This window comes from Aphelocoma coerulescens, chromosome 4, assembly GCF_041296385.1.
Source record: "Aphelocoma coerulescens isolate FSJ_1873_10779 chromosome 4, UR_Acoe_1.0, whole genome shotgun sequence".
Taxonomy (NCBI): domain Eukaryota; kingdom Metazoa; phylum Chordata; class Aves; order Passeriformes; family Corvidae; genus Aphelocoma; species Aphelocoma coerulescens.
Genome location: NC_091017.1, coordinates 25,483,255 through 25,553,604, shown reverse-complemented (window position 1 = coordinate 25,553,604; position 70,350 = coordinate 25,483,255). Strand labels below are relative to the sequence as shown.

The 70,350-nt window shown below is 41.7% G+C and overlaps 4 protein-coding genes and 1 long non-coding RNA gene across 8 annotated transcripts in view; 3 read left to right on the top strand and 2 right to left on the bottom strand.

Annotated features, from left to right (window-relative positions):
• The window catches only part of C4H4orf54 (chromosome 4 C4orf54 homolog), a 12,477-nt gene extending 5,930 nt beyond the window's left edge, over positions 1–6,547 (top strand). Inside the window, exons 2-3 of the mRNA XM_069014865.1 lie at positions 2,906–3,025; positions 4,338–6,547. The gene's annotated coding sequence lies outside the window, so the exon portion shown is untranslated. The remainder of the gene's footprint in view (positions 1–2,905; positions 3,026–4,337) is intronic.
• A 3,228-nt stretch (positions 6,548–9,775) lies between these two features.
• On the bottom strand, positions 9,776–36,878 carry MTTP (microsomal triglyceride transfer protein). Its single transcript, XM_069013142.1, has 18 exons — positions 36,726–36,878; positions 32,204–32,391; positions 31,478–31,621; positions 29,356–29,463; positions 28,495–28,611; positions 27,332–27,471; positions 26,305–26,455; positions 22,770–22,927; positions 21,729–21,897; positions 21,051–21,158; positions 19,890–20,102; positions 18,672–18,883; positions 17,954–18,051; positions 17,731–17,852; positions 16,726–16,953; positions 12,826–12,950; positions 12,287–12,457; positions 9,776–11,409 (listed from the first exon to the last, which is right to left on the bottom strand). The coding sequence occupies exons 1-18, from the start codon at positions 36,784–36,786 to the stop codon at positions 11,241–11,243; spliced, it is 2,682 nt and encodes an 893-aa protein (XP_068869243.1). The 5' UTR covers positions 36,787–36,878; the 3' UTR covers positions 9,776–11,240.
• Positions 36,879–40,714: 3,836 nt separating this feature from the next.
• TRMT10A (tRNA methyltransferase 10A) lies at positions 40,715–53,381 on the top strand. 4 transcript variants are annotated; one of them, XM_069013143.1, is made up of 9 exons: positions 40,889–40,960; positions 41,135–41,272; positions 41,868–42,165; positions 43,178–43,340; positions 43,758–43,829; positions 44,256–44,330; positions 45,306–45,455; positions 46,023–46,128; positions 47,450–53,381. In XM_069013143.1, exons 2-9 carry the CDS (start codon positions 41,170–41,172, stop codon positions 47,614–47,616), a joined length of 1,134 nt encoding a protein of 377 aa, XP_068869244.1. In that variant the 5' UTR covers positions 40,889–40,960; positions 41,135–41,169; the 3' UTR covers positions 47,617–53,381. The 4 variants fall into 4 exon arrangements, with proteins under 4 accessions (XP_068869245.1, XP_068869246.1, XP_068869244.1 ...); XM_069013144.1 differs by lacking the exons at positions 40,889–40,960; positions 41,135–41,272 and adding an exon at positions 40,715–40,796; XM_069013145.1 differs by lacking the exon at positions 41,135–41,272 and having other exon boundaries at positions 40,870–40,960.
• LOC138109542 (uncharacterized) lies at positions 44,339–47,490 on the bottom strand. Its single transcript, XR_011150551.1, has 3 exons — positions 47,410–47,490; positions 45,371–45,517; positions 44,339–44,852 (listed from the first exon to the last, which is right to left on the bottom strand). It is a non-coding gene; the product is annotated as an uncharacterized lncRNA (long non-coding RNA).
• Positions 53,382–57,125: 3,744 nt separating the features above from the next.
• Positions 57,126–69,079, top strand: LOC138109539 (alcohol dehydrogenase 1). Its single transcript, XM_069013147.1, has 9 exons — positions 57,126–57,580; positions 61,153–61,254; positions 62,435–62,573; positions 64,590–64,677; positions 64,786–65,005; positions 65,701–65,961; positions 66,459–66,594; positions 66,843–66,981; positions 68,861–69,079. Exons 1-9 carry the CDS (start codon positions 57,563–57,565, stop codon positions 68,883–68,885), a joined length of 1,128 nt encoding a protein of 375 aa, XP_068869248.1. The 5' UTR covers positions 57,126–57,562; the 3' UTR covers positions 68,886–69,079.
• Positions 69,080–70,350: the final 1,271 nt, after the last annotated feature.

Genomic DNA, 70,350 nt, shown 5'->3' with positions numbered 1-70,350 from the left:
AGACTGCTAGCAGAAGGAATTTGCTAGATTTCAGGTTAGAGACTTGACGTTTTTGAAAAGGCAGAGGATATAATAGGTGTATTTGTAACAGTAGCTATTTAAACAAAAACCTCTAGTTTTTCTTGTATCACTCTTTAAAAGTGAAAACCATCATATTTCCTGGTGTGTCCTGCCCCTCAGTTCCCAGAGGGTTATCCTGTTATCACATATTTAGCTTGCCTTCGGTGCCTGGGGAAGCAGGTGATGCTCTCAGCAAATTGCTCTTTCACACTGGTGAAGTCAAAACAGAAGCTCTGCTTTGTTGTGCTGTGTCAGAGCTCTGCCACTACAAAACTGTGTGAAAGCTGCCCCAAAAGACTGGTGATGTAAAAACATGCATACTCAGTACAGAAGGTCATTCAGCAGCGTGCAGGCTTTAGTTTAATTTTACCATTTTAATGTTTGAACATGCCGAGGTGCTCGTTGTCTAATGCAGACAGGGGTGCGCCCTCCGGGCTGTCTCAGACCTGCTGAGGGAGGTGTCCTGCTGCTGGACAATGGATGTACTTTTTTTTCCTTGACCTGTTCTGGCAGTCTTAAATAATTTTAACTGCATGGTGCAGGATGTGTTTAACTTGTCATTGGGCTCATATATCTTCTCTTTCAGTGGAAAATTAGGTATATGCCAGAGGGGAATCACATCTATAGCCTTCTTCTTCCTGTTATTTTCATTTACCTACATAACTTTCATGTCCCTGTGGATAATTTTTCCTCTTCTCTCTTTTATTATCTACTTTGTCTTTTGCTTTCCATTATTTTCCTCTATCTCTTTTGTCATTCCGTTCCTAATGAAAAAGATTTGTTTGCTTGAGGTGGTGTTTTTCCCCTAACAAGAACAGCAGTATAATTTCATATGAATCAAAGGGTGAATTGTTATTAACTTTTTTAATTCCAGCTGCTTTCACATCAGACTAGGGTTTTTTGGTTGCAGCAATGCTGTGCAGATCCTGAAATGGATTTTAAACCAGCCAGATTTCATCCTTTGAGTGTGGGAGTTGAATAAAGCACTGTCCTTTCAGGTCTTTGTTTTTTTTACTAGGCAAAAGGAGCTGAATAAATTCTCTTTTTCTCCACTCCTGAATTCCTTTCTGCACTGTACATGCTATCTTCTTCTCTTCTTTGCTCTATTTCTTTCACATCTTCATTCACAAACTGTATCACTGTGTTAAGGACTGCTCCATCTTGGTCTCTGTCACCTCTGGGGGGTCAGTGTGACTTGAATCTTTGGTAATGGTGTGATGCCCGTGGTGGTGTTGGCACCAAATCCTCTGCACATCTACTGCTCTTCCAGCACTTCCTTTTGTATCTGGTGCTCTTTTCTGCACAATCATTGGGATTAAATGGATCCCATCAGTTTGTGTACTGACAAGATCCAAGCTGCCATTTCTGAACTATTCTTAACTTTTTGATATGCAGAAAATAGTAGAAAATATGTTCATGTTTCTGGGCGATATCATAAGGTTGCTTCTCTTCCTGCTCTGCTTCACTCACAGTAGATGGGGGAGCTTTACCAACATCGTTCTTGCCTGCTGCACTTCTTTCTTGATACGGGAAAGAAGTGATGCTAATTTTCAGTTCAAATAAACTTGTATCCAAGCCTAGATGGCACCAACACGTAGTGAGTGGACTGCCTGACAGGAGCTCATTCCCAGCAGGAACAAGTGAAAATGTGTTTTTAACTTTTGTATCTATTACCACATTATACTCTGTGGAGTTGCTGCCTTGTGTTAGTGTAGTGGGTTGGTCCAAAATACTCATTATTATTTCTGAGGAAAGAACAGGTAGCAGAGTAGAAAGCAACTGTAGTAAATTGTACTGCCAATATTAGAAGGGTATTTTTCACTGTTTTGTTTCAACATGAGCATAAACACCTTAGAGTTACAGGAACATATATGCGAATATACGTATTAGCTGTGTTTTCTTCCTAATTGCTATCAGATAATCTATGCCTGCCTTTAAAAACTAATTATGTGTGAATAGCATATAAAAATGATTTTAAAGGCTCATAAATTGATATTTTTAAACTTTGTTTTAATTGTTCCCTGTTCAGCAGGACGTATATTCTACCTTACTAAGTCAAGAAGTCAACTTACAGTGTAAGATGCAGTACAAAGGATTTACTTATGCTGATGCCTTTGCTGAGAATTTAGTAAAGAATTTATCCAGTTTTAGTGGGAAATACTGGAATATTCCTAGAACCAAACAGGCTTCAACATTTGATCTAGCAAATCAGTCTACAAATGGAAATAAGCGTGCCCTTGTGTTCAAAACTGAGGCTACTTAGGAAATGTTTCAATCATGCTTAGCCTTGATACCAATAAAAGTTAATGGTGAGTTTAATGACTCCTCCTGCCCACGATGATTTCCTGAGCCAGTATTTAAGTCTTAACTCCACAAATCTTGGAGCATGTGGGTAGGGGTTGTTTCCCTTTTCCTGACATACTCCATGCTGGATGCTGTGTTGGTGAGGAAAGCGCCCAGCTCTTTAACTGAGTGGATGCATCACTCAAATCCTGCTTAGGTCACATTGCCTTCTTCCCACCTAGGTCTGTGGGGTTCCCCAGGACCAGTCTGCCGGGAGCTGTGGGGTTGTAAGGCACAGCATGTTCCACACCTTGAGCAGAAAGGATGGGTTCTGCTCAAAAAAACAGGGCTTCCCGACCACTGACTCATTTTAAAAAGCTGGGTGCTGTTGTCTGATTGTTGGCAGTAGCTTAGGACATGAGTAGCAAGAATAGTGTGATGACAAAGGAGGTATTTATGCACTTCTCCAGAGGAGTAAAGGCTGTTCAGATTGTTGTGGCAGCTCTCTAACAATCTGTATTAATGATGCTTTTCTGGTTTTGTTTGTTTGTTTTTTCCACAGGGATAAGGAAGAAGAATTATGCTTCTTTAATTTGAAATACACTTTTTAACTCTTCAACATTAATCCTAAAAACTGCTTCTACAGTTTTCTCAAGTTTTTTGCTTCATACAAAACAAGCATGTAAGTTTCTTGTTTTCTCCTAAATGCCCCCCTGTTTTGGAGTATGCCTACATTTAATTATGTGAGCAACACTAAATTACTGCAGTATTTTGTGCAAAGTTGTTTTTGTACTGAAGCCGATCTGCAGGCTTTAGACATTGCCTCTGTGCTGGTAGCCAGTGGTAGTGATGCCACTACAGCTGTTTGTAAAATGCAGGGTGTAAGTGCAGCAGTGTTGCAGTGTGGATCTACACACAGTTTCATTCAGGTCCCTGGAGTGTGTTGTGATGATCCAGTGCAGCCCTGCAGCTCTTCAAAAATAAAGCCCTCAGCTCTCTCCCACTGCAGTAAATAAGGGTCTTCCATATAGGTTTTAGTCACAATTTGCAATCAGATGGTTTTTGGTACTCTGTACTTCTCACTTGGAATTGCAAATGAAGAGAGCTGTAGTGTTAAATTTATCTTTAGTGTTTGTTTTTTGGCATGGTTCAAAACAAACTGTGTAAATGTCAGAAAACACATTTGATTGCTTTCATTTTTTGTTTGCTCCTCTGTACTGCATTGAACATCACAAGTTGCCTTAATTATGACAGTGTTTAAATACTGGGAAACCAGCAACTGAATGTAATATTTTAAAATCCTGGTTCTAAAGGAGAGAGCAGCATTTATTTTTCTTTAAGACTGCAGTCTATTCTTCCTTAAATTGGAACATTGTTGAAAACAATGCCCTGTGAGAGGGATTTTTTAATGTTACAGCCTCAATAGTACTTAGTTGTTTCTTTAGTTTGACAGGTTTATCTGAGGGCTACAATTACAATTTGCTAAGAAAATATTTATCTTTTGAACAAGAAAATATAAAATAAGATTACTGAAAATGCAGTGATTTGTATGTCCAACTCTGCTCAAACTGATTGTTTTGTTGCCAGTAACTAGTGTGTCTCAGCAAAAGAGAATTATGACAGTAAAACTAAAATACAATAGTCTGTTCACTGCCCAAAATTTTGGTTCAGTGAAGCACTTTGGGAAGCAAATAAATGTAAGAGCAAACCTAAATTATATAACATAAAGCTTTCTTGAGGTAACAGATTAGAATTTTAAAGTCTAAATGCAAAACTCAAAAGTCTATACTTAAGCAATTTGCCCACAGGCAGGATTTTCCACCACCTGGTCTCGAGGTTTCCTGCAGCTGGGGAAGTTTCAGTGTTTCCCATTTTTAAAATAAGCCCTGGGTTTTCATTTTCCTGAGTAACTCACAAGGTGTGGGAAACTCAGGTAGAACTGTCTTTAACCATATATGTGAGATTGTATTTCAGTGCAATTTATTTGTTTACAGGCACAAATTGTAATTGCCCTCGGGATGAAATGCACTGCAAGCACGCAGATAGTGAGTGATTTCTCATGTATCTCCTCATTCATTTTCATCGTTGTGAAAATCCAGTGAATATTCTAACCCTTTTTAAAGAGCTTGGTGTGCCCAGCTAGAGCACATACTGTGTAAGGCTAATCCCTGTGCTCTTCAGCTGGACACTCTGCAATACAAGCTTTAACTTCCCATTGGGATTCAGGCTCACTGTAAAGGAAATGAATGCTTCTCCACCTTTCTCTAGACCGATAAGCCCATAGGTGTTGTGATTAGAGTATCAGTGTTAAAGAGAACAGTACTTGGGACTGCAGGACAGTGCAGGTACCAGAGTAGATGGTCCCCTGTGACACACACGTGTGCAGGACGTTCAGTATAATACTAGCATCCCTGTTCCAAAATGTTCCTGTCCTACCTTTTCCTATATCGGTGCTCGGAGCGGAGTTTCACATTGCAGTTTACAAGATATAGGTTTGCACACACAACCTCAGGTTTACAGTTTCACCCGGTGTACTTGAAAGGAAAAAAAAAAATGCATAGAAAGCAAGTGCCCAGGATTTCAACATGTATTTGCTGGAGGAAAATTTTGCAGGGTTTTTTTTTTTTCCACTGTCTGTGGAGATGAAAGCAATAAAATGAGGGAATACCAACAGCTATTTATTTTCTCAGGGGAGATTACTTCAGTGAAATGTGTCAATCCTAATGTCAAACAGTGTTTACTTGATTTTGTCTGTTACTAAAGAGACTTCATGTTTGCACCAAGGGGTGAGTTTTGCAAGGTGCTTCTCTTCGCAGACCTAGCAAAGCCTTCACATGCATCTCCAGCTTCAGACATCTTCAGATTCCTGGGGACTTCAGTGGAAGGATTTTTTCCTTCCCCCATCTATGCAAAGCTTTGCTGAACTCATCCCAGAGTGCTGAGTGCCTTGCAGACCCGAGCACCATGTTCTTCACTTTAGAGAACCTGAGCTCTGGGCTTGAGTCAAGCCGGACCCAGCAGATAATGCCACAAAAGGTCACCAGAAGAAAACTCTGGTAATATGGTGCTCCTCCATGTATACCCAGGGGTGAATTTCTCCAGTGGATGGGGTGATGTGTAACCACATATCTTGGATTAGAGTCAAGCCCTCCATGTCAGGGCTCACAAGCTGCTAGTATTATATGTTTCACGGTGCAGTCATAGTATGTTACAGCTGAAATTCACCCCATGTGCAAAGCAGGACAAAATCCTGTGCACCACTCAAGTTCCTTCCCAGCCCTGCTGTCAGGGTTTGAGGGCTGCGCCAGCAAACTGTCCATGCATTTTAGGTCAGGATCCAATTAAAATTTTGAGTGGGACTGGAGTGATGCACCAGAATGTTGTTCTGGTCTTTTGCAACAGGGTTGGTTTCACTCGGTATCAAATTTAGCCTTTGGTGAATCAACTGGTGAATGATTTGAAATGTATTTATGGGTTGTGTGGGGTGTTCTTCCCCCTTGTCTGTATTCAAAGCTACCTTTATTCTTTAGTGTTGATGGCCAAAGTGTCATTCCTTACGCTTATATATTGCCATTAACTTGTGGCTACCCGAGAACACATACTTCAAAAATGCTTGTGCTTTTTTTTCACCTATTTCCTTTTTTTTTTTTTAATTTCTTCTTTATTTTCCCCTGCCCCTTTCTTTTTCCTCTCATTTTTAAAAGGAGTGGGTTAGTTATCAGTGTAAAGATATTTAAAAGTGCAAATGTGAAGTAAGGATAATGATTGTTACGAGGATGTGGGTGGTATGTCTGATGAGAGAGGGGTGGGCTGTAAGGCAAAGGGGAAACTGCTGTGAACGCATCGTGTTGATGATTGTTGCCTGTGGAGGAAGAATTAAGAAAAAGAAGATGTATAACTGGAGAGAAATGGACTCTTTGACCTGCTCTCAATGTAGACAACACTGTGGCAAGTGCGTAGCTGAAACCCAAAGTGATCCCGCTGCAGGATGCCGTGGGCCTGGGATTGAAGGACAGCAGAGTCGCTCCGGGAATTGCACAGTGGGAACACTTCAGTGCATCACAGCCACGTGAGAACAGACTGTCTGAAACCTCCAAGTACCAAAGTTTGTAACTGAATGAGTTGGCATTTGTATTATGTTGGGGTTTGTTTTGTTTTTTTTCTCGAATGTTATGATAAATAAAATGTATTTTTCAGTAAAAGATACACTGCAAGTAAGCCTGCAGTCCTGCTTGGTTGTATATTTGCAAAGTTACCTTGGCTGTTGTGCAGAACAAGTGAAAACAGAGGCATTACTTGGTTCAACACCTGATCAGCAACAGAAGAAAGGATTTCACCACAGAGCAGATCAAAAACCCCGCCCAGAGTCTCCCTGAGTTTGTCCCAGTATTGAAAGTCTGTTTCTGACCTGATCTCTATTCTTTCCTCTTAGGACAAAGAGAAGTTGGCATTGCTTGTTTTTTTATACCCAAGTATATCTTAAATGAAGAAAGAACTCCCCAGTTCAGTGAACTAACTTTGGTGCATGGGTCTGGGTATCCAAAGAGCTGCATCTTTCTTTGTTGTAAGATATTCACAGAGAGCAATTGGTGGGGTGAATAACTTTTTTCTGCTGACTCTCTCTGTTATTTTCATTGCCTAATATTGCAGTGCAAGCAAAGATAAGATGACTTTATTAGTGGATAGCAATATTGCTTATTACTGGGAAAAAACTTCTGCTGCTTTAGTGTGTTCCTTCTACCTTCATGGAGATTGAGAACACTTCTGTTGTTAAGTCCAAGTGTTTAAAAAAGCATGAGTCAAACACCAAAAAATCCCAAAACAGACTTGAAAACTAAATTATTACTTTTGCAGTTTAAAAGAACACTTTTGCTTCTCAGTTTTCAGTATGTAAGGGGCACATAATGATCTCCCTCTTAATCATGTGCCCAAGATACTTAAAGGAAAACTGATTCCCACCTCATTATTTATCTACAAGTAATACAATATGTAGACATCTGCTGTGAATTTGCCTTATCATTTCGAGACACGGCTACATGATCTTCCCACCCTGCTGGAAGCACAAATTCACTGGTAAAACAGTGGTTGGTGTTTGCGACTTTCTCTCTCTTTCCAGATTCATTGGAATTTGTACCTTAGCACTGGTGGCTTCACTGCTAATGTCTAGCCAGTGATTCCCATACAGAGGCACATGTGGCAGCCCCAAAAGACTTAAGATTGGAATGAGAACAGATGTTGAGGGGAAGAATGGGGAAGGTGGGGGAATGAACAGGGAAGAGCACAGCCACACAGGCTTAGCTGAACAGGAGCAAGCTGAGTAACCTCAGCAGATAAAGGCAAAACAGACACAAACCAATAGTGGCTGTGTAGAGCAGAGACAAAGGCCTTGGACCACTTTGTTCAAATTAGAGAAGTCTGAAATTGCAAAGGGACCTGGAGCTGTGAACCAGAAAATTTGGGAACTCTCCTTTACTTTTCTTGAAGGCGAGCTCCCGGAGCCTGATTTCAGCAGAGCTTTGTAACAGATCTTCACAGCACTGCTCGTTTCTCACAACAGATGGAAAATTTAAGCTGAAACCTCTACAAAAGAGAGGTCAAAAGTAAAAAAACTGAGAGACATGAAGTTTAACCTTACCCTAAGAGGCCCAGTTTTGCAACCAGTGTTTGTCCAGCCACAAAGTGCCTCACACCACATGAATCCACTGAGATTAAAGTATGAGGATTTCTTACAATACCTTAAGTAAACTGAAAGGTGGAATACATCTGGGATTTTCAAGGACTGTTGGAGAAAATCTTAAAAGTTTCTACTTAGTCTTTAAAATATCACTGGTAGGAACGACAAGACCAAAAATATAAAAGTGCAACTCTGTTGTCAAAAGGAGTAACGAGAAGCAGATAATTCCCTGATGTCAGATCTAAACAACCTATCCAAACATGTAACACTAAAAAAAATTTATTCAAAACAAAACAAAAAACCAACCAACCAAACAAGAAAACAAGCACCTGTTTTAGAATTGCTGTCCCCTGGGCTTGTCGCTGTTGAGAACATGTAATCTGCTTGCCAAATTGTATCCCTATATATATGAATATTTTGGTAAGAGTATGTAAAAAATACTCTTTAAAAATCAGCACTCCTGGAAACCTGAAGGGGGAAGTTTCCAAGTCTCTTTTGCAAGTGGGTTGCTTTTTGGATTTAGCTGGATTATCATTGCACTGTTTCTTCTGTGGCTTCCAATTAGAAAGGACCAAGCATTTATTTGCTTCTTTACACTTCATGTATGAATTATTAATTGCTACCATTGCTGATTACTTAAAAATACGTGCAATACCATTATTAACTACGTATGTTACATCTTTGAGATTGACCCCCACTAATAAACAGAGCATTTGCTTTGTTTGTAACCCTAAGTGTGTTTTCTCTTCAAATGTGAGCTTGAGCAATGTATTAATTTCACCTTATTTTTAGAAGTTTGTTACTTTTGTTGTTTCTGTAGCTATGGAGCCCAAGTAAGGAAGCCATGGCCTTCCACTACCCAGCTGTTGGACTAAACCTCTCCTGGAATCCCCATTATGTCCAGCTGTTGGGGTCAGATAGCTTGAGAAGCATCTGCTGCCATGCCAGGGGGTATCCACAGACACATATCACTTCTGAAGGAGCAGTGTGGGTCTCAGAGGCTCTGTTTAAGTGTCAAAGCTGTGGGAGGTCCACAATTTCCCCTTAAAGGCTGGTTCTTCAATTTGATAAAATTGAGAAGGGGTAAGCCTTGCAGTGGGATTGCTGATATCAGACAAAGATCTTACAGATCTTACAGATTGCAGTATCTAGAACCCTTTTTTCCTGATTTTGGGTTGTAAATTGATAGGCAAGCCTGGCAGAGAGGGGCTGAGGTGTCATCTGTTGATATCTCAACTCTTTCCAGGTAAAATAGTGATGGCAGCTTTTTCATTGTCCACTTTCTATATTTAGGGTGTCGGGTCACTGCAGGAGGAGACTGCCTCTTGCTAGGTGTGTGAGTACTTAGCTCTGCTTTCATTTTTGTTTTATGTGACACAAAGAGCAAGTAGTAATAACAAATGCAAAAGCTTGTCTTCAGTTTGTTCCTGAAACAGTAGTGGAGGTATCAAAGAGTGTCTACACCACAGAGGGTGCAGACTTTGAGAGTGGATGCTGAGGTCAGTATTGATGCTGAAGAGGGGTGCCTGGGTCTTACCTCTCCTCTGGGCAGAGGGTTTGGGCACCTCCAGCCCATGGTGCATCCAGCTGGAGGTCTCCTGATTAGAGAGGAAGCTAAGGACAAGTGAGTTTCCAGCTGAAGTCATTGCTTCATATTGTGAAGGTGAGTAAAATGGTTCCTCCTACCCCCATCAACACCATTCCTTCCCCAGTGACAGACTTTCCCTACCCAGAAAGTAACAGCCAATAAGACTGTAAACCATTTCTTCACAGTGTATTTTTACCGGTTTTATTTATGCTTTGACTAGAAATGTGCCAGCATTTTCAGGAAAGACAACAAGCAGACTATTCATCCCACTGACAGTTTGATTTTTGCAGATTTCTGCACTCTTTTTTTTTTTTACAATACAAAAGAATTTGGATTCTTTTCTTAATCTTGTAGTAATTTTTTTTTTATGACAATCTGTGACTTTTTCTTGCCTGCTTTTGGGTTTGGGTTTTTTTTTTTTTTGAATAAACAATTGTTCTTGGCATTTTATTTTACTTTTTCTGTGACCAGCACTTGCACACCTTGTACTATAAAAATTAAATCAGATAGATCAGAGATCAGCTGAGTTGGGATGGGGTATATTCTTTTTTAATCTGCAATGCTGATGTAAATGTAAAACTTTTTTTTTTCATAGATCCTATGAAGTGACTGCCTGAAGTGTGTTAAGTCATTTTAATCAGAGGACTTGTCTGAGTAGTGATTTTTTTTGCATTGAAATACAAGCCTAACTTACCTAAAATAAATGTTCTGGCTCTGCACAGGCTTTTCTAGACTGCATCCAAAGCATATTTCTTTCAAGACCCTTTACTTCATCATAGTTCAGAATTGCCTTAGTGGGTGCTCATTTTTTGAAACGCACCTGCCTTGATTACACACAGGGACACAGATTTTTAGGAGGCAACCTTGACAAGCAACCAGTGTTGGCTTAACTCTACTCCAGCTTCTGGTAGCTACAGAAATTATAACATTGATTTCAATGAGAACAGAATTAAACAACTGTAAGTCCTTCTGGAAACATTACCTCACACTGTTAATTGATTGTATTTAACTACAGCAGTTAATAAAAAAAACCTCCAAAAGATAAATAATAATAATCGAGTTCTGACAGCTTAAAAAAAAACACAAAACCCTTTGAAATCATGTAAAATAAAACCTGCTTTTTTGTAAACAGGCAATACTGAGTAAGCAGGAATTCATGGTCCTACCTGGATGTTAATTGTACTTGAAAATTTGAATGGGGATTGGTCATAGGCCTAAAACACCTCAATACTTTAAAATATATTTATAAATAATCATTCTTTATACATCATAATTGCTCTTCCTGCATGTCAAAAACACAGACTTCTGTATTCCCCAAGAAAGAAAAATGAAGGATTACTTTTGCTTTTGGCACAAAAAAGTACAAATTAAGAACAAGCACCACCCTTAAGGGAGTGCATGGAACTCTACCAAATTGGTCTTTATTTGCCTTAGGGGTTTTTTTTACAGAAGTTTTAAATATAGGTTAATATGTAAACACTGTGCACGCACTGAGAGTTTGATCCTGGCCCGTTGAAATCAATGGCAAATTTCCCATTAACTGCAGCAGTGCAAGGTCAAGCTCCATGTTGGTAAGGTACATGCAGGCCTAAGTGATTGAGGGATTCCAGAAAGCAAGGAGCTCAGGTCCTGCTTTCAAAACCAGCTGCCGGCAGAGTCCGACTTTGCGCCGAACACCTTCTTGCACATGTTGGAGTTTTCCTGGTGGAGAGGGTATTCATTCCCTGCCAGCACGGCTGCCTTCCCTCTCCTGGCAGTGTAGCGCCTGCCCGAGGGAAGGCTCTCATACTTGGTCGTGTGAGTCCTGCAAAGACACAGCACCAGGCTCTGGCATTAGCAGGTTTATGCAGAGCTTGCACCCTGCTAGGAACACCTTGCACACAGGCGAGATGGCACTTCCACAGTGAGCAGATATAAGCAGCAGGTGTTTTAGTGGCTGCAGAATAGCAGATACTGCTTCCTTAGGATTTCCTGAAGAGCCTCAAGTTCTTTCATTCCTCTCAGGTTTTTACCATCTTTTGGATGAGAAAAACCTGAGTGGAAACCTGACACAGGCTCTGCAAATGTTATCTTCCTTATGTCTGAGCAAATGGGGATCAGGAGAGAGTAGTAAACCCCATTCAGTTACAATTCTTTGGCTACTGAAAAGCATATTTTTATCCTTATTGCACAATTGTTTAGTTTTCAGGAAAACTGGTGCCTTAATACAATATGATAGAACACAATGGCTGCAATAGCTTAACAGCCAGGTACTTTTGCTGACACTAGTAAATAGCAGATGCTCATTTATGACTTTGCATTTACTCTCTCAACAGGGTAACAGAGATCTACTGCTGGCAAAGCCTGAGGTCACCAACAGAACTGATTGTACATGAGGGGACTACTGTCCTGCCACTTGAGTTAGTTCACTTGAAAAGCCAAATTTAAAAATTGGATTAAAGTGCACACTCAGATCTGATCAGTTGTGATCTTCAAAAGGGTTCTTTCTGAATCTTAGGGGTGAGGGACAGGGAAGAATTGGGTTAGCAGAGAGGTCAGTGTCTGTAACAGCCTGCGCTGCACCTGATTGTGTTGGGCTGGAATTTGACCTCAGTGGTTAAACTCTTGTGGCTGTGAAAACCTAAAGTTTCAGCAGCTGGCTGGAAGAACACCTCAGAAAAGTCTGTGCTGTTAGTTCTTACCTGAATGGAGACTCCACTCTGTCCATCTGCATACAGACCAAAAATGGGTACTGTGAAAACTGCACCGTGGAGATGAAGTCTAAAGATGTTTCTGCTTCCAAAGTGGTTTCCATACCAGTTTTTATAAAGAAAGAATCCACCTCGGTGTTACCAGCTATAAACGTGGCTACCCTACAAAAAAATTCAGGCATTACAATTATTTCAAAACACATTAAAAAAGAGGAAATTGAATTACCAACAGTCCTACCATACACACATAAGAACTGCCCTCAGAGGAGCCTGTTCTTCACATAAAAGTGTATAAATTCAGATAAGACCACTGGGAACTGGTATTATCCAGGTGGAAAGGAAAAGAGAAGTACAAATGTTCTCCCATGCACACGCCTATTTAATTCAATTTATTTAATTACTTAATTCTAACTCATCTTAATTCTAACTCATCTGCAAGGTCTTTTATATTTAAATTCTTCTCATTGGGACTACCAAGGCTCTGGAACCTAAGCTGTCTACAGCTACAGAGTGTGCTGGGAGTATCTCACCGGTTCTTGACGTTGGTTTTGGATTCCCGGTACCACAGGCTGAACTCCATCCCCCCGGAGATGTCGATGGCCAGTCCACCCAGGAACTCCGCACTGGCCATTGGCCCAGACTGCAGCTGGATTTCCTGAAGCCATAGGAAAGCACAGGTTACTGACTTCAGACCTCAGAGGTTTCCTTATTCCCTTTGGTACTGCACTCACACCACTTGTCCTTTGGCAGGAACGAAAAGGAATAGAGGGATTTTCTGAAAGGATGGACAAAACATCCTGATGCACCTCCCTCCCTCAAAAATGGGATGAAGCTACGGCAAGGCACCTTGCATCCTCTCCCTCTCCCCTGTGTGCCAGCTGGCATAATTTCTGCATGGAGTGTCACTGCAGGGAATATCATGTCTCCAAGAGCTACCACACAAGCCCCACGGAGGCTGTGATGGCAGTCCAGCTCAATCAGATTAAACTCCTTGCTGGAAGCCCAGCACAGATGCAGTGCAGTGTGACTGCAGCACCCCTGTACTGGCAGTAGGATGCTGCCACTTGTGCCGTGTGTAGTGGCTCCAAACCCACCATATGACAGGAATTATGTCTTCAGTGGCTGGGTGGCCAAACCCATCAGCTAATGCACCTTAATTTGCATTTAATGCATTTTCTATCAAATATCGAATGTGCTCATGGCTTCATGAAACCTGCAAGGCTGGACTGGAAACACATCCATAAAGTGCATTTAGGAAGTGGTAATATAGCTCAGGGTCATGGCAGTTCATTACTTTTAAGGTTTGACACACATCCAAGATTTTAAAGTTCACCCATCTTGGCAATCTAGCTCTCTTTATATAGTTGTTCTGCTTCCCTAAGAACTAGTGGATTAATTCACCATTTTAAAAGAAACATTAATTTGGGAAAAGCTTTTTTTGATCATGTGCCTCTACAGGACACTTTCTCCCATTTCACAGATGGGTTTTCTCCCTCCTCCCAGGTTTTTGTGTCTGTGGTATTCTCAGCACCTGTAATGTTGCAGGTCTTTATAGGACACATGGAAATGTGTATTTCCTCCCCATTTTTGATGCCCAGGCACCCTAGAAGTCTCTATTCTCTTCTTAGCTATTCAGTAGTCCAGTAGCTCCAGCTAATGCTGTCCTAATATTTAAGAAAGTAGCAAGCAGAGAGTCAGTCTACCTTCCTAATCCCTATAGTAAGGAGCAACATCAGGGAAGGTTTTTGTTCAGAACATTAAAGTTATCTGGCTGTAATCTAAGACTTGGATAATTATGGTAGCTGTACATGGTTACTTCACCTTTTAGGGTAAGTTAACTATCCTTGAAATTATTTCCTTGACAGAACCAGCTTGGCAGAGCCATCTTGGCAGTCACTTGCTGCTAAAGTGGGCTTGAGATTTAAAGAATGCAGTGGGCTGGCTGTGGCCTATAAATTCAGCGTGACCCCAGCAAAGTGTGGTCATATGATGCTCTGATTTCTCATTTTCACCCAAGTTAAAATCATGGATTGGAATTGTGGTCTTTCTGAAATCAAAGCGAGTTTTTATACCGACTGCAATGTATACTTCCCTTGTCGGTCTGTTTAGGTGTGGGGATAAAGCTTGTTTTACTTTATTTTACTTTGCTTTTCATTGAGAGTGGATTGGTGGGTAGCTGCTAATGAGTGAGGAGGTAACAGTATACATGCTGGCAGAGATATGTACACACAACCAGAGTAGCAGATATTTTTAGATGCATTGTCAAATTGCACCCAAGAATATTAAAGCAGGCTAGGTTTGCAAAGGCTGCACAGTTCAAGGCTTAAATGCTACCTAGAATTAAATTGTATTTGTCGCTGAAACCAGCAGAGAAGCTAAGGAGCACTTGTCTTGTGTTTTACTAGCTCATCTATTTCCTTATTTATAGCTCAGCCCTGTCCTTCATCTCATGTGCAAATCCAATCCAGGCTGATGGGAGGTGTAAATCACAGGGACCCAGCCTCCTCAGGAGAAGTATTTTCCTTTCCCTTCCTATTTTAAGCTTTGTGTCTCATTTGCAGTGGAAAGTGTGATCCAAAAGATCAGAATCAGTCATTTGTTACTGTTCAAAATGCTGAAATGTGCAATGTTTCAATAGAAAAAAGGTCTTTATGTACTGCACTGTAATGCAGCCTTACTGTAATGCAATGCAGAGATGGCTGCAACAGGCACTTCCCTGGGAACTGGCTACCTTCCATTGGGGTCTAGCTTTCAAGTGGCTTCTTTGACCTATCAATACAGTATTTAATTTCTCTGGGCTTCTGGCAGGTGTGTTGCCTAGGAGAACTATTAACACTGCTGAACTTTAATGCAGTCTCAAAACAGTTTTATGAGAGCTGTTTATTTTATAGCAGGAATATAACTTCTGGTTATTCTTAGCCCTCAAACAACACTGTGGCCACATGGTAGTGCCGAAACCATGTTGATGTGCTGTTGAGATGGAGCATAGCTGTAAGACCATTCTTAGAAAGGTGGGCTGTGCTTCAAAGGCAGCTCAGCCCAAAGCTGTATTCAACAGTGCTTTAAAACCACTCCTGTCCTTGTGGGGTGTGGAGGTAAGACATTGCTGCTGAGGCTTCTGGAGAGTCAGTGACTGACTGAAAACACTACACCCTGATATTGTTAAAAATGGCACACAGTCCCAGCCCTGGCTGCCCCAGACTTCTGAGAGGTTCTCCAAAGACAAGGAGTGGAGAATTTGCTGGCTGACAGAGCTCTGGGGGTGCCCAGCCAGCTGATTCAGCCAGAGTATGTCTGGAGCTTGGTGCATGCACAGCAGTTGGAAATATTTAGTTCTCTAAATGCTCCCTGTGCTCAGGACTAGACATGATTATCTTTCTCACCTCTGCGGTCTGTTTGTTAAATAGGTCACGGTAAAGTTTTTGCCCATAATCTGCGTGTGAACTGTAAAGCACTGTTGGAATGAGCTTTAGTTAGCCAATTTGGGCACTACTTGGGAAGCCCTCTGGACTTAAAATACCATTAGAAGGACCTGAGCTGGGTTCTGGATGGGGAAACCTGTCATGTGCAGAGGGTGTTTCTGTGTAATTTTGAGCAGAGTGGATTGTCTCATCATCTACTTTTGGCGGTTTTTTTGGCGTTTTCTTTTGCCAAGAATTAAAATGGAAGGAAAAGTAAAAAGTGAAGTTTGAGAGAGCAGATGTTTCATGAGCTGAGTACAGCTGTTAAATCCACAGGTTCTAAGGAGATCCCTGCTTGGGAAGAGCAAAGATATTAAACCAAGTGCTGACCCCATTGAGAGAGATGTCTAGATTCTTAGTCCTCCAGTAACACATTATGTAGCCAGTTATATATATGTGAATCTCTTTATGCACAAAATTAGTATATCATTTGGGGTGACAGTTGCATAAAAACTGTGTAATCCTCATTTTAATTCCCTGTTTTGCCTAGAATTAAACGTTGAAATTTGGACCTCTTAGCATTGTTCTTTGAAGGATAATTATCTGGGAAAGTACTGGTGATTCATTCACCTGACAGTTATTGCCTAACTGGACACAAGGTCCCTGGACAAATTGTGAAAAGGAAAACTTAGGTGGTCACATGGGACAATACTGTATTAGAAGAAATTATGGGGGGATATGAGTTTTCAACAGGAAACTCAGTTGGATTTGCTTTTATTCAGTGGCACTTTGTTTTCTAGAAGATCTGTTCTCACCTTTGTTCTAGGTTGCTTTTCATGTTGTTTCGTTCTGGTTTCTAATACCTATGACTTTTCTATTGCTCCCATAGGAAGGGTAGCCTGTGTAACACTAGTCAGGTTTGTCAGCACTGAAAAGAAACAAAATAAGGTGTCCTACAATAGCAGTGTGGGGGAGGAACCATCTCTGCTTAAGAGACAGAAAAAGAAGCAAAGCGTGTGCTGTTAGTACCTGTAAGTAATCTGTGAGGAGGACAAGTCCTTTCACCACGTTCATGGGATCTCCAGTTGCCGAGAGCATTTTGGACATTAAATCGCCATACCCTTGGAAAAATGTCACTGGCCTGAGCTGGAAATTGAACAGAATGGCTGACATGCCAGCAAAGGAGTCCAGGTTTTCCTCGCCTTCATCAGGAGTTGCAGCTATTATGGACTCCAGACCCTGAGCTTCAATCACCACCTACAAAAAAACAGTCATACAGAATCAATGAAAAAATCCTGCCTGACTCATAACAGCCATACACATTTTCTTAAGGCCTACGAGCCTAATTCTAATTTACATAGCTGTAGTTGAAAAGGTATGAGGTTAAGACTTAATGGAACTAGGTAGAGCACCTATAAAAATGGAAAATAAAATAATCTCATGCCATGCTTTTGCCCTTTGGATGCAGAGCAGGATTTACCCACATGAAGATCACAATCCTGAGACTAGTTTTCTTTCAAACCCATTTTCCTTTATTCATATGACTATTCTTCATGACAGTGTGGAGGAAAAGCCAGAGATGTCCCACTGCACAATTTTTGTCCTGCATAAATTTAGGAGAATTATAATACTGAAGATTCTTGCCAATGTTAAGAAAAGTCTAAAACACAGACATTTAAATCTCTCTGATTTGTACATTTGATCTACTCCTTGAATTTCCATTCTATGACATACCTGAACTAGGACCTGACTTTACAAACTCACAAAGCTTTTACTGATTACATCAGATAAACAGCATAGGCTTTACACAGACATAGACCTTGATGTATGATGCAGAACAAAACACTTGTTGTTTTGTTTATGGCAAACATATGCCACATTGTGGGGTTTTCTCCTCTTATTGGTTTTCCCCTTTTATTGGCTTGTTCTCTGCCCAGCAAACCTTATGGTCTTAAGCATTAGCTGAACTGATTTAGAAGCTGTAAGAAAAGGACCACATACTGGCTTACTTATTATGTACAGTGTGGCAGTTACCTGGATGGCATGAAGTTCAGTGTTTCTGTCAAAAACATGGATGTTCATGTTACTTCTCCGTAAAATGCCAGAGCCGGAGTAGAGGATGTCGAGGCTGTATGTGGATGACACATCAGGACCACCTTAATTAAAGAAGAAAGAAGGTACCTGTGACTAAACTAGTGGATTAATCAAATGTTTGGGAATACCAAGAAGGTTCAGAGGCAGTTTCATGGTTACATACGTGTGATATATCCAGTGTAGGCAGAGGAAGAGCCCATCTTGGAGAAGCGATCATAGTTATGGGTGCGCATGTCCTTCAGAACTTGCCGAACTGTTTTGCTGTGGTATTTCAAAACAAACAAACAAAACCACTGAGATACAAAAATGTTACAGTACCATTACTTTTCAGCAGAAAGATCAAATTTGAGAGAAAGTGAATTTCCCAGTAGGAAAGAGGATCTTCAAAACCCTTACCTTTTCCTGCTAAAAATCTGCCCTAACCCAGAGTCTCCTTTTCAATTTCAGGTACTCCCTGCAGTCATAGGAAGAAAGGCAAGCAAAGGTCTTGCTTGAAAATTAATGGTTTTCAGAAGAAAAGATATATTGATTATGTTTATTCTCATGCTGTGATGTTTAAAATTTTTCCACATCACTGGTTCTTAAAATATAAAAGCAAGGGACCCAGTGAGAGAATTAAGACCAACAGATGACATTTGTCACAGTAATGCAAGTCAGATGACTAATTCTTTTTTGTACCTGTGAAAATATGAATAGCTATTAAAAGAACTATATTGAAATGAAGGGATTTATTCTGAAATAACAATACAAAGGATATAAAAATAAGATATCCTTTTATACTCTCCTTAAGTTTTAGTAATTCATGAGAACCTGTGTGTTCTTTGTAAGGAAGTAAGGAAGGGCTTTTTTTTTTTTTTTCATTTACACTGAACTTCATGTACCTTGAAGGCATTTCAAAGTGCAGTATATCTTGGATCATGGAGAGCATGTACTTGTTCATTTCCATAGGCAGTTCCCCAATGGAGAGCAGGATGTTTTTCACTTCCATGTAGGATGGGTTACTGTTTAAGATGATGGCAGCTGCCGTGGTTCGCACTGTCTTCTCGTGGACTTTGCGAGTCTGGTGGTATATCCTGTTCATTGTTTCCTTCACCTGGTCAGGAAACACATTATTCACTCAGTGCTCATGCAGATGACTGGGCAAAATACAGGTTGGAATGTCGTTTATAATATCAGCTTAAATTAGCTTAAGTTAGCTCCATAGCTAAGGCTAATACATAAGGATATATTTTCAGCATCATGTTTTTCATGGTCCTTTTGGAATGTTGAGACATGTATAGCTCAGTGACCACAAGGACAAGTGGGACATCTGTTACGTTCTCTCAGCCACAGACCAAATACAGCCTTACACACTGGTTTTCAAAGCGGGGCTGTAAATAAGTAGCAGCACTAAGAACAAATTAATGTGGCAGTGGTAAGAGAGACATTTTCTTCACTGTTAGGGAAGTATGTACTTTAAAAATCTAGAATCTTGTGATTTTAATTTTCTAGATAGTGACCTGTGGTGACCTCGCGTCCCTGAGAAGATTGTGACACGTCTCCGTTACAGGGAATCCGTGGAAAGCCATGTAGCCCCACTGACAGAATGGCCTCCAGCATGCTCATTGCAGAGCACCCTGACAGCCTCAGTCCTGGTGGCCAGCAGTGGGTATGAAATGGAATGCAGGATAATGCAGCAGAGGCAGGATGTCAGGTCCCACTATTTTCTATGTCTTTTCTTACTCTTGGAGGCTGCAGGGTAAGATGCAGCTATTTTACCCTTCTCTTACTTTGTGTTCTCCCCATGTGAAAGCACAAGAAGGAGGGGTTGCACAGGTGCCCAAGGGCTCCCTCTTGCGAGGGGAGCCCAGTTTTTCCAGCAGACTGCATGGCTGTGTGTGACCCTGGAGCCAAGGGCTGACTAGTACGTGTCCACCAGTCCATTCCTCCCCTTCAGCATGTTGAGTGCACCACACAGGTTGGTGCCATCAGCAAACTTAGTGACATTGTACTCAACCTCACTGTCCATGCTGGTGATGACAAGAAATGAACTCTGTTACTTTATCCTTTATGTTTAATAGTCTCCCGCACTTCTTTTCCAGGGCGGTACATTTTCTTACCTCTTTGGTGAGAGAAGAAGGATCGTATCTCTGCAAGGCAGTGGCAGCAAGGCTGCTGATGGGCCCTTCTCCTGACTCAGAGTACTTCAGAAGCACTGGAATTGCTTCGGGAAGGAGTGCGTTCTTCAGTGCCAGCAGGTACATCTGCACATTGTCGTCTTTCTTGGCCTTCTCCAGTCTATTTAGAATCAACCTTTTGGCTTCCACAACAGCCTAAGAAAATCAACAGCACATTAAATGGTGATGATAAATCTCCCTTTCCCCCCTTACAGGAACAGAAGGGGCAGGCCTGGGTTCTAGCTTGTTTTTGTTGCACAGGGTTAACAAAGGTGTCATTTGTGAGCTGTATGTTGATGGCTTCCTTCAAGCATAACCAAAGTGACTGCAGCCACAAGTGACACCTGATCCACAGTTTTATCACTTGCCAGCTACTCCTGCCCTGATTCAGGGACTTCACGGGTCTTCCTTGTGGGGCCAACATGACCCCACGAAAAAGGCAAGGGAAGTGTTCTTCAGTGCCTCGTAACATAATGTTATAAAAGTGCTTGGCAATTAACAAGGAAAATTAAAAGGGCCCATTCAGGTGCTCTGGATCTTTTCAGCAGTGTGCTGTAGTGCTGAACAACACAGATCCAGCAGCCTTGTTGGATCATTCCCATCCTTTAACACCAGCATCTACTCAGTTCATGCTCAGAGTAAAATCCTCCTTCTGGGTTTTTCTGTGCTTGTTGGGGGCACAGCTGAGTACTTGAACCAATGAATTCTCTTCACAGAGGTGAAAGAACCTAAGGTGACTGCAAATAATAAACAGATCTGAGTTTGCCAGTGTTTCTCTGAGGATATGCAAAGCTTTTGGACAAGGGAACACAAGTACTGCTTCTGCTGACAGATTCAGCAGTGAGAAAAAAAATCTGTCAGACAAGGGGAAACTAGAAGAAATCCACAGAAATGGGAAGAGACAAGATAAAGCCTAAATCTGACAAAGTATATGTCATTATTAAAAAAAATACAATCCTCTATCAAACATAGGAGTTTATGGGCTTGATTTAAGTGGGAGAATCTGCTTCCCATGTCTGTCCTGCTCTCCCAGTAATGTCAGCAGGGATCAGACACATGTGTTGCAGACCAGAATTTGGGCAGCAGTGACCATCAGATACTCACTGGAAGCTTGCAGCCTCCCCTGTCACACAGCTTTCTGATGAGCGCTCCCATGACAATGACAAGAGTTTCTCTGATTTCTTCATTAGCGACATCCCCCTTGAACTTCTCCTGTCATGCAAAAGCAAAGATGTTTAGTGTCTCAGTGTAAATATCATGAGCCACACTCTGCAGTGTGTTCAATAGGCTCCCTCATTTTCTGTGAACATCACTGCAATGCAAGGGCAGTGATTACCACAATGGCCTGGGGTCAGGCTAAGCACAGCACAGTTTTATCATTACATATAAAGTACATATAATAGCTGACTGCCATTTTCAACGTGAGTTACATTCAGTCTCAAGTAGATTCATTTGGGGGAAAAAAAAAAAAAAGTATTTACAGTCCTGGTTACTGGACTTTCGTAAGACAACAATCAAACAATCCTCAAATAATTTTCCTAACATTCAGTATTATGTTTCTTTTCCAAGTAGCTGATTTTCATAACATTTTACAAAGTAAATAGACTTTCAGTCTGGACCTAGGAATGTTTGTTGTTTGCAGGATCTATGTTAATGGCACACTTATAGGAAACCCTGGAAGGTATAAAGAAAGGAAAATTAGAAACAGCAACAGTTGTTTCTTCTTCCCTTTGAGGCATAAGAGAATTAGCTCTGTTGTATTTGTTTTGTCCTTTGACTTACAGTTAAAGATTTCAGGAGTGTTTCACTGGGGTGAGAAGCAAATCCACAGGCATACAGGAATCGCTCCTGCAGGATAGAAGTGCTTGCATCCTTAAAGTCAAGAAACTCCAGTATGGCCTCCAGTGATTCTGGTGTCTGAGCCGAGGTTACGGCATCCACGACCTGTGGACTACAAAGAAGTGGAAATTAAATGAACGTATCATTGCAGTGAGTCAGACAATACTGAAAGGACTTCGCTGCAGATTGAAAGAAAGAAGCTAATGTGCTGAAAGATCTCTTCATTGCAAGTAAGAGAATCTTTTACTCTTGTTGGAAAAAGTATTCCTCAACTCCTTCACCTCAAAATGGTACACGAACTCATATGTATGGATAATATTCAAATTTATGCAAATAGGGGACCAAAAAAGGTATTAAAAACCAAACTATCCTAAGTGTATTAAAGTTTACAGGACAAGGTTGTAAATGTAAAAAAGTGGTTTCATACTGCATACACAATGGCACACAGAGAAAAGGCTTCTATGCTACCTGAGTGACTCTCAGGTTTATCTCTGTTGCTAACAACTGCTACAATTTGTTGGAAAGATCCAGACAAAATGACTCAGAAATGCTTGTCAACTCTCAAGTCTCAGTGTGCATGCTGTTCACAACCAAACTCTAATACCAGGACAATTCCCAGACTTCAACCTTCCCCTTCTTTGTTGAATTTCCAATTGAAGGAAACAAATGGGAAGTCAAAAACAAGCTATAGGGTGTTTCAGAACAAGCATTTGGTTTGAGAACCTTTGGCTAAGCTACAAAGTATGTTGGCCTTGCACTGTAGATACAACCCTGGTGTCTGAAGGGTGTGCTGAAAATGTATTATATTACAATATAAGAATAAACATAACTTTAAAAAAAATTCCTTTTCCTCTGGACCGTACTGAGCACTGGGTTTGCTTTGCTAGGACATCATCAGTAGAACTCAATCTCTTTGCATGCAATTTGCCCTTCTGCATTTTTCAGTAACTTAAACCTTTTAAAAGCTTGTTCATGGCAACTTACAGAAATTCTTTATTTTCACTTCTAATAATTTTCAGTATCTCCTCTTTTGTAGCTTTTCTGATGTTCTGAATGAAGGACAAGAAGCTTTTTGCTGCTTCAGCTTTGGAAAGTTTGTCAGGATGCATATGTTCTCTGATGCTCTGCCAGTGTTCAGAAAGCTGCAAAACAATTCATATTATGTCAAATCTCTCAGATTGGGGTTTCAGTTCTCAAAATCAGACCTACTAAATGCAGATATGTAGGCCAGCTGTTGCTCAAATTAGCTGAAATCCAACAGATTGATGATCCTTTAGCTAAGTATTCGTTGATTTATGATATCCCAGCACAAATACCTTTGAAACCTTTCTATAGCTGTCTCTCTTCCAACACTTTGGTATTTTCCTGATGTTGTACATGACCTTAAATGCAATCTCTTTTGGAACAATACAAGTTTATTTATACTGTAACTGGAATAAAGTGAATTCTCTTCTCTTGCAAATTTACTGTGCTTTCCGGTGAATATGGTGTTTACCTTATGTTCCCATTTTTTCCTAAGTTTTTGGTTTTTGGTTTTTTTTTTTAAAGAGGGAGATGCACAATCCCCAATTCACAAATTAATCATAATTTCTGAGAAGATGGTAATTTTGGGTTAGTATAGAACAGGATTAAATGTCCAAGAAGTTATTCCCATTTTTTATTCATAAACTTGCATACAAAGGGATTTGTAGTTATTGTACAAAATGAAAGGTAAGATGGTATTAGAAGAGGTAATTGCTGTGTTTATTCCCACATCACATTTTTTACCCAAATGAGCCAACATGGTAGCAAAGCACCCATATCTGTCCTTCCAGATACACTCCCATAAGAAACTGGGGCCGGTATTTTGACCTTTCCTCTCTCCCTCGCATTTGCCTCTGTTATCTCACATTATTGAGAACATTCCTTGGTGAAAACTCAGCTGTTCTTTGCAGCAGTCTTTACTGCAGTTTTCCCAAGTGGGAAATAATTGCAGCACCCATTTGACCTTTACTAAAATACTTCCCCTCTGTGGATTTTGTATTGGGCAATAGCACTTGAACCTGCAGGCAATTAGAAGTATCATTCATCAGTACAGAGTGCAACTTCTATCAACTGTAACAAACAATAATTAGGCAACAATGATTGAGACATAGGATATTTCCTGAGGATTAATGACCACCTGGGAGGAGCTCATGTTCTGAGGCACAGACGGGTCTTTTAACCTCAACTGGTGATTAGTGCTTAGCACCAAGGTCAGTGCTGCTATTATAAACTGAAATTGGATAAACATATGGGGCACTTTTTATTCCCCCTGTTGAAGCTGCACCATAGTCCAGCAAAAAAATCTCTAACCTCATTATTCCTGTATTTTCTCCCGTGCAGAGCCCAACTGTGTGGGCTGCTCTTAGTCAGTTTAGCCCATACCCTAGAGACAAGCAAGGTGGGAGATACAAGCAAGCTGGAGCCACCTCAAGCAAAAGAGTGGAGACCAAGCCTTCCTCTTTGGGGGGTGATCAAACTGTTCAATGGCTACAAGGAGCAGCTGCCATCTCCTGCAGTGACCATGGCACTAAAAACACCTTTCACAAATGACTTTTATAAGGACCCTCATTCTCCTGATGTGAATGTCAGGCAGTTTGGGTTTAATAACCCAAACATTCAGGCACAAGAGGCACATGCTTCCACATGGCACGGACATGCACATGCTTCAGCATGGACACAGATCTCTGTTTCTCTGACAGAGAGATCAGAACAGAGGTCTTGTGGGCACTCTAGGAAAACTCCAGCCAAACCAAGAGGTTCTAAACAGAGCAGGAGTTGGTTTTGAATGTCAGTGCCTGACAGCTGTTTACCAACATACAAAGGGTGGCTGCACAAGACAGAACAAACCCACCTCACTTTCAGAAGGGGCAAGAATCCATTACCATAGGAACCATGAGGATAAAAGAGTGTAAGATGCAGGAGCACTTCTGAAAAGAGCATACTTTATGTTGTCTAAACAGAAATCTAGGCCTGATTTTAAGTGCAAACATTTGCCATAACCTCAGAGAAGCTAGTGCTGCCATCTGGGGAATGAGGATAGTAATGGTTATTTTACCAAATTCATAAAGATAGAGACAAGACCTGTTACAATTTCAAAAGGGCTTTGAGAATGTAAAACTCTAAGGCATAGCATGTCAGCAGGGCATTAATGCATACTATGATATATAAGTACCATATGCTGTGTTGCTGCTTTGGATACAGTGTTCTGTTTATAGAGCCCAGCTTTTCATAGCAGTTACTGAAAAATACAGTGAGAAAGCAGGACTTCATTCTCCTCATGCCATTATGTTTATAATGACATAGCTCAGTCCCCAGGCAGTGCTCTGGAATTATACCCTCTGTTTGTTATCTTGGTCTGGAAATTATAACTGTTTTGACAAACTCAGTTCCAAGTGACAAACTGATCAGGACAAACCCTGATGGGCGGAGTCAGGGAAAAAACACCTGTCCCTACTCTGTTTAGGATGCCTTGATGTTCCCTGCTCAGAACTGCTCCAGCACACATGCAGCATCATTTCTATATTCCCCAAACATGTGGTTTTGGTCTTCTCTGTGGCTCAACAAGCACTAGGCAAGATAAATTACTACAGTGTAATGCTACTTCCAAATAACTAGCACGAGTTCCAATATAGGAACGTATTTGTGCTCATAAGGAGTATCTCTGGAGGACTAAAAATTATGTGTGCTGAATAGAAGCTATATCTTGCTTATCAAAAACAGAGAATAATGATCTTTAATGTTCCCATTCATTCCTCAATGGTAATAGTATTAATACTGTTTGCTAACAGTCACTGTAGCAATTTATTTAGTTTATGATGAATATCATTAGTAAAACAAAAGATGATGCATTTACAGTTCCATGCTCTTAGCCTTCAGATGTCTTAAATATAAAAAAACAAGGCAATTTTTTTTCCAGGGAAAAATGAGAACATTGCTGGACTTCCCAAGAATACTAAAGCCCCATTTTATAATTACAAAATACCCGTAAAATCTTTTAAACAAAAGACTACCTCAGGTCAGGTAGTAAGAACAGGTAAGATATATTATCAACAAATGCTTAGCCTGCCTGAGAAATGGCTAATGAACTTTAATTTCTAGGAACAGTTCAGCTCCTCCATGACAGAATTGTTTGTGAACACCAATTAATCACCTTAAAATTAATTTCCCACCCCCTTACCCAGAGGAAATAAGCTTCTGCCACCTCAAGGTTGGCAAAGGTGAGATAAAACAAAAAGGTGTTGTATTTTCCAGTGATCTGGAGAAATACTGCACTCACTCTTTGAAAGAGAGCAAAAAGGTTGGCACTTTTAGTGGTAGATCTTAAGACACTCTTGTGGGGTGAGCACCATTGCAACACTTCCCTACTCCCCACTCCAGGGTGTATTTTATATTGATATGTTGGACCTGTCCTAGTTCTGCTTGGACAGAAATTTCCTTTCACACTTGTCCTGCTCAGCTAAGCAACCTGATGTCCAATGAACCTGTGTTTACTTACTGAAGGGCATTTTTTGCATTCGGATTTCACTGGCTCTGCTTCCAGGGGCATGGCAACGTAATTGGGGTCCAAGGTCTTGATCACACTGGCGACTTGCTTTGCAGCGATCAGTCCCAGCCCAGCTTGTACCGACTTCAGTTCCAGCCTCTGCCTGTACATCCACACAGTGAGAACTCCATTAGAGCTCAACCATCAGCGCAGAGGTGCAGAAATCACAGCAAGAAGAAACAAAAAGCCCCTCCACAGACAAAAAAATCTAGAGTACAGTCTTACTGAAGTCTTATTTTTAAATGTTCAGAACATGGCAGGTCTATGGGTTTTTTAAGGTAACAGAAATATCTGACACCAGCAAAATTACTGCTAGAGTTATGAGCAATAAAATACCTAGAGAGACTTTCTAAAGCATAGATTTATAGCACTTGATAAACAGCCTTCAGTAATCACATACATTCTGAAATGTTTCATATATTTGTTCTGAAAAGATCTGGAAAGTGAGATTTTTGAATGTACTTTTTCTTTTAAATATCTAATATTACTGAGATGCCTGAATCATTTATCTTGTATGAGTATCTCCACACTTTCAGTGCTTTGGAGTCTGGAGTCTAACACAGATCTAGGTTTCATTGTTGTTTCCCTTCTATGCAGTAGATTTTATTTTCTGTACTTCCAAACTCTCACATACTAGAAATGGAAATCCATCAGAAGTATTTCTTGAGAAATTAGAAGACAGAACACCTACAGCACTAATGGGTAGATTAAAAAGTTTTAGCCAATTCCTGCTGTTTCCAGTTAACTTCTTATGAATGCCATTATTTATTATTTGCAGTGTGGTAGAACCCTTAATCAAAACTGGACCTGGCACCCAGCACAGTTGGATACATATTTTGTATATGGATACAAAAGAGACCTAAATCCTTACCTGGAGAATTTACAGCCTTAGATCTCGATTCTATAAGACCTACACACATAACCTGACTTGAACCACTAGTCCTGCTACCATCAATGACAGTCCAATTGCCCAACTTACTTTGAAACTATTTTGGCACCTGTTTTTTGACGGTAATTCAGAAGGAAAACAAAATTTTCTTCTGCCTTAATGGATTTAATGAAACTGTCTTCCAGCACATAAACTGTAGCAGATGTGGCTTTTGTACCGACATCCAAGATCTGAAAATAATTAAAACAGAAAGAGGGTTATTCAATAAACAACAAAATAGGAAAAGAGCTCACAGTTCCAAATCAGGGCAAGACTTTTTATGAAGTAGAGCCATATGAGGGAGGTGCATATATGCTGCCATCTCCAGCTAAGCCTATAAACCAGGTTTTCAAGAATTTCCTCTGCAGAAGCCACTCACTTCTACACCATGTGCTACAAATTCAGTATGTACCAGGGTAAATGACCATGGGATCAGGGCAGGAAGTTATGGAGCAGGCTGCAACTGAGAAAACACCCAGTACTACATATAGTTTAAGATATTCTTTAAATAAGACAAGAATCTTTTCCAGAGAAATGTCTTGTAAATGAGATTTTCATGTTCACAGTCATATCAAACAAGGTGGCTGGCTTTGCTTTCCGTTTTGTAAACAAGATGATGTCTTTGTGGTAAGTGTGAAAATTGGGAACCCAGCCACAGTGTTAAGGCAGTTTATTAAGAGAGTGTGTGCTGTCTTTCTACTTCTCCAAGCTGGGAAAGGTCAGTTTCTGATGCAGAGAATCCCAGTGCCTTCAGCATATGTCCAGCCTGCCCTCAGTACTGACTACTTAGAAGGACATTTACTAACAGTAGAGGACCATTAGGGCCGTAGTAGGGCTTCAGCTACCTCTGTGGCACATCTCCTGTATTACACCTGTGCATTAGGGAAGCCTTTGACCTTCCAGGCAAGCCTGACCAGGCTCCATTCAGGAGTCAGCATCTTGCCTGGCGTTTACAGCAGATGGGAAAAAGGTTACTGTTATCACTGTGACTGTGTCTGTATCAGCTGAGCCAAACTGATTTACACTACAGGATAATCCATTCCATGTTCTCTCCATGGGAACTACATATGACATTTGGCTAGTAAAACTACAATATTTACATACAGAATTTACTTTCACTAATGCAAGAAGGACTTCTGAGAAGATGAGTAGTAGCTGCTAAAAATAGATTTTAAATAGGAAGAATAGATTTTATTTTGTTAAAGAAATCATACCCGGTTGTGGCTGGTAAATCCTTTCATTTTTATTTCACAGGAGGCCAGGTCTTTTATTTTAGTCACTTGATCTTGCCGCACATGGTAAGTAGTATTGCATTTCCCAGAAATGTCCACCTTGGAAAAGAGACTTAGATTAGGACAATTATCTTGAATTTATCTTTGGGATCACAGAACACCTTCCAAAGATGAAACATTTTCTCCACTGTTGGAATCCTGTACCTGAGATGCTGCACTGCTTGGGTTTATTTCACAGTTTTGAGGATGTCAGTGGTTCTAACTATCTGCTTTGGATTGGCAGGAGTACTATTCATTAGGTGGCTATGAAGAAAAGTAACAGTGTTTGTTACTTTAGGAAATACAGGGCAGCTCACACTATAATCACAAATTTGAGTTAAATTCAAGCTTTTTTCAAGGGGACAGATACACAAATTTAACAACGGAAGGCAACTTAAATGGATGCAGCTAAACCAGTGCTACCTTTGTGGGGGTACTCTGATTTAGAATGGGACTCCACTGAATTGAATTTAGGAATCAGCCAACTTTAAACAGCAGTATAATCACTTGGATAGTGACCTGGTTTAAGGTGGTTTATTACCAAACTCTGCAAAATTGATAAAGGCATTTTAAATCAAATGGATTGCACTACTGCTTTATGTTAATTGCAGCAACTTAACCTGTGTCACCAAATATTCAGAAGACTGTTTTTATGTTTCCAACCTCATATGTGATCAAAGGGATGATTTCTGTCACAGTTCACTCCTTCTGAAGTCAGCAGGAGCCACAGGTCTGCCTTTCAGAGCAGATCAGGCTCTGCCTGTTCCTCAGGTGATGATAATATTGCCTGATACAGCACCATACCTCACGGGAAGAACCAGAGTGCAGCTGTAGCTGGAAAAGGCTAGCCAGACCTCTCTTAATGTTCTGAGTAAAACCAGGTTCATTTTGATATGAGTAGAAGGTTTTGACCTGTAGGAATAAAAAAATAAAGTACATAAAAAAGCATCCAAAAGTGTATAACAAATGGGGTTAAAGGAGAAAGGAATAGTGATGATCCACTCTAGAAAAACTCCCTTTACTTTTTTTCTCATTAGGAAATTGAATTTGGATCTGTTGCCCTTATTTAAGCAAACTCCAGAAGCTGCAGGGCCTGATGATAACAATGCAAACATGTTTCAGCCTTCAGCTGAACGTAAGCACAGTTTCAGTGCAGTGAGCATCTCTCCTCCTGGAATCAGAGAGAATTTGGATGGAAAATGGGAAACTTTTCATAATTTCACAGGCAACCCATTTTTCCACATAATCCTCAGATAATCACTCCCCACAGGGGCATAATATCTGTTGCACTTTAATCACAGGTTACAAAAACTCAGGACAAATCATAGATAAATCACAGAATGACTTAAATGACGTGTCACACATATCACAACCTTTGCACTTTACGGGTCAACTGTTGTGCTTGAGCCTCTCCTCTGGTAACAAGACTTTGCACCTCCACTTTGCATTCAAGGTGCTTTAAAAGCGCCCCTTTTTCTGGAACCGTAAGTACAATCAGTGTGTTATCTCGGGGCAACCCTGAAAAGTGAAATTACTGTGCCAGGGATGAAAGTACCACACCACAAAGAAATCATAAAAGGAGTGTATAGACCCTACTACCTGAGAAAAAGCCCATGTTTTTAATACTACATCTTAGCCTTAGCGTGTGAAGTGTGTGTAATGTAATGCATTCTGACTGTGTTCTTCTGGTACCTCTGCTCTCATTTAGGGATGTGTACAGTTCGCAGCCAGTGCTGTCCTGTTTCTTTTTATGTTCTGTAAAACTGATGACAAGGCTGAGTTTGAAAGTTACTGAGCAGGTCTGATAGCAGCTGCAATTCAGCAGGCTGAGCTGACGGCCAGGGTATGTGCTCAGTGCCTATTTACAGCAGGAGGTAAAGATCCTGCTGGGATAGAGTGTCACAGCCCTCACTCCGCTCTGCAGAAGGGAAAAGGGAGTGTGACCTTCAAACTTCCTCCTTTCTCACAGCCCCTCTACCCATGCCCCACCTGCCAAGCAGTGCTCAGGCTGCAGAGGGGAAAGTGGGGCTCTTGGCCTAATGCCACAAGCAACAGGAAGGTGAAGGACCAGGGACAGGAGGCAGGACCAGCCAGGGCTCAAGCCTCACCACTCCCTGGCCAGAACAGAAGGCTGAGTACAAAGGGACACATAAGCAGCATTGCAGGAAAAAAGAGGGTGAGATGGATGTACTTGAATCCCCTTCTCAGAGAAATGGGGATGCTGAGAGCTACAAACGGACATGGGTGCTCCTGTGGTGGGACACTGCTTCCGTGTTCTCTCAGGGCAGACTGTAAAACCCATGCCTGTGTTGAGACACACCTGCTCTGTGACCCTTCTCTTCTGATTTTTGGAGACAATTTCCCAGTGGGCGAAAAACATGTAAGACTGTAGCTTTTTTGGCATCAAGCTCATTAACTTGGGACCATTGAAACTGCAGGGGACATGGAAGTAAATAAGCAAACCAAAGAACTGGGAAAAGCAGTCCTGGGAAAATACTTGATAAGGGTTTAAAGGGATTAACACTGCTCCTCACAGACTTGGTATAACATACCTTATGACAAATTCTATCTCCTTTTCTGCCTTCAGATCTTCAGGACAAAATCCTGTCCTTGCTGAAGTCAACAGCACAAATCCCACATAGCAATTGTGCACATATCCATATGTGTACAATATATTTGTGGACAATCTGCTCTTTACTTCCCCACTGTGTGGTGTTCTCAACACGCAACAGGCTTGGGCTAGAAGGGCCCCTTGTATGGGTAAATTACAGTCTGTTCTAAACTACTGTATTTCACACAGACTGATAGGACACAATGGCTTATTAAAAACCTGAGAGAATAGTGAAGTGGTAAATTCTTCAAGTTTGTTACAAAAGATTTGTGTCATGTTTCCTCAAGGACTGAATTTTAAAAGACAGGGTCTTACTTTTCCACGGACTAACTCAAGCACTATGGGCCTCTGTAAAGCTTCCAGATACTCTTTCCCGATGATCTTCTCTGTGCTTTTTCCTTTGAAGATGTTTTTAGCAGCTGGACGTTCATTCACATTTTCAACCTGAACATCTTTTATCTAGCAAAGTAAAAGCAGAGAAAATTAATGTAGAGAACAGTGTAGAATTGGCCTGGATTAGGCTAGATAGACTAAATCACATAATAAATGTTCTTTATTTCTTCATTTCTGGTTGTGATTATTAATCTTCTATGATTACTATGTCTACATTTACAAAGTAAGTCAGCACTCTCCACTGGGAAAATAAGTGCCAGAAAACCTCACCATAAAGCTAAGTACCAAACCCAGTTTCTATTCAGCAAATGTTATGATTTGTAGATAGAACTGAAGGCTTCAGACAACATATATTGCCCCTTGGGTAAGGGCTTGCACATCAGTTGTTTGAAGCTACAGGTGCTGCATGAAGCAATTTCAAAATATAGGAGATATTCTGAAGTTCTGGCTTATGATGTTAGATACATACTTGTGAAATCTTACTCAACAGGAATCAGATCATCAAAGCAGCTGGGTTTAGTTGATGACACTGGAGAATAAAAAATTTAGCTTGTGTTCTGAAAGTGAGCTCTCTTAGATTAGCAGCTAGATAAGTGCAGAAAAGATTGTGTATGTTTAAGTTGTCTGATGTCTGATGGCATTAATTACCGTAATTTTGATCAGCTGGTCATCATCATTGTCAGGATTTCTCCATAAGAGGTTGACATCCACACCAGAAGAAATCCGATATCCTGCACTTTTCTGCAGTGATGCTTTCACCCCATCAACATAGACTTCGGCTGAGTAAGCAAACTTATATAGCTTGTCATTATTTAGGCTTGGTCCAGTAGTGTGCCCTGTTTGGAAAGCAAAAACAAACAGCATTTTAGATTTACTAACTCACATATTCTACCATTTTTTTCTAAGAAACACCTTTAGAAAAATTAAAAATTCAATTAAAAACAAAAGATTTATGGGACTAACCCTGCTACTTTGATTACAGAGGCTGTCCCACTGAAGCAGCTGGGGTTTTTTTGTGATTAAGTTGACACTGATCTTACACATTTAACATAAGAATGGTCACAAAATCCTTTCTTCTAGCTCTTCACTTAAAGACTGTCAGATTCTTTTCTTCAGCTATGTTAGCATATTTGTTGGCAATATGTTACAAATTAATCCAAAATTATTTGAAACTCAATTTTCTGTAATTAATCATGTAATTCCTGTGCTTAGCAATGTGAAATGCTAATGTAATGTATGTAATTTGTTGGAGCCAACAGAAATCGTTCTCTGCATCTCTTGCACATTTATTGGGAGTCTTTCCATTAAGAGTCTTGTCCAAGGGAGACATGAAGGTAATGAAAACATTAAGAATGTATTTTTTAGATTAAATAATTAAGCTCTTGTTCTTTAAGCTCAGTAATTGTCCCTGCAGCTGTGTCTCTGCTGTTAATTGCTATATTTTAAGGAATGTAAAAGGGAAGGAAGGAAAAAGAAGCTGGCTGTACACAAAGTGCTCTTAATGTTCTCAAAGCAAATACACATACAGTGACCTTAGGTGCTATCTGTAAGCAGCACAGCACTAGCTTCACACACCCAAATGCTGCACCACTGAATCCACTGGGAATTTCTTCATGGAGATCAGGAGGTACAGAGAAGAAACAAGTTCACAACAGAGTTAATCTAAGAAACACAAAGTGCTGTCCTCAGGGACATCTCAGTCTCATGACAAGTGCAGGGAAAGGTGGGGAAAAGAAGAAAAATCTATCACATCTCACACAAATTCTTAAACATGTTGTAATGCAATCAGTGTCTTCAAAGTCCCCTGCAGAGATTCATCAGGTTATCTTGATGTATGTTATATCCCCCTGTTTTATATGACTCACTCAAATAAATTTCAAATCACTGCATTGATAAAAAGGAAAACCAGTCTTATTTCACTTTGATATTTAAAACCCAGTTAGGTGGGTGCATAGGGTAGTTCCATCATGGCTGGATGGATATATTTTGCAGTTCTCAAAGAGTCCAAAAGCCCTGTTTCATTAAGATTTTGCTCACTTCCTTCCCCTGTTCACTCAGATACCATGGCAGTGGATTAAGGCTAGCTTCAAAGAACCTTTCCCTGAGCAAAACAGACACTCCACCAAGTCTGGTCTGCAAGCTGTGTAAACTGACAAAGCTACAGAACGAAATGCAGTTATACTTTATGCCAGCTGGGGATGTGGTGCAGCAAGCTTGATGATCCCAGCAGGAGCAGCCTGTTCACATGTGAGAGGCCAAGGCTGTAACTTGATTTTTCTTCCAGGGAGGCTGAAGGATTCATTCAATAGGGCTCCTCTGGTTTTGCATTTCTTGTGTGTCTGCTTCAAAACAAAGTCACCAAGGGACACACAACTCTTCCTGCAGGTTTACTGTGAATTTCCTAGCCACTTCCCCAATTCCCCCCACTCCTAACAGCTTTGAAGCTACTTTGCCCTTGAGAGTAGAGGATGCTCAGTGCCTGCTCAGAGGTGGCTATGCCTTTCAGGGACACCCCTGGTTCCTTGCAGTCCCTTGGAGCCAGTTGATTCCTGGTTCAAAATGCCCTTCATTTGCAGCAGAAACCACAGTGCAAGGGACTTAGTATCAGCTGAGATTTTAAGAATACCACCCACACTAGGTATTCTAAATGCAGTCCCATCTAAAGAAAAAAAAAGTGGGGGAATAGCACATCCAAGAGAAATTACCTGGGTGCTCAGCGAGAAGTGTCTTATTAGTTAAGGTGGTGGACGTTGTGGTTTTGCTCCCTCCCTATTTTCAGTTAAAAGCACCTTTCACCTACCCTCTTCCTTTCCCCACAGCTGAACACACACATGGGTTTTTTTTCTTTTGTAAGAGTTCCTTCCCTCTTCCTCCCTTTTAGCATTTGCTTGTCCCCACATACAGAAGAACTGTTCCATCCTAAAGGAAACAGATGAGCAAATGATGCAGCAGCTTCTTGCAAGTGTCATTGAAGAAACAAATAACTGCAAAGTATTCCTGGGAGCTAGAAGAATACTAGGTTTTGAAAGCTTTCACCATTTCACACATAGAAAACACTGCAGGAGCCAGGGCAGAAGACACCTTTAGTTGCCAGACTGGTAAAGGGTAGGCCAACTGTATCATGCTAAGAGAAGCAGCAGGGATGAGGCAGTATTGAAAGCAGTCTCAAAGAGTTAGCATTTATCCTGGTGGAAATGAGCAAGCCGAGAGAGACAACTGAATAGTGTGGTCAGGCTGAGAGGCGAGGGGGATCTTGACAGATGAGAGACAGAGATACAGGGTCACTGACCAGAACCAGTATTCAAAACAGCACAACTAAATTTTCATGCCAACTTTCCTGAAGAAAACACCAGTACTATTTTAAAAGGAATACTCCAACACCTTTCTGACAGAAACTTTACTTAATAAAAAGCCTAAATTTTAGAAGCTCCTTCCTTTGTATTCAGCACAGCACTGGAATCCTTGCTGCCTGCGCAGCCATTGACATTTCAGCTGACGGCAAGTGTCCCACCTCCTGAGAAGGGAGGAGAGACGGACACACAGACTGCCATCAGCCCAGCCATGCTCTCTTGGGGTCAGAAGTGCTGCTTCCAAGGTGGAGTGCATAACACATAGTTTGACTAGTAATGTTAAGTGTCTGTCATTAAGGGTAACATGCCAAGTCTATAATTAAATCATGATACTGTATAATACAGAAGGTTACACTGCATGAGTAGAGACAGCTGTCAAGTCCTGTGCCTTTTATTAATACATATGGCATGCACAGCATGTGTGTCTCTAACTACTTGCTAGCTCTACCTTCATAAATCATATTTGCCACTGTCTCTGATACCAGATAGCTTTAAAAAGCAAACCCCATCCGCTTATTTGAAAACATTTTTCAAGTGGAACTGCAGTAGGAGAGTTTCATGTGTGCTGACCTACCTGAACTGAATAATGTTTCAATATTTCCAAAAGGCAGCATGGCCTGACGAAAAGCTAAAACACTAATTCTAATCCCAGCTCTTACACTGAGGCCCTAAGTGGCCTTTGGGCCAGTAATTTAGCTCTCAGTCTCTGCACAAGAGAGAGACAGAATCTGGCAGAGATGAAGGGACGACTAATTAAAGAGAAAATGCTTGCTCAGTATCCTGGGGATGTGACAAGCAAATATTTCTTCACGTTGAGAAGCTTTGCTTAATTGATATTAAGGGGAAGCTGGGAAGACCAGACATCAGAAATGTGGCACACTGGTACCTAGCCATAAACTGAACTTGGCAGTCTCACAAAATGAGCTCACAGGTAAAGGCACTGCCTACAAACTCCTCTCCTTTGTAACTCCTGTCATGAGGGTGTACAGAGGCAGGGAGGAAGGAAGGTTGCTGCTCTACGCATACACAGTGTTCTGGATTCCTTGCAGGAAACAGGAGGTGGCATCCATGAAAGCACCTCTACAGCCTTTCTAACAGCTTAACCCAGGATGGTGTGTGTCCCCTGCTTCTCATCATGAAGAAGACATCCTCATTAAACTGAAAATTCAGCTCATGTTATAAAGTTTAGGTTCCTCTAAATTTAATGTGAGGTTGTACATGAAGAGGCACTACTAAAGACACCTTTCCTTGCTTCATACACTGGCACTGCTGAAGCAGACAGCCTCCAAGATTTCATACCCTTGACTTTGTCAGGACACCTGAGTAAAGCTCTACTCACAGGGCTTCTGCAGACACCCAGATTTTCAAGACTTACTACAGAGCAAGGTTCTCATGAAATTAACGGGATGCTTCTTACTGACTTGAGTGGTAGCTGAGTCAACTGCTCAGAAGCTGAAACCTGGAGAACCCTAAGCACTTCCTGGCTCTGCTCCACCAGAGCACTCTGTGTGTTTAACTTTTGAGGGTGTGAAAAGTCCCTTACAAGTCGGTGCCCCCCACAGTATGTCCTGATTAAGCAAGGTCAAGATCCCCGATCTCCTGGTCACACCACTGGCGCTATGCACTTGAAAACTGTCTTCTCCATCACCTCTGCTGAGAAGAATGCCACAAGCACTTAAAACTAACTACTAAATGCATCTTGTATTACTCAAGCATGTCTGAGTAAAGCTGATGATTTTTGAGGCAAAACAGATCTGCATACACACACTGGTTATGGCTCTGGTGAGGCAGAAGCTGAACCAAGCCCAGTACAGACCTACCTTTAACAGAGGCTGAGTAGGTGGAAATGATGCAAAGGAACAGCACGGTAAGAAGAATCATGCTGGACTCTGCCGAGCTCCTGACTGCAGCATGAAGTGTGAGAACCTCCAACAAGTGAGCTGAGAGTGGAGCTTGCAGAGAGAGCCACAGGCTCGGCCTCACTGTTTATCTAGATGTAGTAAAGGTCAGATTCCAAATTCCACACTCAGGTACTAAGTTCATGAAAGGACTTCCAGTTAATTATTAAGAACTAAGGTAACTGGTGGTTTCTACCCCATTTTATCGATCACCTCGGCTTTCATCTTTGAATACTGAGCCCACACAGACCCATTTCTGAGCAGCAGAGCCCACCTCCAGTGCTGGAAGAACCAGGAGATCCTGCCACCACTCCTCACTCTGAACGAAAGGGTGATGGGGTCTGTTGCTGCCAGGAGCTGGATCCTGACCACTGGCTCCACTGTCTTGCATCATCTGTCATCATCGCTGTGAGTAACTGCAGAAGTAGATGTTTTTTTAAGGGTCTTCCTGGAAGCAGAGGTACATGGGATTTATCAGTGCCATCCCAAAAACTGATTCTACTTCATTACAGACTCAGATGTGATGTCAGTAGCTGCTACATTGTACCATACTAAATCAATATTCTTTCTTTCAGCAGCTCCAGCCCCCATCTTACATCATTGCAGTGGCAGAGGTTAGAGACTGAAAGATGAGATCAAACAAGACAGGGTACCTGCTTGGCAAGGTCTGGGAGCAGGGCAAACCAAGCCCTTTCCCCTTTTCTTGTGCTTCACCACCTCCCTTGAAAAGGCCCTGTCTGACTAACCCACGTGCTTTCCTGTTTCCTCTGACTGTAAATGCCAGGCCCTCTCACACTAAGCTCAGGGCCACAGGGCTCGTTCAAGGATGTCCTTCGGCTGTCCCTCAGGTGTCAGTGGGGCAGCAGGCCAACTCCCTGTGTTTCTTGGCACACCCTGGCACACAGCCTGCAAGGCTGCATGCCTCTCCCCCAGCACACAAAGCCTTCCCAGCTCTGTGAGGAGGGAGGACCTGCTCCTGCTTGTAAAGGAAGTGAGCCATCACCACGGCCTTCCACTCCACTTCCACAGGTTGCTTTCACATGACTGCACCCCAAACCAGCAAGTGCCACCCCAGGCTGCATTTAGATGCTCCCAGAGGGCCACTTCTGCCACCACATCCTCTGCAAGGGATGGTTAAGTGAGAACAGCCTTCACCTCGAGTGGTATAAATGCCTCCTCTGTTTTCTTGTGGTAAAAGAGAAGTCAAAAACTGTGGATGTCAACCATTGCCCAGCAGTGGGAAACAACAGGCCCATGCCACTGCTTCGTCCCCATGCTCATCTGCACCTTGTGGAAGTTCCCCCTGGCCCTCTTCCTGTATTTTGTTTGTGTGTGTGCACACGTGGGAGGGAGGAGATTAGGAAACCCCAAGGGTCTGGTATTGCTTCTTTCCCTTTTGCGGTTGGTTATGCCGCCTTCCCAGCACAGGTTGTGACATGCTCCCAACTTCAAGGGACTGAGGCAGAGGACTCCTTTTGCTGCATTTAGTAAACAAGGAGCTTGCCAGACTTTCTGTGCTGTTTTGAAAAAAAATAACGACACTATCTTGGTGCAACACCAACTCTGTCTAGAGAAAGGCCAGAGATATGGGTCCTACTTTGGAAAAGCAGCATTGACACTTTACTCAGAAGGGGGAATTGATCTTCGTCTGAAACCTGGATAAGAACAATTGTCCTCTTTATATGCTCTTGGGACACAAGAAATTTATTTCTTCCTTCAAATAAAATACTATTTTTTTAAAGGCCTCTCTTAGAATATCCCTGGCCAGATCCCCTGCTGATGTAAATCCACATCTCTCTTTGGACACCACTGTAGCAGTGCCAATTACAGAACTAAGGATGTAATTCCCATGTAAAGAAATTTTGTACATACATTTCCACATGCACACACATTGATAAACCCATAGGCATACCTATAACACACACTTCCTGTGCTCTTCAGACATCCTAGAAACAGGAGGCCTGAGCCTCACCTCAGTTATGGCCAGAGCTAATCAACAGGGACTTCCTTTCAGTCAGATTACACCAGTGAATCCAACGCTGTGCCCATCAAAGTCCACACCACGCAGAGGTTGCAGGATCAGCCCCTCATGGATGCTTCATGCCGTGCTGGCATATGGACTAGGGTCAAAGTATTCCTGCTGCTGCACATTTTCCAGAGTCCAAACTATACGACTCATATCTTTATACAGCCTAATAAAACTAATGAGATTTCCTCTCATGTTTTGAGGTCAACAAAATGTTTCTTTCTGCCTTCTCTCCTCAAGCAACAGCATGAAGATCTTGCTGTTCAACTCAAACCTTCAGGTGTGAGCACCAAAGTACTCAAGTACATCTTCGACCTTCAGCTGGTGCCTGTGTGCCCCCAGCTCTCAGTGCTTGGGTGAATAAGATGCCCCTGTTTCTGCTACAGGGGGCAGGGGGTTAGAGATGCCCATCCAAGCCACTGGCCAAAGCAGTTTTCCACCCTAAGCCCTCCTCAAGAGTACTGCAGCCAGACCCAGCCCACAAGGAGTAATGTCATTGTCCACACCTGAGCCTCCCCTGAGTATCTTTTTTCTTCTCCATACTCTGCTTTTTGAGCCACAGCTTTAAGCTGTGGAGTATTTAGTTCTTTCTGTTGCTGGTGGGGGGTGACTTACCATTTGGATCAGCATCTTGAAAGAGTCGTGTTACGGCTCCATCAAAATAATGGAATTGAGACAGCTCTTTCTCAATATTTGCAACTGCTCAGGTCTTCATTTCGCTTTGTCACTGCTTGACACTTGGCAGATTTCAGAAAACATTGCATTACCCTGCGTCGGTATCTGAGGACACAGAAGGCTGGATGAACAATACTGACGCTTTGCAGAGTGCACTGTGAGAAAAACAAACTGCGTAAGCAGTGTATTCATTCTAGGAAAAAGCACATCTGAATATTACGTGACTTTGTCAGATGTCTTTTGCTTTTTTTAAAAAATGGGCTTCTATCAGTAACTTGTCTGCTGCCTTTCAATGACCGAAAAACACCAAAGGATTCTCCACAGGGAGACTGGAGCATTTGGACTTGTGTGATGCTGGCGTGTCAATCTAGATATGAATAGTAACGTGAGTGAGGTTTTAAATAGACCTCAGCAAATGCAAATCTAGCTATTTTTAAAGTAATGCACTGAATCGGAATCACAAATTAGATCAAATACTACAGCAAATATTAAATTCCAACAGCAGTTGAAAGGTCAGTGTCTCACTATAGTGACACCGTACAGTTTTGTGAGTGCAACACAGCTGTAGTGAACCTGAAACCAGCACTAAAAGTGGACGAGTGTGTATATCTGGCACCAATGAAACCTGAGAGAAACACTGATGCACATGAAAAGAGGATTATGGCAGCGCACGCTCGTGTGTTTGCTGACTTTGTGTGCCTCGTTAACCAGGGGCAAACAGACATCTACATACTCAGGCTGCCCAAAATACATTGTTCCCATAGAATACAATCCCAGTCTCCAGAACCGACTCCTGTAATAGGGCAGCATTCTTTCATGAAGTTATCTGGCGGCGAAAGAACGCGGCCCTTCGCTGGGTATTGACACTGGAGTTTAAAAAGCTAATTGTCGGTGGCCTTTAAAAATAGGAAGCACGAAGGCGCGTACCTCTCTCGAGGGGCGGAGGGAGCACAGCACTGCCGGGGGACCTCTGCAGCTACAAATCTGCCCTGAGGAATGCCAGCAGTTAAAAATACTTCGCTGGCCCCTGCGTGAACTCAGCGGTGCCCTCAGAACCATTAGATAAAAATAACCTTTTCCTCCGTTTCGCCGTCCTTCATCCCCACGGAGCGCCCACAGCCGCCGCTGGGGCGGGGCGGGGCGGGGCGGGGCGGGGCGTGCCCTGACACTAGCCGCCGCTGGGGGGCGCCCTGCCCGGCGGCTTCACGAGGCCGCCGCCCGGCTCCCCGCGCGCGTGCGCGAGGCGCGGCTCCGCCCCTCCCCCGCCGGCCGTGCGCGCGGGCGGCTCGCGGGTACGTTGCGGCCCCGCGGGGGGAACATGGCGGCGCTCAGCGGCCCGCGCCGCCCGGCCCCGCACCGCGCCTGGCCTGCGGGGCGGGACCTGGCCCTCCGGGTGCCTGCGGCTGGCCCTGTGCAGTCATGAGGGGCTTATGGCGTGTCTGTGCTTAATACACGTGTGCGTGCGTCCGTGCGTATGTATATGTGTCTGTGAGCCTGTAGACGCGCACGCAGGTGTGCGCGCAGGGCTCGGTGTGTGAACGCCATCAGACAGGGAAATCGGGATGTGCCAGCACAACGTCCGCTGTTTTTCTGGCGTCCTGTGTGTTTCTTGTCTCTCCTGTCACTGCAGGAAGCCAGGGGGTTGCTGTTTCGTGCCTGTTGTAGATGCAGTGTTCTCCGGTGAAGTTGTCTTTGGGGAACAGTGTGGGTGTCGAGCACAGAGGAGCTGCTAGTGTGGAAAAATTGCACTTGCCATTAGAAAGAAGAGGTTATAATTGTAATTGATCTGAATTGAGAGTGTTTTGCTGAGTAACAGTTTAATGTGTTCATTCTTTTACTTGCTGTGTTTGTCCACTGACAATGGCCGCTGTCACTGCCCAGTGTCTTCTGTTTTCAGAAGAAATAAAAACTAATTTTGAAGGAGTACAGCTCGTTCACACTTCTTTTATTTTTCCCCCAAATGGCTTTACTGACTTTAAAATTACATTTCTCTAACAGGCTGCCATAGTTATATCACAGGATATCTCTTTGATTTTTTATGTTTGTGTACATACACTGCTAATGCTTCTTTTTTTCCTGTTACATTTGATTCAGTGTGATTCCCTACTTTTATGCTGTTGTTCTTTCATGAAGTTTTTAATTAGAAACTATTCAATATCTGCAGATCTAGCAGGCAGGGTTTTAGACTATCAGAATATAGGTTATACTTTCTCTACTATTTTCTTTTTTACTGTTTGCAGAGGCTTTAAACAAAAAAGGCCTTCTCTTATTATTATTCTTTATTCAGGCTTATAGTAGGCGTTGAGTGTTATTTGTTTTAGTTGAGTTTCTTATTAGTGACACATATCACTTTTGTTTCCTAGGAACTCGTGAAAACTTTTTTTTAATGAAATATCTGGCATGTGCTGAGAAACAAGTCAGAAAACCTGGCCAAAAGCTAATGTCGTCCGAAACGCCCACAGACAGGCCAGAGGTGCCAGTGGAAAGTACCCTGCTCCCTGAAGTTGCTGATGTGGAAGGAAAGGCGAAGGCAAGTGACGATCCAGTAGACAGACTGGAGGCAGGCTCGGGCAAGGAAGAATGCCTTGAGTCCTTGTCCAAGAGGCAAAGGAAGAAGCTGCTGAAGCAGAAGCAGTGGGAAGAACAGAAAGATCTACGGAGGTATGGTTTGCAAAGCAGCTTCCCATGGTTCACATGTAATGTTTAGTACTAATAATAACGACGTGTCAGCAGAATTTGTTTGTGAATTGCTTCAGCAAATCACGGCAGTTGAACCAGTTTTCTCCCACACCAGGTTTAAAGCAGTAGCCCCAGGCTACTTCATCTGCACTTGAAGAGGCTGTAAAGGTAAGCATCCCCTCCTCATACTAGAATTGTTCCTCGGCTTGAAGAGGTTGTCAGGAGGGATTCAAACATGCATGTTTTTGATTTGTCGGAAGGGAGAGAAAACGCGTGGCCTTGTTCCTTTCTGAATGTGCTGCGCCCCTTTCCCTGGTGCCGTCAGACTTGAGAATCTTAAAAAGACACTGAATAAGAGCAGCTGCCTTTGACACATGAAGTGCTGTGCTACAAGTTACATTGACTTATAATCTGTTGGAATAGTTTGGAAAGATGATGAGATTCTGTTTTGTCGTGTTAAGAGAAAGTGTATCTGCAAATGCGTTGATGGTGATTTATTCCTATCCTGCTGACTACCAGGTTCTCCTTCCCGAGACAGTGGTTGTTGCTGTCTGTGAAATTTGGTCTCCCAACTGCCTGCTCCTGACAGGAGGATGGAACAATTTCTTCAGAAGCCTTTTGAAAAACTGTTCAGTGAAACAGGATGTAAATTGCCTTCCTCCTGATTCTGATACTGTTATTTTGTCAATCTTTTTGCTTAGTTCCGTTACAAGACGTGACTCAGAGCACCCTTAAATCAGTGAGACTCCCAGTATTGATTTAATTGAATTTGTGTCAGATGTCTGTCTTTGTAGGTATTTACAGAACTTCACAAAAATGGGGGTGTGTTTTGTGCTGGTCTCAGTGTAGCACAAATGCAGCCAACAGGCTGAGTTTAAACTACCACAGCCACAGGACAACCACTTTGGCCCTAGAAGTCTGCATTTGTGTGCATAACATGGTACCTCAGCAGACTTGGCAGCACTTCTGAGGATTGATTTGTTTGTTTACTTAGGCAGAAACGAAAAGAAAAACGCCGGAAGAGAAAACTAGAACGTCAGTCAAAATTGGATTCCAGTAGTGAGGGGAATGACAGAAAGTGCATGCGCAGGGAAGTTGTTCCCAGTACGCTTCGCCTCATTGTGGACTGCAGCTTTGATGACCTGATGGTGTTAAAGGTAAAAGGAACTTCAGATTAACTAGGCATATTTAATTTTCTTAAACTATATTTTCAGGAATTTCCCATGGGTTAAAGACTGAGTATTTTCACAGTAATAAACCTGCTTGATTCCTCAGATTAATTCTGTATGTTAATTAAATCCCTGTGATGTTTTTTTCCCTAGAATAATGCAAATCAAGCACATGCATAGAGGTGTCTAAGTAGACTTGTGTGGAAGATGTGTGTGTCTCCAGCATAATCCCTTCACAGTGGGTGTTTTTTCTCTCAGGATCTGATGCCCACACTCTCTGAGTAGTCACTTTTGCCAGTTAAAAGCTTCCTTTTTCTCTCTTTAGCTTCTGACTGGCTCATTATAAAGTATTTCGTGATGGTCTGTAATGAAGGACTAAGTAAAACCAAATTGTGTTGTGTACAGGATGTTAAGAAGCTCCACAAGCAGATTCAGAGATGTTATGCAGAAAACCGCAAGGCATTTCATCCAGTGCAGGTATGTTTGAACAAACTGAACACTGACTGTTGCCAAGTACCAAACATGAGAACTCTAGTAGGAAAAAAAAATTTAAGCTGCCTCTTCCATAAGAAAATTACTTCTATTGTAACACCCACATTATAAATACACCCCTGTATATGGAACAATATGTGCATGCAGATGAAAAGTGCCCCATCCAGGCGTGCCACTAAGATACTGTTGATACTCTCAGTTTTATCTGTGGCAGATCTTAAAAAAAAGTCACTCTAAGTGCAAATTTGTCTTTTAAATGTATCACTAACTATATGAATATGGTCCTAGTACTGCTTCCATCTAAAAATAATTAAGAGTTTTAGCTGACAGTTAACGGATAGCAAGAGAGGAAAGAGATTGTGGAAAGTTAATATTTCTGTATTTTGTACCTCTTGTTTGTTCTGTTTGAAGTTTTACTTGACCAGCCATGGGGGACAGTTGAAGACCAACATGAACGAAAATGACAAAGGATGGGTGAATTGGAAGGTGAATAATTGAGTATTTCTGTAAAAGTTTAAAGTTTTGATTGTAGTCGTTAACTGTATTGTTAGTTGTGAACAACTAATTTTTTTACACCTGGGTTTTTCTAATACATGAGAGAAATAGCATATTTGAAAAAGTGTGGCTTTTTGTCCTTTTAATTGATTTAACTTGAATAAGCCAAAGACTGCTTCTTTTGAATCTTTGAAAATTGTTTGAAAATCTTTGAATTGTTTGAAAAACTACACACAGATCTGTTTTCACTTGTTTTTATTGAAGAATTCCATGCTTGATAGACTAAGCAGTACTCCTTGATTTAGGCAGTTCCAGCAGTTGTCTGTCTTGACAGTGCTCTTTTTTTCTTGTCCAGAATAAGACTTTCCAGTCACAATGTGATTCTCTCGTGTGCACCTTCACTTCCATCACGTTGCCTCAGCACTGAAATGTTCTTGAGAGAAGTAGCTTCTCTTATGGTCAAACTCATGTTGGTTTTCCTTGTGACTCCCTGTTAAGCCACTATTCCAGCAACTTCAAAGGAAGAGCATTTAGAATAAATAAAAGCAGTCCAGTTTTCATCAGTTCTCATGCAATAGCTGCTTCATGAGAGCATAGCATAAACCTCTCTTACTGAACAATTAATGTTAACTAAGCATTTGCTTCTGGGTTCACTTTTTTTAGTGGACTTGAAAATTATTTGGATCTGTAGGAGAAATATGGTAACATTTGAAAGGAATCACAAGAACTTAAGGATTTGTAAAGTTCTTTCAGGGCTTCAGAAAATTTCCTGTTGATTTTTACAAGTGCTATAGGGACGGGATTGTTTATGCAGAAAATTAATCTGCACTGTGCTGTGTATTTGAACATGAAGGAGGAATGTGGAATGACCACATACTGTTGGATTTATTTTTGCCAGTCCCATCTTGGGTCTGTAAAGCTTGGCCAGCAATTAAATGTAACTTCTTTTAACTACCTTTTTTTGAGGATATCCAAATTAGAACAGAGCACTATAGTGAGCTAATAAAGAAAGAAGACCTAGTATATCTTACCTCAGATTCCCCAGACGTTCTCAGAGAGCTCGATGAGAAGAAAGCCTATGTGATTGGAGGACTGGTGGATCACAATCACCACAAGGTAAACTGTGGGTCTGTTTCTTTGCAGCTCTTTTTTTTTTGGCACCTTATTTGACATTATTGCTGTTCATGTGTAAACGAACATAAATAATAATGAGAAAACGTCTTCAAAAAAGAATTCCAAAGAATGTTGAAGAAATGTGAAAAAAGCTTGTGGTGGTAGCAGTGGATAGTGTTCCAGAGTTTTTTTTATCCTTTACTCTTCCTCTGAAAAAATACCATGTGACTGCAACCTGAATAACTTTGTACTTTAACATAAGCTCACATTTAAAACAGGCTATGGTTGGTGGTTCTAGAGCTGAGCTGTGTGAGCAGGTTTCATTTACAGTCCTTTTGACCACAGGTCACAGTGTGACATAGATAGAAAGTAGTGAGTTTTCCAGGGGTTGTAGCCGTTGAGGCAGGTACTGTCTAACCAGGGTAAGTTTCTTTTTGTAACCAACTTCTGAAGCAACATCGTGGCAGCACAGGTGAACCTCCTGCCAGAAAATCATACTCATAGTAAATCTGTATGGGCTGATCTGAAACGGTGATTCTCAATCCACTTGTTTTGGTGTCTTTTCCCCAGGGAATTACTTACAAAAAAGCTGTAGAGCAGGGAATTGGTCATGCACAGCTCCCACTTGGAAACTTTGTCAAAATGAACAGTCGGAAAGTGTTAGCTGTCAATCATGGTGAGTTCTAAATCATAAAATAATTACATCATTTTAGAATATACCTGTGATAGTCACAGTTCAAACCCTCAGTACTGCAGATACCTAAACCTTGGTCTATTATGTTGATATTTCTTGAATTTAGTTGCCTTCAGAGTACAAAAACTGCCCTGACCTTTAAACATTATAGATATGGTTAAATATAAATGATGGTGTCTTAGCCATTTAGAAGTGCACATTGTTTCCTGTTGGCTTGTCTGAGGATTACTTGTGGCTTTCTTACCATCCTGGTCTTGTTTCCAGGCTTACTATATAAGTGAGTGAAATGTGGTAAACTATCCAACATTGTATTTTGTTGTACTGTACATATTTTATGCCAAGGGAGGATGGATGTTTGTGATGTTTTCACCTCTCTGGACAGCTTTGTTCAGCAGTAACTGCCTCAGTACTCGTAGACTTTCCTCAGTTGGTATCAGCAGTGCTCCAACTGCTGAGCTTTCATAACTGTATTTTTACCTGGTTTTCTGGTTGTGATTGAAGTATTCAACTGCTTAACCAAATGTTGAATCCACTCCTTTTAAACTTTTCAGCTTTATCATTAGATTGTCTTTCAGTGTCATTAAACAAAAATATATGCAAAATGGAGCCTACTCAGACCTTCATGGAAATTTTTGACATGGTGTTGAAGTCTTTATTCCCCACAATGTGCCCCACTGCACATTCTTTAGTTTATCTTACCTTGCTCTATTTCAAGTTTATTTTTTTATGTAACGCATTGCTTAATGATAACTATTTTCTTAAAGTGCTGTTGATTAATGAGGTTGGTATTTTCATTACAGTAATGATTATTTAAGCATGGAAGAGAATATAGTATGTCACAGGACTTAAAAATTATCAAACCCTGTGTATTTGTAAGATTTTACATGTTTCTAAAATTGGATCTTTAACTGTTGCTTTATACAGAAAGAAAGAGCTAATTAGAGCTAATTATAGGAGGGGTAAAAATCTCTGTTAAAGTAAATCCACAGCAGGATTCTCCTGTCAAACATGTGGAAGCATTGTTGCCTGTACAGAAGGCACTGGTGAGACTGAAGTATTGGGGGGACCTTTCTCCCTGAGAGAAATACTGTCGTGCAGCTGGAGACTCAGTGTGCTTGGCTTCAGGCTGCAGCAGTAGCAGAATTGCCTTGTCTGTTCCTGCCTGCACTTCATCATCTCTGCTCTGAAGGTGCCACAAGAGAATGCACATAAACCTCTGTAAAGATGGATTTGGGGGTGTGTTGCTATCTGCAATTCACTTACCTCCCTGTAACAGAGCTGATGGGCTTTTTTGATGTTGCAGTGTTTGAGATCATCCTTGCATATCTGGAGAAGAGAGACTGGAAGGAGGCCTTTTTCAGTGTCCTGCCACAGAGGAAAGGGGCTGTTCCTTTGGGAGAAGCCAATGATTCGTCCAAACATGCACAGTCTGGAAAAGAAGATGAAGACAATGACTCGGACAGCAACTAGGCTTCAGAATCGGATGATGGGAAAGATGAGACTTGCAGTTCATGGGATAAAACTGGGACATGAAGTAGTTACACTTCAAAGACCATCTACTGCCCATATAATTCTGAACTGTCTCAGTGCTCAGTAGTCCCAGAGCTGTTTCTGTGCATGAAGGGTAAACTTAAATACAGCTTTTTACCCTGAAAGTTCAATATAATAGCTTTAAAAAAAAAAAAGAAATTAATGGCAAATGCAGCATTTATTTTTTTCCCAGGGAAGCTGTTTAATTTAATTTTTTAGTATTATTTTTTTATACATACCAAGTTGGGTGTGAATGCCAAGAGCATCAGTAGTTACTATTTTAATGTATACATTGTCTCAATTTCTGCTCAGAGTTCTCTTAAAAGCAATGAATGACAAGTGTTCCTTTGACTCCAAAACCTGTACCACTAGTGCCTGCTGCAAAGTGTGCCTGAACACTCTGAAGAAAAATTCTGATTTTCCTGAGCATCTCAACAGACAATCACAAGCAACTGAACTGCCTGATTTTATGTGTCATGTTTAGTTAGCTGAGGTCAGTAGGTGAAGTGTGAATGTGAGATTAAGTCAGTTCTTTATACTTGAGCTTGAGTGGGATGGGTGTCAGCACAGGATCAAATCACGTGCCTTGGCTGGCATATGGTGCATTATTGCTGTCTCTGGCTCTGTCGTTTCTGTGCCGGAGCACGAGGTGTAGCGATCTCTGAAAGGCGTCTCCAAAGCGAAGGCGCTCGGCAGGATCAGCCACACGCTCACCCGCGCGTGCACGCACAAACGCACGGGTGGCTTCAGTAATATGGGTCGATGGCAAAGAGGCTGGAAGGATCTTGCATAGATTTCCACAGGAGCAGTTTATTGCTTCTACATTGCAAAGGGTTCTAGAGGCAAAGACCCAGAACAAGGGAGAACTCAGGCTTAAGTACAGGAGTGGGGCTAGCACCAGGAACCAATGGTGTGAGGGCACAGGGGCAGTACACAGGCGGGGAATGGGGACCAGTGGGGGAGCTCTGGGGGAGTGGGGAGGGGCAGAGGCCAATGGGGGGAACCTGGAGTGGAGAACTTTCTATGGCATGGAACATATAAGGTAGCAAGGGGACGGAGCGGCCAACAGCCAGCCAGGAATGCAGAACTGGGGTAGATTGCCATAGCAGAACAAAGCATCCTGGGAGAAGCTTCTTTTCTCACCGTGACCTCGACAGAACCCTCTGTACTAGGGACTAGAGACTGTGTTGCCCAGAACTCTCTCTGTCCCTTGTACCAGAGGCTAACCAGCCACCACAGTGCATCCTGAGATGACACAATCACTTTAGATTACTTCTTAATTTTCTTAGCAAAATTTCTCACACAGCCTCAGAACAACACCAGGAGACAGGAACTCTTCCTTAAAGGTCACTCACATTCAGTATTCCTGTGTAATCACATGATCCTGTATGTGTTGTATTGTCTGTCAAATATTTTTCCTTTAAAAAAACAAGTCATAATCTTAGTCTTGGCTGGATGTTCTGATTCATCTTATTCCTAACTGACTTATGTGCTTTGGCAAAGTAGTGAAGTGGACACCCTGGAAGTGAGGGTTCACTGTGAACCTGCCCCATCCCTTTTTCTCCAGGGAGTAGCCAGGTAGCTGCAGTGCCTGAAGAAGTGCAGCTCTCCCATGGGTTGGCTGAAGAGCATGAGGACACAGCATCCTAAGTGCTCCCCTCTGCTGAGCTGCAATCAGAGGGCCGATTCAAGTATGGCTTGCCTTGTGCCCATTTTTCTTCCTCCCTTTGTTACTGTTTTCAAGTGGAGACTACAAGTGGGATCCCTACGGGCCCCTATGGTCTGTAAAGGGTTGGCAACTGACTGGTTATGGTTACACACTTAGTGCACTTCTCTCTGCTCCTTTTAAATGCCAATAGAAAAGTTTATTCTCTTAAAAGGATGGATTGTGGTTTGTTGCTGAAGTTCCATGGGGGCTTTTTTTAGGCTTTACAAAACTGTAATTGCTTTGTTGCAGAAACTAGATCAGCCTTTTCATAAAAGCATTGCTGGCTGTATTTCTGTAACAAAAAAGGCAGCATAAGTATATCCAGCATGTATGACACTGATTCTGTAACTGAAATGTGTAAAATTGCAAGGAATTACACCTTTACAGCTGAGGTTCTGCATGTTAATGCATGTAGCACCTATTAAACCTGATCTAAGACTCCTCAGTCTGTCCAAGGTTTCCTTAAGACCATACATATGCCTCATGCCAACTGCACAGTGTCACAAGATCTCGGTGGCTGCTGCCTATGCATATACATTGCTTGTCTCACCCACCTGCTCTTGTGCCCCATCACAAGAAGCTCAAGGGAGGTGACCCTCCCACTCTGCTCTGGTGAGATCCCACCTGCAGTGCTGCGTCCAGAGCTGGGGCTCACAATATACGAAGCCCATGGGCTTGCTTGAGCAAGTCCAGAGGAGGCCATGAAGATGCTCAGAGTGCTGGGGCACCTCTCCTGCAGACAGGCTGAGAGAGCTGGGGCTGTTCAGCCCAGGAGAAGAGAAAGCTCTGGGGAGACCTTAAAGCACCTTCCAGTACTTGCAGGGGGCCTACAGCAAAGCTGGAGAGGGACTTCTTACAAGGACAGGTAGTGATAAGACAAGGGGGAGTGGTTTTTAACTGACAGAGGGTGGGTTTAGATTAGATATTAGGAAGAAATTCTTCGTTGTGAGGATGAGAACTTTTTTTTCATTTTGGATTTACATACTATATACAAGTTATAGCACTGTTTGGCACTCTGGTGTTCTAGCTTGTGGCAATGCTACTTAGGAAAGCACATTTATTCTTAATTTTCAATCTACAGACCTGGCTGTTCTCAGTATTTTCAAGATGGTCACTTGCATATTTCAGGCATGGCCCACTAATGCATTACACTTGAAGCAGAGATAAATCACTGTACTGTTTTATAATAAAAAAAGACAAGGCATTTGTTTCTGATAACAGAAATATTTACATGCAGTGCTCTAGGGCACTTCTTAAAGCAAGATCCTTCTTTGAACCAGCTTTAGCCATACAAAATTAATGAAACTGTAGAAAAACACATAGGGAGGTTCTCTGCTTCGTGCTGCTGTCCTCAGGGAAGATCAGCTCTGACATGCTTGTCTAGCCAGGACTTACATCCTGGGCCACCATGATGTTGAAGAACAGAACATTAAAAAGAGAAGCTGCACAGAAGATCTAGAAGAACAAGATCACTGTGTTTCACCACCAGGCGTCATTGTTGTGCTTAGGAAAGCTGACTTTCATCACTAAGCTTTGTAAAGTTTCAGGTACTGCCCGAACTATTGCTCAGCAATGCTGGGCAGCAGAATACACCCAGAGGTCTTTAAACGTGTGTAGTGACGCATTAAAAAGGCAATAAAGAAGGTATGGCTCAAGGAACCTGAAAAGAAAGAAACAGAAAATAGGAAGGGGATATGGCAGAAAGTAAAACCTTCTGGCTGAAATGGGCAAACTTTCTTTTAGTTGCATGCAGCGGGAAGGTCACAGCAAGATGCCATAAGTAATCCTGTTGGTCTTTTCCCTTCCCATTGAGCCTCAATCCACTTGGTTCAGATTTCTGAAGTCAGGGACCCCAGCAGTGTTTATCTGCATCCATGTTGTGACAACTTCCTAAACACTGTACTGCTGCAGGTTAGTGTACTTTCCCCCTTCTTGTCCATTTCCTGGATTCAGGTCAATTTGCCTTTGATTTGGTTTCCACATGTCCCATAATACATGCTCACTGACCCTATGTTTGCTTATGGAGCAGTAGTGTTTGATTCTAGGCATGACTACAAGAAGGGCATCTGAATTATTTGAGTGGAAAAGAGCCTTTCTGAATAGCCCCATCTCAGAGGCTTTTGGTCATGAAGTTGACAGTGGTGGTGAGTTTTGCAGTGCAAGCCGGCGTGCTGCACATGGGTGTAACTGTCCAAGGGGATCCACACTGAGGGTTATTCCAAAAACCTGTGCGCATGACAAGGCACATGAGCTCAGGGCAGTCTTGGGGCTTTGTGGCTGCCAGTTGCAGGAGAGCAGGATGTGGCATTCCTAAAATCCTTAAAGCTTGAGGATAAGGTCAGGGAAGTTTGAAGAGTTCCAGTGTTTTTTTGATTTAAACAGAACTTTTTATTGCTCAGGCTGTGCTGCAGATCACGTTGAAGATCACAGGTTTACTGCACCATTATTGATGTTGGTTCATATTATTGTAAAGTATCCATTTATTCTGCAGGAGGGTTTTAAAATAAGCTATGAGTAAGCACACATTCTTCTTGTCATAAGTTATTCTGAAAAGCAGATATGGACTTCAGAGTGACTTCCAAATCTAAAGCTGAATAAACTTTGGCCCATGTTTGAAATGTATCCCTTCACTGCCTCTCTTCCAAGAAGGTGTCTGTGTTAGCTGGAACAACAGCATCTACTACTGACAATACTAAAGCCAAAATAAAGTGTTTGATTCATATTCATTCCCTTTTGCTGCATTTTTACTTCAAGTAGTATAAGATGTGCTTTTTTTCTTCTTGTTTGCCTTGTTTGGCTGACAGGAGCCAGAGAGCGACAAAAGCTGATAGTTGTGCAGACCTTCCAGCCTTGGTGCCATGAAAGCCATGGGACAGATAAAAACTCAAGGCAAGAACAAGGAGCAGAGACGAAACAAAGCCCAAGGCAAGAACAAGAGGCAAACATGGAACGAACAGGATGCCATGACCTGAGCCTCTGGTGCAAAAGGATGATTAGCCAGGACCAATGCTGTCCCAAGAGGGAATCTGCAAGGACTTGATAGTGTTGCTATGGGAATGGGGCAGGGGGGTTTGAGCCTATGGATTTGCCCAGAAGTAATAAACTATAAAATGCTCGTAACTTGTACTGGCTTTGCTTGCTTTGCTTGTTACATCCAGCAGAGTCCGTGCCTCTTCAATCCCTGCATTTGGCTGTGATATTTTCAGAGGAAGAAAAGGCATTATTTTAAAAAGGGGTGTTCATACTTGATTAAGTACTCTCCTTGGATATTATTTTCCCCTTCAAATTCTTCTAATACTTCCTCTAAACCCACAAACTTTTAAAACTACTGTTTTGCTAATTTGCACCTTCCACCTTTGGCTTTTCTTCAGCTTACTAAAATGAGTAAGGCATTGTCCCATGAGCAGTTGATTTATTTCCTGTGTGTTTTGGAAAGGTGTTTATTTCTGGATGTCTTTGTTCATGTTCTCACAAAAGTGGATGTCATCCCATATGTGCTTAATTCAGCTCCATTGCCTTGTCACGCACAGCTGTATAATCTTCAGATATGATCCCTAAGCTTTTTGAAGGGCATAACCTGCTCTGCCAGCTAGTTCTGAATCTTACCTGCTGCTCAATCTCTGTGCTTCAATACTAATGAGTACTTGCAGGGTTTTGTGTTTTGTGTACCTAATCTTTTGGACATCCTTAAATGTGCAGGGGGGAAAATACAAAGGGTTTGGACAGTCATAGCTTCTATACTGTGTAGGGTGGGACTTCAGAAATGTTGCCTTTTTTTTCCTATCTTCTACTAACATGTGTGTCCCAGAGCTTTTGGGTTACCAAGTTCTTCAGAAGTGACTCATAAAAGAGTAAGTTGGAAATTGCTATCACACAGTAGGAAGAAATGCTGGATTTTCAATTTAAACACCCTCCAGAAGGCTTATTTATCTTAACAGCTAAGTCACTGTCTGAAAGAAAGAAATGTACCTTGCTAAGCTTAAAATCAACACGGTAGATAAAGAAAAAGTAACCTATTTTAAAAAATGCTAAAGTTTTAGCTAAAGCTGTTATGCATTTTATTATTTGTAGGGCAGAATGTATAGTTGTCAGTAAAATCTGTGATGCATAACTGCCCTTAAAAGCTTTTTTTTTCTCTAAAGAGTTAGGTCACTCGAGCTGTGATTAAAATAGTCTCCTGCTAAATAGAGCCAGGTCCAGTGCAGAACTTATTTTCCATTAAAAGAAAGCTGTTTTAGAAAGCACTAGCTCTCTTCACCTGGAGCCAATATCATGCATTGCTTCAGGAAAGCAAGCAATGCAAGGTTGCTCAGCCCTGGCAGGAGTAAGGAATGGGAAGCAGGCTATGCTGCCTGTGAAGTGGCAGTAAAGAACCACTTGCCACTACAAGTGCCCTGTAGTCAGAAACTGTAGCTGTAGCTACAATCTGCTGAGCATGGCCAATGATTAATAACATAATAAGTTACAGTCCCCAAGTGAAGATAACCTGGAGTTGCAAGAACAGGCCTTTGCCCACTGTTTCTAACTTGTCTTGTGTGCAAGCTTGTAGGGTATGCCCAGCCACCGCCCTGGAGGGATGCCTGCTGAGATAAGGAGATGGAGCAATCTCCCAGCAGGACTCCCCCTGGGAAGGCAGCTACTCTTCAGTTACAGTGAGAAAAAGACAGACCCAGAATCTTCTGGGAGACCCTATGCAGATCCTTTGTAACCCATTGGCCTTTACCCTCTGAGACCCATCCCCTGTATCCCTATAAAAGCTAGCCCTCTGCCCCTGTGGGGGAGAGCCCTCGTCCCTGGCCTCCCCTTCGCCGGAGTATGGACCAACAATAAAGCTACCTTTGTGTGGAACCAGCCACACGAGCCTCTCATCTCTCTCTGGTCTGGTTTGGCCTGGAGGCTGCCCTGCAGAGCTGAACTGGAATCACGAGCTGAGAATCACTAAAGAGCTGACAGCCTCTGCAAGGGCCCTCCTTTGCCAGCAGCTGAGGGAAGACACCGGGCCTCAGGAAGGCGATTCCTTTCGGGACCATCTCTCCGGACCGGTCACCTCTTCCTGGGTCAGAGCTACTGACCCCTCACCAGCTGCCATACAAGCTCACCAGCCATGAACACCTCCAACAGGTTCTTTGTCTTCAGCCTCTGACACACATTTCACTGGAATCTGCTGAGGTTAATAAGTCACTGGAGAGTGGATGTTAATGCATCATGTTCAGTTGGATAAAGTGAGATAAAAAAGATGGTAAAGGAATTATGTATCATATTTCCATAGAATTACAGGTTATCCTGAGTTGGAAGGGACCTGCACCAAAGTCCAACTCCTGGCCCTGTACAGGGCAGTCCCAAGAGTCACATCCTGTGCCTGAGAGCATTGTCCAAACCCTTCTTGAACTCTCCCAGGCTGGTGCTGTGACCACTGCCCTGGGGAGTCTGTGCCAGTGCTCAATACCCTTTGGGTGAAAAACGTTCTCCTAATACCCAACCTAAACCTCCCCTGACACACCTTCATGCCATCCCTTTGGGTTATGTCACTGGTCACTAGAAAGAAGAGATTTTAATTGTAGAAAAAGGAATAAAATATGTAGATAAACATAAAGAAAAATTCTTTTCATAGTGAACAGCCCTAAAAGTGGAGAGGTTGAGGGATCAGCGAAGTATTTTCTGGCAAAGGGTTGAGCCAGGAGGCCTGTGCAAGCAAGTTGTAAAGGGGCGGCACTGTGGTTTCCCTGCATGCCAGGGCCCCTGTATCCTCTGAGCTGGAGCCTCACCCTCACTTATCTTTAGGAATCTGGCAGAGCAAGGAAAATAAAGCAGCTTCTGCAACATGGTTATGCAAGTCCACTTGTGCCTCACTGAAACCATGTGCAGTCTCTTTTGTTGTCACCTTCTGCCTAAAGACCATGACGCCTATCCCTGCACAGGCTGCAGACAGGATCCACTGTCTCATCCAGTGTTCTCAGTTGGAGGCACTTACTCAGGCCAAAGGACATGGTTTCCAGATAGCCTCAGCTCCATTTTCTGGAAAAAAACAAAAAAAGGAAAAAAGTCATGGCCTTGATATGCATATAGCTAAAGATATGCAGAAAGTTTTGAGGGGAAAAGAAAAATAAAGGGATATGAGAAATAAACCACTAAGGAAAGGGATGGGAACTTTAGAAGAATCATAGAATCATTAAGGTTGAAAAAGACCTCTAAAATCAAGTACAAAAGAAGGGAAGAAAGGAAAAAGATAAATATCGAGGAATAGAGTGGACTAGAAATACTTCGTTCTGATAGAAGTTATTCTAGGAAGTGCAAATCACTAGGTGATTTACCTCCTGAGAGGAATAGAGAGCTTTGGCTGGAACACAGGAGAAAAAGGAGAGTTTATGGCCTTTGGAAGAAAGGGCTGGGAGCTCAGGAGGATTACAAGGATATTTTGAGTTTTTGAAGGGAGAAAATTAGAAGGGCCAAAGCCCAGCTAGAACTTAATCTGGTTACTGCCATTAAAAAGTAAAAAATATTCCTATAAATACATTAACAGGAGCAGGGCCCCATCATGTGTAATGGTGACTTGGGAAGACAAATGCCATCATTCCAAATGTCCACGCCTTCCTCCTTCTTCCCCCACTTTATATGCTGAGCATGATGTCATGTGGTCTGGGATAGCGCGTTAGTCACTTTGGGTCACCTGTCCAGGCTGTGTCTTCTCCCAACCTCCCAGGCACATCCAATTTCCTCACCAGTGTGGCCATATGAAATGCAGAAAAGGTGTTTGCTCTGTAAACCACGCTCAGCAATAACAAAAACATCCCTACATTATCAGTCCTGTGTTCAGCACAAATCTAAAACCCAGTCTCAAACCAGCAACTGTGAAGAAAGCTAACTCTGCCCCAGCCAAAGCCAGCACAGAAGTTCAACAAGGCCAGGTGCCAAGTCCTGCCCTTGGTAACAACAACGCCAGGCAGCACTACGGGAAAAGCTGCCTGGAGGAAAAGGACCTGGGGGTGCTGGTTGACAGTGGCTGGACATGAGCCAGCGCATGCTCAGGTGGCCAAGAGGGCAAATGGCATCCTGGCCTGGATCAGAAATAGTGCAGTCAGCATGACTAGGGAAGAGAAGAATTTTTTCTGGAATTAATTATAGTCATACAGGTAAACATGAAAAAGTGCTATACTTAGTAATTACTTATATGCAGATTATATGCAGCATTTTATCTCTTTTACACTTGTTTCTGAAGGAAAAATCTTGATTTCAGAATGCTTGGTGTAATATAAAAATAGATGAGGCTTGAAGTCCCCAGGAAAGGCAGTGCTGACGTCCACTCAATCCCTTGCACCAGCACTTAGTGCCAGGAGAGGGCAAATGTGTGGGCATGTGAGCAGTGATGGGGGCTGTGCTCACAGGTATTGATGGGTCAGACACTCACAGATCAAGCAGGGTGGTAAGAAACACATTCTGTAGCAGCACTTCTGACTTACTGACTTTAGTTTTCCCATCAGCATGATTGGCACATTGTCCTTGGACACAGTGAAGTGACAGCCATTCCAACAGATTAATGAGTAGCTGGACTGTAAAACTATGAACTCAGGAGCAGGGACAGCTGCAGCTGCACAGTCAGTGTATGTTTCTGAAGCAGCTTGCACAATCCCATGTTTTAATACGTGAGCTGGGCTGTTGTGTGACGAGTTCATCAGCAAAGCATTCATGTTCTCACTGTGTCCCTGCTGCTGTGAGTTTAAGAACCACTCTCCCCTTTCCTCTTTGCACCTACAGTGCCACTGAGAGCAGTGGGTTTGGAGAGCAGCTCTCAGGGAGGTGGAAGAAGGGAAATAGCTTCCAGCCAGGGCTGTTGCTTTTGTCCCATGTCATTGAGGGCAGCCACAGGTGGGCTGCAAAAAAGGGTAGGAAAGAGCATGACAGAGGAATCAAGAAGACAGAAGCACTGAAAGAGTGAGGTTTCATCAGATGAGTGGTTTACTCTGATCCTAGCACTTTTTCTGATTAAGGGGTGGGACTCTTGAGCTGGGAGGCTCGGCTAAAAGATCAGAGCAGTCCACTTGCAGGAGCGCTTCACACAACCGGCTTCCAGTGTGCTGAAGAGGACTTGCGGTACCAGCAACCCAGCTGCTCTGGGGCTGACTGAGCTCTTGGTGCAAGAAACCAGCAGTGGCAAGAGTCGAAACAGACACACCAGTCAACATGAGCACAGCAGGCAAAGTAAGCAACAGCTTGTATTAGGAAAGTTTCTTTGCTGCAGCTGAGTAATGCATTTTTGAATGTGAATTCTTTGTGGGGACACCGTAAATCCTGGTGGTATAGCACAGATTAGAGTTTAGGATGAAGCTGGTACAGAAGAGCTGCTTTTATTTGCAGGTTGCTGTACTTTCCTAGGAAATGGTTATTAACTCTTCAAGGCAATAGTTTATTTGAAGCAAGACAAGATAACAGCACCAGAATAAGAATAACATCCCCTCTGGGATAGCAAACTACTTTTAATCTCTGATTTGATAGTTTAAAATATGATAGAATGTACTAAGTGTTTAGATCCATGTATTTATCTGCTCTACCAGTTTCCATTCTGAGATCCTACAGTAATTTAAACTATTTTTAGTTTATTTATAATTCATATCAGCTCATTTTTCCAGAAAAAAGACATAGTTAATATTGTGTTAAATTTTGGGGTGAATTGTGCTGATGTTAGGACAGTCATTAAAATTCAATATGTGTATAACAAGTCCCAAACTTTTGTTAACAAAGACCAGAAGTAAATTTTGCGTGCAATGCGATACTGAGCTGGAATTGAAGTGAGTAGTTACATCTTTCCTAGAAATTAGATGACAAGAGAGATGGAGGTTAATACCAATACATGTTCTTTCTTGCACTACTGGCAAGATGCTAATGTACACCCAGGGACCTGCAAGAGGGGTTAAGGGACAAGAAACTAGAAATGGAAAACAACTGAAAGCATGTATCTTGCCAGAATGTGCCTTAAGAAAGTACCAGGATCATTTGCTGTTACTGCCAGCTGTCTTCGCTATTGTAAAACCAAACAGAATGACAGACAGGAAAAAAAATGCTCTCTTTAACTCTGAGTTACTGCAAGTGCAAAATTAATTGTAGCTCACTTGTAGTTAAATTTGCCAAGTTCAGTCCTCTACTCAGCATTGAACGGAGCATGGTAAATGAAGTGTTGCGATGTAACTTAACTGCCTCGATTTCACTGTGTTTGTCTTGGAATAACACAGGTGTTACAGTGCAATTTATGTAACCAAGCAGCATAGTTCTTGTGTCCTGTACAAGGGTGTGTTTCTACACCTGCCCTCCTCTGCCACAGTAACTTACATGGCTGGTAGAACACATGAGCAGAGTAAAAAACTGTTAAGCCCATGCTTGTCTTAGCAGATGAAGTGGGTGATAGAGTGCTGTTGCTGCAGGTGTGGGATCGTGTTCCAATCTGTAAAAGCTCACAAGGACTAAATAATACAAAGTCGAATTTCAGGAGAGATTTGTTTGTTCTTGGCAATCCAACTTTGGCCACCTTTGTTCTTAGAAACACTATATGTGCTTTGCATGTGCAAGTCATGAAATCACCACTGTGCTATGTGGAATACAATATAAATACATAAACTGCCTTTTTTTTTTTAAAGTAAGTGTCCTGGAAAATGGTGCCCTTTGAAATGTGACCTTTGACCACACTTGTGATTTTTTCACAAATCACACTTGCATCTAAACATTAAATGTAAATTTAGTGCAAATATCTCTTGAGGCAGTTTTTTTCAAAGCTGTCCCAGTTTGAGATAAATTTGGAGGAAAATGTCTGAAATCAACGTATCCTCTAATAGAAGGCAGATTTCAGCAGCCCCTCCCTCACCAGGTTCGGGAAAAAAAAAATTCCTCAGAGGAAAGTGAAAAAAACCCTATTTATTTAACAAGCAGGGTGCATGCAGGCACAGAAAAGAGTGAATAATGTTAAATAATAAAACCTCTCGCTGTGGAGAAGAAACCTGGGTAGATTTCAGAGTCCTTTCTGTGGATGTGGCTCTGCCCTCTCTGGAGCTGGGGTTCGGCATGGCCCCCTCTGGGCCACGGTGTGGGGCCTCCCGGTGATGTTGTTCCAGACCGGAGCAGAACAGTCCCGAGAAAAGTTCTTGCCTCAGCTAGCAGGCTAGCTACAAAGCAAAGAGTTTTAATTCTCTCTCTCTCTCCCAAGAAAAGGAGCCAAGAGCTGGGAAAAAAGCAGGAAGGTGCTTCCTCGGCTCTGTAGGAACAGGAACGCAGGGAAGTGTGTGTGTCCTTGAGCACAAACCGCTCTGAAAAATTCGCCTGGCTTCTCTCCCCCCTCTCCTGAGAAACAGCTTAAAGACACAAGAAGGCACAGGACTCATGTCTGGCACAGGGCAGACGATACAGAATGCAGTATCACACAGTCACCCCAGGACAAAAGAATTGTGCCCGTCCTACTCTGTGTCTAGATGCTGAAAGTCCGCTATTTTATTTCATATGTTTAGCGTTTCCTAGTAATTATTTCCTTTGTTACCAGTTTTCAGTTTGTGGATAATCAGACATTATTTCTACTACTTCAAAAGCCTTCGATACTACAAATTTGTTTTGTTTGTTTTTTCCCCTGCGAATTTTGCAGCACACTGATGTTAAGTTGTCCCAGTTACACAGGATAAACGTGCATGTGCTAAACTTCTTGCATCATGGGCTTGATTCCCCTCCATTTCTTTCTCAAGATAATGCCACCTGAAAACTTGCAGTCAATAGACTTAAGAGAGTGACTGAGGACTTAATAATGTGTCACCCCGGAAAATCGTATGTCAGGGCCTGGGGCTGTTTAAAGAACTAGGATGAGATCTTTAAACACCTCCATGGAAGAACAGCAATTATGGGGACAGAGAGGTCCCACTGGTTTTGAATACACTAGGATTAGGCTTGCAGGGAGGAAACCTGTTTGAGAGCCTAGGATGAGGTGTGGACAATGCTCCTCTCTTTTCTGAGGGCATTTTTCTCTCAGTGGCAGATGGCCAGAGGAGCCCTAAAGCCTGTCAGTACCAGGACAAAGCTGAAGAGTTAATGGACAAACTTTAGTCCAACAGAAGAAAAAAAAAGCTGTCTTGGATAGTTGGGTAGTAACCCCACCTGAGTTAAACATCCCTTCTGAGAAGGAGGGTACTGTAGCATGGATAATATACACTAAAGGGACTGTTTCAGATAACCTCTGTGGAGTGGTACGTCAGTTTGCAGAGGTGCCCTTTCAGCCATCGCCTCATGGCTGAACTTGGGCTTTACTAGAATGTTCATAAATCTGTACAAGGCTCTGAATTCCATTTTAGCAATTTCAGTTCCCAACACAGGCAGTTCTAGGCAATACAGACTTTATCACAGCCTGAGAAGTAACATCATTTAGTGTGCCATCTTTAAGAAGGTACAAATATAGACAAGTAATTCAACACTGCAAAAGAAATCCACCAAGGAAGTGAGCAAAGGAGCAATGAGAATGGGTAAGGTATCCTGTTTTCCTAGAGACTATTACACATGCAGCTGAAAACTTGATGTGACAGAAATATGAGCAAAGTCAGACATGATCTTCACGGGTGAAAAAATAGGCTTACACTGACCTTTGGTGTTGACTTTTTGGTTGTTTTGTTTGGGATTTTTTCCCTGTAGTTTGCCCTCTCTTCTCCACAAATATGAGCAGGAGCTTCACATGCAGAAACGGAAGAATCTGTCTGCGTGATGACTTGAAAATGCAAATGCCATTCCTGTTTTCTTTGCTCTGTTTGCAGGTTATTAAATGCAAGGCAGCAGTGCTGTGGGAAGCCAATAAACCGTTCAGTATTGAGGAAGTGGAAGTTGCCCCACCAAAAGAACATGAAGTTCGCATAAAGGTACTAAAAATAAAATTTAAAACAACTCCTATGACTTGCATTCTATCCTGCTTTTAATCAGAATTAGTCCTATAAATTTTTAAGACCCAGTCAGAAAACATTCTACTAGTAAGTACTTACTAATCAGTGAGCTCCTATGTAACATGTTCAAAGTCCTAAATTTGATAATTAAGTTCTTTTTTTTTTTTTAAAAAATAAGGTATCAGTGTTGGATTTTATATTAACTGACATCTGTTTTTTTAACAGGCTGAAAAAATTACAGTACAAGGCAAAAATCAGAATTTCCTATAGTGTGGAGCAAGAAAATTTTTTCACTTGATTGAACCTGTGCTAGGAAATAGCTCAGTAGGGCTGGGAGCTTCGTCTTTTACCTGGATATTGGCCTCCGTGGAATTCAGCAGCTGCCTTCATTTACGAGCAGTTTCAAGTGTTATACACATGAGGAAAACCCTCTCATGGGGTTGACAAATCCATTTGTCAGAATAAAAGTTGTAAATACATACCTGAATGTTTCAAAAGAAATACTGCTCTTCTAGCTGCAAGAAAAGGCAAAATATCATCTAAAATACTATGTGTAGCCTAATTCTTTTAATGAAACATATGCAAATATTTAAAATATATACACAATACAATAATAGAATTATTATGTAATTATTTAGAATAAAAAATCATTGTATAATACATCATTTATATACAATATCTAGGATATATTGGCATATAATCTAAACATAATAAATATAAAATATGCACAATATTTCTATGTTTATAAATACTATGTGATGGTTAACTTGTATTTACATAATTTTACATTTACATAATATTACACACTTTTCTTTTTATCTATTTATCTATAAATAGTAGGAATAATTTCATTTATTCTGTTCTCCCTATACAATTGTATTGCTAGAACGTTCTACAGAAAATCCATCCGACTCCCTATAGAGCTCAGTACTGCATAGCAAACATTCACAAAGGAGCTTTGCCCTGTAGATTAAAGACTAATACATACCACAAAAGTCTTAAATCACACCCAAATCTGTTTTACCTGTAGATTTATTGTGTGCATATTGAATTTTGGAGGGGAGCAAGTGGCTTCTCCAAATGTAAAATACAATTTCGCTTCCGCATATGACATGACATAGTTAAATGCAGAAATATTCTTGTCTTTCCTGTAAATCAGATTATGGCCACTGGGATCTGTCGCTCCGATGACCATGTGATAACTGGTGTACTGGTTATGCCTTTTCCAATAATTCTTGGGCATGAAGCAGCTGGTGTTGTGGAGAGTGTTGGACAAGGAGTGACTTTGATCAAACCAGGTATGAAACAGCACTGGAAACAAACCCTGTGCTCAGTTTCCAGACTCCTCCTGAAATCAAAGATTATTACATTCATGAATATTTTTATTGCACAGGAAAATATTCCAATTTCAATTTCATCAAGGGTACCTCAAAGGATATAAACCTGCTGTTTGCACCTTTCTGTGTTCCCAATATTGATTTACTTTCAGATTTTCTACTCAATTTCTTTTGGTTTTGGCAAAAACATCAGCAGCTTGCTTTCCACATATGTAGTGTTTTTTCTGTCATGCAACTAAGAATGTAGAGTCTTTGCTGTTGTTATGAAATCAGGCGTTAGCTGCAGGTTCTTTGAACACCATTTATACAGCTCACCTTTCTCAAGAATAAGGCAAAGCGCTACACAATAAAGCACCTTCTTTTAATTCTCCTAACACCTAAATAATCCACTGACTTCAGCAGATCAGAACTTAGGTCTTTTAAAAGCATCAGGGCAAAACAGGGGTGCCCACCCTGCTGCAGGCTTTGCATGTGGGCAGCACCAGTGCAGGTGAGGCAGCACTGCTTCCTGAGGGCTGAGTTGCTCTGAGGATGCTCATCTGGACCAGCTGCTCCTCTCCCTACATTCTCTTTGAACCACAGCGCATAGATAGTGAAAGATGACAATTTTCAGCCAACTGCTGCAAGATGAGATGTGATTCCTGTACACTTTTATAGGACTGAAAAAATTCTAACAAGGGCTAAATTTTAAGAGAAAATATGCAGTGAAAAAAATCTACACAGAATCTCTCAATTTCCAGGCAGTTTGTTACGATACCTGAGTAGTTCACTTTTAACATCTCTGTATTTCCAGTGTCTTTGTCCATACTGACAAGTATAAAGTTTGTCCAAAGCAGATTGGTATGTATAAGAAAAATTCTTATTACAGATTTCTGCTTTAACTCCAAACAAAATGCATATTGCAAATTTTAGTGATAGCTCCAGCTGTTTTTTCTCTTATGTCTCGGTTCATAAATCTCTCTGTTGTCTAGTTCTAGCTGCCCCGTGTTTCCAGGTGAGCTGAAATAGCAGGCCTGAAGACATACATGCACAGAATCATATTTCTCAGATGTTGCTTAATTTACACCTCCACATTCTGAGATAAGACTTCAACTTGTGCAACGTTTCTTTAGCAAATTGATTACTAAGCCCATGTCACAGTTCTAAGTTAACTCAGGGTTGAGGTAGTGGGGGCATTTAATGTTCTGTCGGCATTTTTCATTTTTTAGTGGAAATCAAAAATTTCCCTTGACTTTCAATGTGTCAAGGATTAGCCACATTTTAAAACTGGCAAATCATAAACTAATCTGTATTAGGAAATACCTGTTTAGAGATTATTAGATATTTACTATATATTATTGCTGTGGAAATTGCACAGGGGTAAAAAATTGCACTGGGAAGCTATGTGCTACTTTGTTAATTAGAGATGTTGGCTTAGCTTGTGTGTGCCACTGCTTCTCAGACAAGTATTTTACCTGCCTTTACTCAGAGCAACAGTAAGAGGACTGCTATATAGCAAAGATGCTCAAAAGGACTGGCAAATTAATGCTTAATTCCCCATTCTTTGTATGCACAGTTTACAGCCCTATTATCCTGGCACTCCAATCTGCTGTTTTAGTGGATGTCAATTTTTATCTCAATTTCTTTACTAAAAGAAGGTGTATGACTACCTTCTTTTTACACAGGAGATGCAATAAACTGCTGAGCAAGTACTTCAGAAGCGTCAGTAGATAATGTGATTTTATGACATAGGTCTGACTCAGTTCTGTGGAAAGACACCGGGAATTTTGCATATCAAAATTACTTGTCATAAATTTGCCCTAATTATGTCCTTTATATAAAACACAGAGATGGTTCATTACAGCAGAAGGAAATAAAACCATCACTGCACTCCTAGTGCACATTTACCTAGGGATTAAATACACTCGCTTCATGTTCTTACCTGCATGCTTCTTGTTTGCCTTTTGTAATCCTTTGTCATTACTGTTTTATTCCTAGGAGACAAGGTCATTCCACTCTTTGTTCCACAGTGTGGGGAGTGCAAGAGCTGCTTAAACACCAAGGGTAACCTGTGCAGTAAAACTGAGTGAGTTTTCCTGGATTACTTACAACCCTAATTAGATTTTACTTTATACAAATCTGATTACACACAAAAAATTTCACTTGCCGTTATTTCTGGTCGTCTTTCAAACAGCCTTGGTACAAGAGCTGGATTAATGCCTGATGGCACCACTAGATTCACCTGTAAAGGAAAAGCAATTCACCATTTTATTGGCACAAGTACCTTCACTGAATACACAGTAGTGCATGAATCTGCTGTGGCCAAAATCGATTCTGCTGCTCCTCTGGACAAAGTTTGTCTAATTGGCTGTGGATTTTCAACAGGTTATGGAGCTGCTCTGCAGACTGCCAAGGTAAATATGGTGGTGGGTGTTTCTGATATTTTATGGGATCTGTTCAAGACTGTGTGGCCTGCAAGTGGATCATCAGCATGGCAGCCAGGAAGTATTGACTCTGTTTAGTTCAGTGTGGAAAGAAGATACTGCTTCTTTACCTATTTCAGATTCTGTCTCTAGGGTACTCAGAAGTCTTCAATTCAAAATCCAGTAAAATTACCTATTACCATCTATAAAGTTTTCCCTCATAGCTTTATCACCCCTAGAAAAATGTTACAACAGAGTTCATTGTAACTGAAGTCTAGGAATACATAGAAGCCTATATATGCAACACTCAATTTGTAGCAATTCATGAATGTGACTTTTAGAGTTGGCCCTGTCTACAGTGGAGTGACATTACAGATTTTAACACAACTGGAATATAAAGCATCATTAAAAAAAAGGTGTGTCTAAGCCGAAGCTGAGACATATAATGAAAACAGAATTCTGGTCTCAGAAATGTATTTTAGGGACAGTTTCTCTTAGTCATGTGTAGATTATAACAGTATAGTTGGCTACTGCACTAGCAGGTGTGCATGTGCAAATTCCTTCTCAGCGGGTAATCTCTAAATTGCAAGAAGTGGCTTAAGTGAAATCATGTTGATAATGAGGAAATGCATGGTACTTTCCCTAGCCTGTAACAATGTGCCATGTTTATGTGGTTATTATTATAGGTGGAACCAGGCTCCACCTGTGCCGTCTTTGGCCTCGGAGGAGTTGGCCTCTCTGTTGTCATGGGCTGCAAGGAGGCTGGAGCTTCCCGCATCATTGCCGTGGACATCAACAAGGACAAGTTTGCCAAGGCCAAGGAGCTGGGAGCCACTGACTGCATCAACCCTAAAGATTTCGATAAGCCCATCCACGAGGTGTTGATGGAAATGACTGGGCAGGGCGTGGACTATTCCTTTGAGGTCATCGGGCATGCAGATACCATGGTATGCAACCTAAAGATGGGGTGACACAAGGCATTAGCACATTAGCACTCTCTTCACCAAGCCACCAAGCACCGAGGAGGAGGAGCTGGGAGCCCCTGGCAGAAGTACTGAGCTAACTTCAAACCTGTTAAGTCCAGCTATTGGCCACTGAGATGCAGGGACAGAAGCATACTCAGAAATTTAGAAAAGGGAACGCCATTGTAGTGCCCTGGCCTAACCAGGGTGGCTACATTTCACACAGCTCATTATCTGCTCTCCAACTGTGGCTTATCACTAATGGCTTAGACAAAATGGGGAAGGAGAGCAAAGCCAGGACATACCTAACCAATGAGAGCAGATACAATGGACATTTTTTGATGTGATTTCAAAAAATTAATTTCGTGGTTACAAAAAATGAATTGCAAGCAGAGTCCTGAGAGGAGGAGATGGAGTTCAAACTTCTGTGCCCCAAAGACAAATCTTGCCTGACTCTGGGTGTCCCTCTGTTTCTAATGCAGACTGCAGCCTTGGCCTGTTGCCAGTATAACTATGGAGTCAGTGTGATTGTAGGTGTGCCCCCTGCAAAACAAAAGGTCACTTTTGATCCCATGCTCCTCTTCACTGGTCGCAGCTGGAAAGGCTCCGTCTTTGGAGGTAAGACTTGGAAAGATGTGATTTAACTGGCTTGGGAAATTTGTAAATCATCTTGAATGATTGTGGAACAGCTGTGCTTTATCCCATGTGTTTCCTGCTGGCACCCTGTCTTACAAAGGTAAAGCCATGTTGCAACATTTCATCCTGTTACTCTGCTATAGAAAGTTTATCTAAAAACTGCCCTGGGTTTTGTGCATTTTCAGAAGCATTTAATATCACTATGCATTGTCTGTGGGGTTTTTTTTCAGGCTGGAAGAGTAAAGATGCAGTTCCTAAACTGGTTGCTGACTACATGAAGAAAAAGTTTGTTCTGGATCCATTAATAACTCACACACTTCCTTGGACAAAGATCAATGAAGGATTTGATCTGCTAAGGACAGGAAAGAGGTAAACATTGTTTCATTGTAAAGGTTCTGTATAAATAACCTAAAGGAGATGTATGGTAAGACAAAGTCTGACTTCTGGTAGAGAATGGGTAACACAGGCCACCATGCCCCTTAATCCCTCCCAGTGTGTTCCCATGGGTTGCAGCTGGAGTAATAAAGGCAGCAAACCTTCAGCTTTTGAAATGCAGTGGGCCCTTGCAGAGGAACTTTCAGACTCTAGTTGGAGGAAAGACACTGGCTGGCAAAGGGAGAAAAGACTACTCAATTGAGGAAGTCTCTTCCCAATACCCATTGGAAAAAAAAGCACGCAACCAAGGGAGCATGGGAGTGCCAAGCTGTAGAGTGCCAGGGGTTAGCTACATCATAATCCAAGAAACATTTCAGGATGAGGAGCAGGAACACAGAAATAGCCTGTTCCTCTTGTGAGTTAGGGAATAGAGTCCCAATCCAATTGGTCCTAAAGTCACTGGGTACTTTCTTGAACTTCAGAGCTTTTAAAAAGGGAAAGTACTTGGTGTATATATATATACATTGCAAACTCAGAATTTAGGTTTTGTGCTTTCCTCAAATATTGTGAAAGTTCAGGTCAGAATCTGCTTTCACAGGGTATTGAAACTGGGAATATTTTTTGATAGAGAAATTTGATGAGATTCCCCATGGTGATGCCTTTTCCTGGTCTTAAAATCAAGAGTCATACATGGAGAAGGGAAAAGGGATTTTACCTTGGTATTTATTTTAAGGATCCTTAGGTGCACTATGTCCAGGTCGAATGCACTGAAATGCACACTGCAATGCACACCCCTAAAAGATCTGGTATAACATTATAGGTCTTACTACTTAGCATATCTATCAAAAATTCCCCAATGAGAGGCTTGAATGAGCCCCCCCTTCCTCAAGGAACCTTCCCCTGGATGGTTCTATCTCAGTTTACAGAATGTGTTCTGGAGAGGACCTTGGGGTCTGGGGCACACTAACCCCTACCTACGAAGCTTCTAAAATGTTGTCTCCTAGCTGAACAAACAAGTCCAAGAACGTAGGCAAAAAGCACTAATACAGAAGCTCTAAAAAGGTATAACAGGGGTATAAAAGAAAAGGCAAAAAATCTTCAGGGCATCAATGGGAATTGAAAATTGTCCTTGGCAGAAGTAGGAAATGCATTTGTATATCTCAGTATGTGAGGGGACCCTTTTTGAAAGTTCTAGATGTTTATAACTTACAGAGGCTGGAGAATTACATTCATGTTTTCTTTTAATTGTCATTTGCTAGCAGTTATTTTAGGTGTTACTTGCTCTGATTATAAAAAGCAAGTAACAGAAGAATTTCAGGCCCTGAGGTTTGTTTTCAGTTTCTAACGACGCAGCACACACTTCATTTTTTGACTGTCCTTATTTTACATAGACTATAAATGTTAGTTTTAGTTCTTAGTATAACAAATGGGAAAGTGGTGAGGACAGAGATGCCATCAGCTTTGCTAGGTTGTCAGCCTGAAGATGGAGGCATGTTGCAGATGATCATTTTTATGGAGTATAATACTTCAGTGTTGCAGTGCAGAATAAGCTGTACCAGTTACCCTGTAATGGGAAAGATGAGTCTAAGCCCCTCTCTGAGGAACTTCTCAGGCTGTAGCTGGTAATTAATTACCAGGAGCCCTGGGCTTCATCAGTGAAAGCTTTGCAGTCTTCTGTGAATTTTGTTTTCTACATCTGCAGCAAAGTTTGCACATCTTCTCTGTCATTTGCTGCAAGCTGGGGCAGGGGGCAGGCAGGGAGGGAGTACCCTGTTTGGCAGCAATAGCCCAGATTATCAGAGAAAACAGAAGTGTTCTGCTGATGTTAGCCATGGGGATTTTCTAGTCACTAACTTGTCATTTTATATTGCAGTATCCGCAGTGTCCTGATGTTTTAGTATTCCCAGATGTTAAGCAGCAGATGGCTCATCAGTACGAACTTCACCATCCTCCAATACAACTTATACCAAATGCCAACCAAGACTTTCCTGAAAGATCTACCACTACCCTTGAATAAAAGAATCAAGCTCAAACCCCACATTTCAAGCACAGCATTTATAAATAAAACAATCTTTTTCCTTCTGTCTCCTCATTCTTGTTTTAAATCCTTCATATTGTGCTGCAATTTTTAAACAGCCAGTTATGAATCACAGGTGCTACAAGAAGTTTGGATTTTTAAAAATTACTTATAATATGCAATCTTTCAATAAAATAAAAATGAAGGAAACTGTTTCTTTGGGCTTCCATAACACTGCAAGCTTAAGAAATTTGTACATGCAGTTCAGCACAGTAAAACTCTAAGTTAGAACTGTGTATCTGTCCTGAATGACTGTATCATTCCAGTGCCTAATAGGCAAGGAATGATACAGCAGAAATTAAAATTTATGGTAACCACGTGTTTGAATTAATAATTTCAGTAAATGATATTTAAGTAAATCACAGACTTAGGAACTGGAGAATGTCTCACCACTCAGTATTTTACCAGATTAACACTCCCAAACATTTTATGTAAAACTGATGTGTTGTTCTGTGTTGTGGTTTATATTTGGTGTTTTGGGTATTTTTTACCTTTATGCCTCTTTTTTGGGGTTGTTTTAGTTGTTGATCAGTATGGTTTTAGACCTTTGGCGAATTTATACAAGTGTCTCTGATGTTTGGGAAGCAATGTGAAGAAATATGAATATGCATCAAGTATTGGTTTTTGTTTCCATTATACAAAGGGGAGGCTTCTTAATTTCTTAAGTATGAATAATTGAGAAGAAACAGTTTACTGGCAACAGTTTGCAACAACTCAATCATAAAGCACCTTACTGTTTTCTGAATTTGCAATGTGGAAACAGGAACAGAGGCTATTTCTGTCTTGGGAAATATGGTCAACATTGACATATCTTCAGCATGGACTAATAAGAGCTCACAGGCCCTCACATGGCAGCTGGGTAGAAGAGCCTGTGCAACAAGGGGACTGTGTGCTGCTACCGACTTACCTTTGTGTTAGCAGAAAGAGTCTGAGTGACCCAGCTAGTTTAATGATTTGAGGACAAGAGATCACAGTTCAGTGATTTCACAGAATCACCATGTTGGAAGAGACCTCTAAGATCATTGAGTCCAATCCACACCCTAACACCTCAACTAAACCATGGCACTGAGTGCCACATCCAATCTTCTTTTAAGCACATCCAGGAATGGTGATTCCACCACCTCACCAGGCAGACAATTCCAGTACTTCGCCACTCTTTCCGTGAAAAACTTTTTCCTAATATCCAACCTATATTTCCCTTGGCGCAGCTTAAGACAGTGTCCTCTTGTTCTATCAGTTGCTTCCTGAAGAAAGAGACCAACCCCCACCTGCGTACTACCACCCTT

Excerpts from the sequence above, each read along its gene's own strand:
- MTTP (XM_069013142.1), bottom strand. The coding sequence starts at position 36,786 with ATGATTCTTCTTACCGTGCTGTTCCTTTGCATCATTTCCACCTACTCA. Across the intron at positions 17,853-17,953 it reads CTACACTGGATATATCACAC|GTGGTCCTGATGTGTCATCC; the intron begins GTATGTAACCAT and ends TCTTTAATTAAG. Across the intron at positions 12,458-12,825 it reads AAAACCAACGTCAAGAACCG|GGTAGCCACGTTTATAGCTG; the intron begins GTGAGATACTCC and ends ATTTTTTTGTAG.
- TRMT10A (XM_069013143.1), top strand. The coding sequence starts at position 41,170 with ATGCAGTGTTCTCCGGTGAAGTTGTCTTTGGGGAACAGTGTGGGTGTC. Across the intron at positions 43,341-43,757 it reads ATGACCTGATGGTGTTAAAG|GATGTTAAGAAGCTCCACAA; the intron begins GTAAAAGGAACT and ends TGTTGTGTACAG. Across the intron at positions 46,129-47,449 it reads AGTGTTAGCTGTCAATCATG|TGTTTGAGATCATCCTTGCA; the intron begins GTGAGTTCTAAA and ends TTGATGTTGCAG.
- LOC138109539 (XM_069013147.1), top strand. Across the intron at positions 61,255-62,434 it reads AACATGAAGTTCGCATAAAG|ATTATGGCCACTGGGATCTG; the intron begins GTACTAAAAATA and ends CCTGTAAATCAG. Across the intron at positions 64,678-64,785 it reads AACCTGTGCAGTAAAACTGA|CCTTGGTACAAGAGCTGGAT; the intron begins GTGAGTTTTCCT and ends TCTTTCAAACAG.